The sequence below is a fragment of the Anomaloglossus baeobatrachus genome, chromosome 2, assembly GCF_048569485.1.
Source record: "Anomaloglossus baeobatrachus isolate aAnoBae1 chromosome 2, aAnoBae1.hap1, whole genome shotgun sequence".
Classification (NCBI taxonomy): Eukaryota; Metazoa; Chordata; class Amphibia; order Anura; family Aromobatidae; genus Anomaloglossus; species Anomaloglossus baeobatrachus.
The window spans coordinates 482,317,205-482,389,293 of NC_134354.1; the positions used below are offsets into that span (position 1 = coordinate 482,317,205).

The following is a 72,089-nucleotide window of genomic DNA, read 5'->3' on the forward strand; positions in this document are numbered from 1 at the left end:
AATGCCTTAAAACATTCTCTCTCTTATTATTCTGGCATTTGGCAAATATAAATAATTTTGGTTCTTAATTGAAATGTTTATTCTAATTTCATGCCAGATAGTGAGAAAAACCTGCAGATGTGTCTTTTTAGACCGTGTATGAAAACTTCTGGTTTCAACTGCATGTATGATATTTTCAAACAGGAGAAAAATATTTTGCAAAGTATATCTTCCAGAGCTTGTTTTTGGCAAAATTCATAAGGAAGGAATAAATAACACTACAATAAATAAAATTCAGAAACCAACAATTAGTTGTAATCCACATATTTTATGTAGTTGCCTGATCCAAGCTATCACACACTTGAGGAACACTTAACATCACATTGCATGGTACAGAGATTATGAGAAACACAGGCCATCATTAATTGTTGTTACCGATCTATAAATTTATTTGTCCCATGAAGACTTCAAAGCGTGAGTAGTCCACTTGCTGACCATTTATCTGTGACACCCAGCATTTGTCAGAATAAAAAAAAATATAAGGTCAACGTGAGGGTTCTAGTGTACCACGTATGGGTCATCTGTACTTGTCTAACTGGCATTTTTGTAAGGCTGCTTTGACACATCCAGTTTTTGCTGAGTGGCACAATACGGCGCTTTGCAGAAAAAACGCAACCGTTTTTTTTTGCCGCCGGTTGCGTTTTTTCCTCATAGACTTGCATTAGCGCCGTATTGTGCCGCATGGCCTTGCGTTGCATCCGGTTTTTGCCGGATGCAGCATATTTAGCCCATGCTGCGGCCGGATGGAACATTACCTAGCACGTTTTTTTGTGCGGCGAAAAAACCGCATTGCGCCGGATCCGGCGCGATGTGGCACAATTTGCAATGCAAGCCTATGGACGCCGGATGCGTTTTTTTGAACTGTGCATGCTCAGTATCAAGCCGCATCCGTCAAAAAACGGACGGGCCGCATGGAAAAACTTATGCAACGGATCAGTTTCTTTCGCCGCATCCGTTGCATAGGTTTTTGAGCCGGATTGAGCCGCAGTGCAAAAACCGGATGTGTGAAAGCAGCCTTACGCAAATGGAACTGATTTCCCACTTGGTATATGTAAACAAGTCATTGAATCATTTGGTGCTATCAATAGAACACTCTTCATAACATTAAGCACTGTGCTGAAATTGGACCCCCAGAATGGCCTCAGGCCACAACAAGTTGCAAAGTTTAGATGACCACCTGTCACATCACTGACTACCGGCTGTGGCCATAAATGTAGGGGAATTCGATCTTTGTTGACATGTCAAGCATGACTTGCATACATTTAGGTGATGGCACTTCCTAACAAAATCTGCATTTTGTACTACTATTATTGTTAACTGGTTTCTAAGTTGAACTAAATGGAAAGACAGACACCATTATGGTACATATCACAATTCTTACTGCGAGTATATATTAATATTTACCATATATTTCCTCCATCTGAGACATTGAGTGCTGGATGCCCTCTCCGAGAAATGACCTGACTGCACTGCCTGACAAATTAAGTTGCTATTGATCCTAATATTGTTGCTATTGTCTCACAAGACACTTGACTAATGTGATTAGTGACAAGGCAGAAGCATGCCTATTAGCATCATTATATAACACTATATTCTACTGTTCCTCACTATTACAGTACATAAAAAGAAACTTTGTGCATTCATTACAGTATATTACAAAAGCGAGTTCACCCCTTACATTTTTGTAAATATTTTATTATATTTTTTCATAGGATAACACTGAAGATATGACACTTTGATACAATGTAAAGTAGTCAGTGTACAGCTTGTATAACAGTGTAAATTTGGTGTACCCTCTAAATAACTCAACACACAACCATTAATGTCTAAACCACTGGTAACAAAAGTGAGTAGACCCCTAAGTGAAAATTACTACTATGTGCCTAATTAGCCATTTCCCCTCCCTGGTGTCATTGAACTCATTAGTGTTACAAGGTCTCAGGTCTGAATGGGGAACAAGCATCTTAAATTCGGTATTATCTCACCCACACTCTCTCATACTGGTCACTGGAGGTTCAACATGACATCTCATGGCAAATAATTCTCTGAGGATCTGAAAAAAAGAACTGTTGCTCTACATAAAGATGGCTTAGGGCCGCTTTACACGCTGTGATGATGTCATTGGGGTCACGGAATTTGTGACGCACATCCGGCCGCGTTAGCGATGTCGTTGCGTGTGACACCTATGAGAGATTTTGAATCGTTGCAAAAACATTCAAAATTGCTCATCGGTGACATGGGGGTCCATTCCCAATTATCGTTGCAGCTGCAGGTACGATGTTGTTCGTCGTTCCTGCGGCAGCACACATTGCTATGTGTGACACCGCAGGAAGGAGGAACCTCACCTTACCAGCGTCCGCTGGCAATGAGGAAAGAAGGAGGTGGGCGGGATGTTACGTCCTGCTCATCTCCGCCCCTCCGCTTCTGTTGGCCGGCTGCTTAGTGAGGTCGTGGTGACGCCGAACGCAGCTCCCCCTTGAGGGAGGGATTGTTCGGCAGTCACAGCGACTTCGCTGAACAGGTATGTTCGTGTGACGCTGCCGTAGCGATAATGTTCGCTACGGCAGCGATCACCACATATCGGCCGTACGACGGGGGCGGGTGCTATCTTGCTCAACATCGCTAGCAATTGCTAGCGATGTCGCAGCGTGTAAAGCGGCCCTTAGGCTTTAAGAAGATTGCCAACACCCTAAAACTGAGCTGCAGCACGGTGGCCAAGAATATACAACAGTTTAACAAGACAAGTTTCACTCAGAACAGGCCTCGCCATAGTCAACTAGACAAGTTGAGAGCTCATGCTCAGAGTCATATACAAAGGTTTTCTTTTCAAAATAGTCATATGAGTGCTGCCAGCATTGCTGCAGAGGTTAAAGGAGTGTGGGGGTCCTCCTGTCAGTTCTCAGAACGTACGCATCAAATTTGTCTGCATAACTGTCGTGCTAGAAGGAAGCCTCATTTAGAGATGATGCACAAGAAAGTCCACTGTTGCTGTTTGCTGAAGACAAGCAGACTAAGGACATGGATTACTTGATCCAAGATAAACTTGTTTGGTTCATATAGTTTCAAGCGTGTGCGGATAAACTGGTGAGTACAAAGACAAGTGTGTCTTTCTAAAGCGGGCTTTACACGCTGCGATCTCACTAGCGAGATCGCAAGCGATCGTACCCACCCACGTCGGTTGTGCGACACGGGCAAATCTCTGCCCATGGCGCACAGCATCGTTAGTCCCCGTCACACGGACTTACCTGCCCTGCGACGTCGCTCTGGCCGGCGAACCGTCTCCTTTCTAAGGGGGCAGTTCGTGTGGCGTCACAGTGACGTCACACGGCAGCCGTCCAATAGAAGTGGAGGGGCAGAGATGAGCGGGACGTAACATCTCGCCCACCTCCTTCCTTCCGCATTGCCGATGGAGGCAGGTAAGGAGATGTTCGTCGCTCCTGCGGTGTCACACATAGCGATGTGTGATGCCGCAGGAGCGACGAACAACATCGTACCAGCAGCAGAAACGATATTAAGGAAATGAGCGAAGTGTCAATGAGCAACGATTTTTCATGTTTTTTGTGCTCGTTAATCGTTGCTCATTGGTGTCACACGCTGTGATGTCGGTAACGGCGCCGGATGTGCGTCACTACCGTCGTGACCGCGACGATATATCGTTACCGATATCGCAGCATGTAAAGCACCCTTTACGGTCAAGCATAGTGGTGGGAATGTCATGGTATGGGCATGCATGAGTGCTGCCGACTGTGTGAAACTACAGTTCATTGAGGGAACCATAAATGCCAAAATGTAGTGTAACAAAATGAAGCAGAGCATGATCCTCTCCCTTCGGAAACTGGGCCACAGGGCAGTATTTTAACATGATAACAACCTCAAACATAACTCCAAGATGACCACTGCATTGCTAAAGAAATTGAGGGTAAAGGGGCTGGACTAGCCAAGCATGTCTCCAGACCTAAACTCTGTTGAGCATCTATGGAGCATCCTGAAATGGAAGATGGAGGAGCACAAGGTCTCTAACATCCCCCATCTATGTGATGTCATCATGAAGGAGGGGAAGAGGATTCCAGTGGCTCCTGTAAAGCTCTGGTGTACTCATTGCCTAAGAGACTTAAGGCAAATGTAAGGCAAAACGCAGTGTGAAAGGGGCCTTATCCTGTGTCATCTTACTCATTTACCAGGATAAGATACTCTTGCGCTTCTTTTTCTCAAGCTTCTATGTTATGTGCACACATAAAATAGAGCTGTCAATCAGTCAGAGCAATGTGAGACTAGTCCAGTGCCACAACCAGATGGGTCTTCAAACTATGTCAATAAGGTCGGCAGCACTCTTTACTCGTCCAGCTTCATAAAATCACAGTTACCGTAATAAAGGGGAGAGGGAAAAAGCAGGTACACAAGGCTGGATGACAGCTGTTTTGTTAGGGTTTGGAAGGCAAGGAGCGCCATTTGACTTTTTGAATGCAAAATTAGCTGGAATTGTTAAAGAAAGCCATGTTGCATTTGGAGAGCTCCTGAGGTGCCTAAAAAGTGGAGCTCCTTCAGCAGTGACCCCATTTTGGAAACTAGACACCTCAAGGAATTTAGATGTTTGGTAAACACCTTGAACCTCTATGTGCATCACAAAATTGTATAGCGTTGAGCCGTGAAAAAGAAAAAAATATATTTTAACCACAAAAATGTTGTTTTAACCCCAAATTTTTCATTTTCAGTAGGGTCACAGGAGATAATGGACCATAAAATTTGTTGTGCAATTTCTCCTGAGTACGCCAATACCCCATTTGTTGTTGAAAACTACTTTTGAGACAAAGTGATGAAGGGTAGGAGCGCCATATTTGAGTTCAGATTTAGTTGGAATGGTTTGCAGATGCCATGTCACATTGGCAGAGCCCCTGTGGTGCCAGAACAGCAGAACCCCCTACAAGTGACCCCAATTTACAAACTGCACCCCTCAATGAATTTATTCAACTAGGAGTGCAGTGAGCATATTGACACCACAGGTGTGTTACAAAATGTTATACTATTGGGCAGTGAAGAAAAAATAATTAAACTTTTACCACTAAAATATTCTTTTAACCCCAGATTTCCAATTTTCACAAGGGGAATAGGTAAAATAAGCCCAATAATGTATTACACAATTTTTCCTTAATGTGGCAGTACCCCACATGTGACTGTAGAGTATTGTTTGGCCTCACCACAGGGCTCGGGAAGGAAGGTTTGATTTTTGGAGCACTGATTTTCCTAGAATAGTTTGTGGACTCAATTTGCAGAGCCCTTATGTAACAGAATAAAAGAAATCCCCCTCAAGTGACCACATTTTGGAAATTACACCCCTCTGGGAGTTCATGTACGGCTGTAATGACGATTTAGTCTCTGGAAAACACCCATGGGGTCAAACACTGTGAATGTCTCAGAATTAAAAATTTCAAACTAAACCCTTTCCTGATATTCGCTGTACATGTACGATGCAGTGGGAAAGGCATTCCCGCAAACTGCCGTACATATACAGCACGATGATTTTGCTGGCTCACAAACACATCTGTCAAAATCATCAGCATGTGTCAACTATATTCCATAGCTGACAGCTGACCCACTGCAGAAACAGATACGATTCGTGCTAGCACCAAGTTTCAATAGTGGCAGAAACATCTATCTGCTTATTTGATGGAGGAGACTCTCTTGTTTTGTCCTCATCCGCACCCCTCAATTGTGATCGTATAGCTGATGGCCGCCATAATGGCCCCATGCTAATTAATTGCCACACTAATGCCAAACTTCAGCGGCCTGTATGGGCCTGCCTATATGCAGGACCTTACACGCATCCTATCAGTGTAAAGTCGGGGTCACACGACCGAAGATCTATCTGAGAGAATTGGGTTGATTATGCTAATGACACTCTAATCATACTCTGATCAACAACCATAAATGATTTCCCTGAGTGCAATGTGCAAAATGCGGTCACCACATATAGTATTGACATACTTGGGAAAAATAGCGCAACAAATTATGGGGTACATTTTTTCTTTATGGCTATTGTAAAGATGAAACATTTTGATCTAAATTCACTTATTAGGGCTCTTGCACACAAGCGTATAAATCGAATGAATTACAGTGCCTACAAGTAGTATTCAACCCCCTGCAGATTTAGCAGGTTTGATAAGATGCAAATAAGTTAGAGCCTGCAAACTTCAAACAAGAGCAGGATTTATTAACAGATGCATAAACCTTACAAACCAACAAGTTATGTTGCTCAGTTAAATTTTAATAAATTTTCAACATAAAAGTGTGGGTCAATTATTATTCAACCCCTAGGTTTAATATTTTGTGGAATAACCCTTGTTTGCAATTACAGCTAATAATCGTCTTTTATAAGACCTGATCAGGCCGGCACAGGTCTCTGGAGTTATCTTGGCCCACTCCTCCATGCAGATCTTCTCCAAGTTATCTAGGTTCTTTGGGTGTCTCATGTGAACTTTAATCTTGAGCTCCTTCCACAAGTTTTCAATTGGGTTAAGGTCAGGAGACTGACTAGGCCACTGCAACACCTTGATTTTTTTCCCTCTTGAACCAGGCCTTGGTTTTCTTGGCTGTGTGCTTTGGGTCGTTGTCTTGTTGGAAGATGAAATGACGACCCATCTTAAGATCCTTGATGGAGGAGCGGAGGTTCTTGGCTAAAATCTCCAGGTAGGCCGTGCTATCCATCTTCCCATGGATGCGGACCAGATGGCCAGGCCCCTTGGCTGAGAAACAGCCCCACAGCATGATGCTGCCACCACCATGCTTGACTGTAGGGATGGTATTCTTGGGGTCGTATGCAGTGCCATCCAGTCTCCAAACATCACGTGTGTGGTTGGCACCAAAGATCTCGATCTTGGTCTCATCAGACCAGAGAACCTTGAACCAGTCTGTCTCAGAGTCCTCCAAGTGATCATGAGCAAACTGTAGACGAGCCTTGACATGACGCTTTGAAAGTAAAGGTACCTTACGGGCTCGTCTGGAATGGAGACCATTGCGGTGGAGTACGTTACTTATGGTATTGACTGAAACCAATGTCCCCACTGCCATGAGATCTTCCCGGAGCTCCTTCCTTGTTGACCTTGGGTTAGCCTTGACTCTTCGGACAAGCCTGGCCTCGGCACGGGTGGAAACTTTCAAAGGCTGTCGAGGCCGTGGAAGGCTAACAGTAGTTCCTAAGCCTTCCACTTCCGGATGATGCTCCCAACAGTGGAGACAGGTAGGCCCAACTCCTTGGAAAGGGTTTTGTACCCCTTGCCAGTCTTGTGACCCTCCACGATCTTGTCTCTGATGGCCTTGGAATGCTCCTTTGTCTTTCCCATGTTGACCAAGTATGAGTGCTGTTCACAAGTTTGGGGAGGGTCTTAATTAGTCAGAAAAGGCTGGAAAAAGAGATAATTAATCCAAACATGTGAAGCTCATTGTTCTTTGTGCCTGAAATACTTCTTAATACTTTAGGGGAACCAAACAGAATTCTTGTGGTTTGAGGGGTTGAATAATAAATGACCCTCTGAATAAACTTTTCACAATTTAAAAAAAAAAAAATAAAAAAAGCAATAACATTCTTTTTTGCTGCAGTGCATTTCACACTTCCAGGCTGATCTACAGTCCAAATGTCACAATGCCAAGTTAATTCCGAATGTGTAAACCTGCTAAATCTGCAGGGGGTTGAATACTACTTGTAGGCACTGTATATCTAATTTTTTAGCAGATAGCACATTAACTTATCCAGAGGGATAGTGCTGATGACCTATTTTTTTCACACACAGCATGCTGCAAATTTGACTCTGAAATCAAATGAAACACACCTATTCAAGTTTATGGATAAAAAGATTTTGGACGCTACAGGATATACAGTATTACAGTTCTGTAACTTAGGAAAGTATAAATGGTCTTTTAAATGATTAATAGCTGCAGAGTAAAAAAAATGGATTGCACACGGGTGACAAGCGAGAAAAATCGTCCCACTTTTCTAGATGAAAATCAAAATAATTTTGTATAGTGTCGTATGAAACTACTCTTATTTGTATTTCCTTTTCATACATCCCAATAGTAAAGATACTGGTGAAACATCTGTGGGATAAAAATGCACATCACATCCCCAGATGAATTTCCTGAGGGGTGTAGTTTCATAACTTGGATTAATTTGGGGGATTTCTGCTGTTCTAGAATCAAGGGTGACTCTACAAGTGGTGCCGTAATCTATTACTGCCAAATTTGTGCTGCAAGTGCCCAATAGCTATTCTTCCCTTTTGAGCCTCGCAGTGTGTGCAGAATCAGTAGTTACCAAATACATATTGAGTACTGCCACATTCAGGAGAAATTGCTTTAGAAATTTGGGGGTCCATCTCCTTCGTTATTCCTGATGAAAATAAAAATATTTTGGGTTAAAACAATATTTTATTGGATAAAAAGCACATGTGGGTTCAAAATGCTCTATATATCTCTAGACAGATTTCTTAAGGAGTGTAGTTTCTGAAAAAGGGTCATTTTGGGGGAGAGGGAAAGGGAGGGTTATTGTTCCGGCACCTTGAGGGCTCTGCAAGTGAGACCAGAAAACTATTCGAGACCAATGGACAAATAGTGTTTCTTCCCTCTTTTGAGCAATGTCATGTGTCCAAAAGATTAGTCTGACTGCATATATGGGCTTTTAGCACTTTAAGGAGAATTTGTTTTACAAACTGTAGTCCATTTTTGCTACAAAAAAATTGTATTTTAAATTTTGCATCCCGATGTTATAAACTTTTGAGAAGCACTTGTATGTCCAAAAAGGCAACTATTCCCTTCGATAAATTTCTTGAAGGTTTTGGTTTCCAAAATCGTGTCACTTATGGGAGGTTTCTGCTTGTCTGCTTGGCACATTGAGGGCACTGAAAATGTGAAATGATGATCACAATCAATTTTAGCCAAAATTGCATTCCTGTGCCACGCCATGTGTCCAAACAGTAGTTCCCACCACATAATGGATAGCATAGTCAGGAGAAATTGCTGTACAAATTGTGGGCTCTATTTTCTACTGTTTCCCTTGTGAAAAGGAAAAAATTGGAGATAATACAACAATTTAGTTGAAAAAGCTTAATTTTTCATTTTCATGTCTCAATGTTATAAAGTTTGTAAAGCACCTGTAAGTCCAAAAAAGATCCCTACTTCCAAAGATAAATTCCTTGAGTGCTGTAGTTTTCAAAATTGGTTCACTTGTTGGTGGCTTCTGCTGTTTTGGCATCTTAGGAGCTCTGCAAATGTGATCAATTCCAGGCAAAATTAAGTTCCAAAAAGTCAAGTAGCACTCCTCCCATTCTGAGCCTTCATATGGTCCCAAACAGTAGTTTCTGACCAAACATGGGGTACTGACATGCTCATGAGAAATTGCACAATAAATTGTGTAGTCCAATTTCTCCTGCTATCTTTGTGAAAGGGAAAAATTTGGAGCTAAAATAATATCTTGGTGGAAAAAAAAATATTTTTAATTTTGACGTGCCAATGTTATTACATTTTGTGAAACACCTGTGAATCCAAAAAAGGTCCCCACACTCCTAGGTGTCGTTCTTGATAAGCGTAGTTTTCAAAATGTCATCTTCTGTGTTTTGTGTTTTCCTGTTTTGACACTTTGGGGGCTCTGCAACTGTGACATGGCTTCCAGAATCAACTTGCAGAAGAAATTGAACATCAAAAGTCAAATAATGCTTCTTCCCTTGTGTGTCATGCTGTGAGCTTAAACAGTAGATTCTTATCAAATAAGGGTTATCACGCATTCAGTAGAAATTGGTTAACCTATTGTTTGGCGAGTTCTCTCTCATTACAGGTTGTGAGAATGAAAAATGTAAGGCTAAAGTAACATTTTACTTGAAAAAGTATCATTTCATTTTTTTCATTCTACTTCCTCTGAAGCATGTAAAAGTTTAACAAACTTCCTAAAAGCGGTTTTGAATACTTTAAGGAATGCGGTTTTTAAATCAATTTTGGGGATTTTCTGACATATAAACTCCTCAGAATTATTTCAAAACTTAATTAGTCTTTAAAAAAAAAAAAAGAAAACGATTTTGCAAAATTTGTTGAAAAAATTAAAATTGCTAGTAAGCATTCAACCCTCCGTACATCCAATCAAAATAAAAGGGTGTTTCAAAAATGGTGCTGATGTACTGTAAAGCAAACATGGGAAATGTTATTTGTTAACAATTTTGTGCCATATATATGGGCATAAAAATTCTATTAGAAAATTGCTCAAATTGTCTCTCCAGGAAAGGAGGCAAACTCTAGCGCCACCTATTGGAAGTAGCAATCCTAAAAGTCAAAAGTGGCCTTTTAACAAGCCTATTCATATGACCTAGGATATATAAGCCAGATCAGAATCCCAAATTGCAGACATGGTGTTTCGGGTGATTGCCCCTCATCAGTGCAAATTGTGGGTAACTGATCTGACTTATGAGAAGCTTTGTGGGGACCACGGGGGAATACTATTCTCCTTTCGGAGACCTGACAAACCAGTCTGGCTGTCAGTGGTGAGGGAACTTATAGCTGCAATGCCCCTCTGGGATTTATTCAAATTGTCTCCAGGAAAGAAGACAAACTCTAGCGCCACCTATTGGAAGTAGCAATCCTAAAAGTCAAAAGTGGCCTTTTAACAAGCCTTTTCATATGACTTAGGATATATGCCAGATCAGAATCCCAATTTGCAGGCACGGTGTTTCGGGGTGATTGCCCCTCGTCAGTGCAAAGTTGAAAATTTTACAATTTTTTCACCAAATTTGTGCTATTTTAATAAATAATTGATAATATAATAGACTTAAATTCATCACTGTCATAAAGTACAATGTGTCACAAAAAACTATATTATATTCATTGTTATTTGTGGAAGGATTCCAAAGTTTTTATCACATAAAGTGACAATTCAGATTTGAAAAATGTGCAAAACAAGACTGCCGCGGAAACACCATCACATGTCTCAATGCTGGCAGGAAACTAGCCAGGTCTTTCACCGGGAACGAACAACCACGGGAAGGGCAGTCTCTAGTCAAGGAAACCGCCTATGGCAAAACATGGTATCCATCCACAGACAGCTGTTTTAGGGTATTAGCCCCTCATCAGTGTGGAGTAGGAAACTGGTTAGTGGGAGCAATGCCTAGTAAAAGACTACATAAGCAAGGATGATTAACCTTAGGGAGATCAACATCCAGCACCACGGAGACACCATCACGTGTTTCTCAACGCAGTGATTCTAGAACAAGGCCCCCTGGGAAAATCTGCAAAACAAGACTGCCGCGGAAACACCATCACATGTCTCAACGCTGGCAGGAAACTAGCCAGGTCTTTCACCGGGAAGGAACAACCACGGTTTGGCATAGGCGGTTTCCTTGACTGGAGACTGCCCTTCCCGTGGTTGTTCCTTCCCGGTGAAAGACCTGGCTAGTTTCCTGCCAGCATTGAGACATGTGATGGTGTTTCTGCGGCAGTCTTGTTTTGCATATTTTCCCAGGGGGCCTTGTTCTAGAATCACTGCGTTGAAAAACACGTGATGGTGTCTCTGTGGTGCTGGATGTTGATCTACCTAAGGTCAATCATCCTTGCTTATGTAGTCTTTTACTAGGCATTGCTCCCACTAGCCAGTTTCCTACTCCACAATGATGAGGGGCAAATACCCCGAAACAGCTGTCTGTGGATGGATACCATGTTTTGGCATAGGCGGTTTCCTTGACTGGAGACTGCCCTTCCCGTGGTTGTTCCTTCCCGGTGAAAGACCTGGCTAGTTTCCTGCCAGCGTTGAGACATGTGATGGTGTTTTCGCGGCAGTCTTATTTTGCATATTTTCCCAGGGGGCCTTGTTCTAGAATCACTGCGTTGAGAAACACGTGATGGTGTCTCCGTGGTGCTGGATGTTGATCTCCCTAAGGTCAATCATCCTTGCTTATGTAGATTTGAAAAATGTGGCTCTGTGAAGGTGAAAATAGGCTTCAGTGATTAGGGGTTAAACAGAAACTGTCACCAGGATTTCAACCCCAAACTATATGTACATGTAGCTTTTTCGCAGACAAGTCCAGCAATACCTTTACATGGCCAGTGCGCTCCTTCATTACTGAGAATGTCTGAATTGATAAGCAAATTGCTATGGCAGATCTGAACTTGTGCCGCTCCAGCTCTATTCTCTGCTCAGAGCTACCCCCTCCTGCTTGACTGACAGCCTCTGTGCAGTGTTACTGTGAGGAGGTAGCGCTGGACTAGAATAGAGCTGGAGTGACAGATCTACCATGGCTATATGCATAACAATTCAGATGCTGGTTTTTCAGTAGTGAAGTGACGGACTAGGCATATAAAGGTATTCCCAGAGCCTTTGCTCCTGCTGACTGACAGTTCCGTTGCCTGAAGTCACACAGCATAGACACTGTTAGTCAAGTAAAAGGAGGCAGCGCTGGGCAGGGAATAGAGCTGGAGTGACAGAGACTTCAAATCTGCTGTATTTCTTCAGCCTCACTTGCCTATCAATTAAAATAGAGGGATGGACTGGCCATGGAAAGGTATTGCTGGACTTGTCTTTGAAATAGCTACATCTGCATATAAACAATTTGGGGGGTGAAATCCTGCCGACAGATTCCCTTTAAAGCTTTATTATGCCAACTATATGCTTCCAACTTTGCAGGGACAGTTTTGTCACTTTCTGTTCTAGCATGACTGTCTTCAAAGGCAAAGTTGGGTGAGTTTGATGTAGAGGAATATGGCGCATACGAGTATGTTCAGAGCAATAGCCTCCATGACATTGAACACCTTTGGGTTGATCTAGATATGAGATTGTGGGGCAGGTCCTCTCAGCCAACACCAGGCTCTGACCTCACAAATGTGCATCTGGATGAGTGGGCAAATATTTCCAAAGACACAATCCAAAATCTTATAGAAACCCTTCCCAGAAGGCTGGAAGCTGTTATATCTGACTTCATATGAATGCGTATAGTTTTAGAAGTGCATGCCCTGTGGGTATACTATGTAGGTGCCCCAATACTTACAACCTTTGCTCGTATAGTATTTGTATTGTAGACCATGTCCTTGTGCCACCACCAGAATGCATAAAAACGGAGCCCAAAATGTCATACTTTGGACTCCCTTTGCCTTGTTCAGCTCAATAGCTCCATCTAGGGCCTGTCTGAATGCCGTTTTTCAAGGATTTTGACGAAAGCCTAGGACACAGGTGAAGGCAAGTTCCAATTCTATTATTATTTTACCATATTCCCCCATTATCCATTTTTTGAGAGACCAGAAAGCAAACCTCCTTTATCTGACCACAGAATACTGGACAATTGGAAGGCCGTTTAGGGCTACGACATCTCAGATATGAGGTCACCAGAAGGCCCTCTTTCTGAACCATTTTTGGTAATGAAATGGCTGGAAAAGCAATTCCCTAGTATACTATGTGAGGAAGAGCAAGAGATACATGCATCCCTTTGTGGAGGCCATTCAATGTGATTTCAAAACCTAACTGGTATAAACATAAAACTGATTTAGAAAAATTTATTGAAAAAATTAAAATTACTGGTAAACCTTCAACCCTTCTGAAGAGATGCAGAGGCTTCACCAACCGACCATCACTGGTGCAGAGACTCCACCGACCATCACTGGTGCAGAGACTCCACCGACCATTACCGATACAAGGGCTCCACCAACCATCAATGGTGCAAGGGCTCTACTGACCATCACTGGTGCATACAGTGGCTTCAACGATCATCACCGATGCAGGGACTCCCCCCGATCATCACTGCTACAGGGGCTCCACCGACCATCACTGGTGAAGGGGGTTTCCCGATCATCACTGGTGCAGGGGCTACCCCGACCATCACTAGTGCAAGGGCTCCTCCGATCATCACTGGTGCAGGGGCTCCACCGACCATCACTGGTGCAGGGGGTCCCCAATCATCACTGGTCCAGGGGCTCCTCCAACCATCACTGATTCAGAGGCTCCCCCAATCATCACTGGTGCAGGGGCTTCCCCAATCATCACTGGTATAAGGGCTCCACCAATCATCACTGGTACAGGGGCTTCTCTAATCATCACTGCTGGAGGGGCACCCCTGACCATCACTGGTGCTGGAGCTTCAACGACCATCAGTGGTCCAGGGGCTCCTCCAACCATCACTGGTCCAGGGGCTCCTCCAACCATGACTGATGCAGGGGCTCCTCCAATCATCACTGGTGGAGGGGCTCCCCTGACCATCACTTGTATAGGGGCTCCCCCAATCATCATTGGTGCAGGGGCTCCCCTGACCATCACAGGTGCAGGGGCTCCCCCAATCATCATTGGTGCAGGGGCTCCCCCAATCATCACTGGTGCCGGGGTTCCCCCGACCATCATTGGTGCAGGGGCTCCCCCAATCATCACTGGTGCAGGGGCTCCCCCAATCATCACTGGTGCAGGGGCTCCCCCAACCATTACAGATGCAGGGGCTCCCCCGACCATCACAGGTGCAAGGGTTCCCCCGATAATAACTGGTGCAGGGGCTCCCCGACAATCACATGTGCAGGGGCTGCCCCGACCATCACAGGTGCAAGGGTTCCCCCGATAATAACTGGTGCAGGGGCTCCCCGACCATCACATGTGCAGGGGCTGCCCCGACCATCACAGGTGCAAGGTTCCCCTATCATCACTGCTGCAGAGCCGGTCTCTCCTCCGTGTACCAGCAGCACTGCAGTGCTGAGGGCGCCACACAGGGCGGTGGGGGAGGGCGCGGGTGTGTCAGGCTCGGTGTCGCTCAGCATGAAATTCCCGGGTTCGGTGCTGCTGTCAGTCGTCCTGTTTGCGGCGGAGACCGTGACCGCCGTGTATATCAGCAGCACGTACAGCTCGGCCGGGGACAGCACCTGGCACTCCCTCACCCTGCTCTTCAGCCTCCTGCCCTGTGTGCTGGTGCAGCTGAGCCTCATCTTCATCCACAGGGACCTGAGCAGGGACCGGCCGCTGGTGCTGCTGCTGCACCTCCTGCAGCTTGGACCCTTGGTCAGGTGAGGATGAGGGGCGAGGGGCTGTGTATCCGCAGGGCATCCAAACAATGCAGTGAGGGCAGTAATGGATGCCAGCCTGCACATGGGAGGATATGGACTATTGTGCATTGTCCTGCTGGACTAGTAGTGCTATACAGTATATCAGTACAGCCCCATAGTGGAATCAGGCTCCAGAATCAGCTATATTAGATTGTATTATGGACTTAGTGGAAAAAGCCTTACCACTTAAAGGGGATGTCTGCCCTTTAAAAGGAAGAATAAAACATGATGTAAATGTATAATGAATTGTTTCTTTGCATGAAAAATTAGTTATTGCTACTGGTTTCATCTTCATATAAATTTATCGTCATTTGTTGATTAATTTCTGCTCACTTGTGGGGGAGGGGCAAAGGGAGGGGGTAGAAAAAAACATGACATGGTGTGGGGGGCACTGTGTAATTTTTGATGTCCTGTTTCAGGACCAAAGTCACCCTAATCTTATTCTACAGGTCAGCACAATTACAGTCCATATATCCATAGATTGAAATACTGTTACTTTTTCACCAGAAAATAAAATACAAAAAATCATATTAAGTTGAGGGGTTCTGAAAATCATAACTTTTGGACTGACTGTAGCTCTACCAGTAATAAATCCACCGTTCTATCGCCCCTTATATTTACAATAATCTCTGGCGGCGGAGTTATCTTCCAGGCAGCATCCGCCCCATAGCCTGGAAGAGCTCATTTACATAAAGTGATAAAAGAGGACTTATCCACAACAAGGCATCTGATATGAGATAAACAGGTATAGCTTTTTTCAGCAGCCTATAACCTGTAGACCCATATGAATAGGTTACATAGGGCAAATATGGTGACAGATTCTCTTTAAGTGGCATCAGGTACCTTCATAAACAGTGGTAACGGAAAGCTGTCGGTAGGATTTGCCCTCCTAAGCTGTCTATATGGGCATGTAGGTCATAAGAAGATGAATAAACTGATATTTTGATATCTGCGATTTAGTGTCTTATTCCAGAGAAATACAATTTTTCTTTTATATAAATGAGCTGTTGATCTATGGGCCGGACACTGATCTCCCTTAGAATCTGCCACCAGAGCTTATTTTAAATGAAAAGGGGTGAAACTAGTGTGAGACATGTAATGACTGACTTCTTGCTTCCATAATTACACACAGCTCCTCAGTGAGAGTAGAGCTAACACAGTACAGCAATAAGTCATTGGATCTCAGATATCAAAGTATCAGTTTATATAGCTTCCAATGAATAACATGTCCGTATAGATGGCTTAGGAAGAATGATTCTACTGACAGGTGCCCATTAACCCTATCACAAACTTTAACATACGCAAACATCATGGTCTGCAAGTAGTTCCCGACCTATCACGTATGGGTGTGTCATGGCGATTATGTGGGCACATGGACAGTACCTGCATGATCGGTGCTGGGAGTTTGGCATAAGTGATAGCCAAGCTTTGGCTGTCACAGCCATGGATGGTGCCTGCACCGACCCTGGCTATTTAACTCCTTAAATTCCATAATCCATAGCGATCACAGCATTTGGGAGGCTGGAAGATGGAGTGCGCTCCCACTCCCATTCGACTGGCACCCCTGCAATGCAATCGCGGCTGCCAATTGTTGTCATGGCAACCCATTGTCAAATAAGGCTGTGGTTTTGCTGACTACAGTGGCCTGTTAGAACTTGCCAGGAGCATGGTCTAAAAGCGTTCTGCCAGTGTCACACTGACAGGTGTAATGCATTGCAATGCACCAGCATTGTAATGCATTATACCAATGAACAGATTAATACAGTTTAGGGCTCATGCGCACGTTGCATTTTTTTTGCGTTTCTGCAGCGTTTTAAGCTGGAGCATCACATTGTCAAAATTCATGCGTTCTGCTTCCCCAGCAAAGTCTATGAGAATCATGAAAAATCCATGCGCACAATGCAGCGTTTTGATTGTCAAAAATTTGACAAAATCTCTGCGTTTAAAAAAGCAGCATGTCACTTATTTTATCCGTTTTGGCCGCGTTCTACACCGATTGAAATCAATGAGTTGTAGAAAAACGTTACCAAAATGCTAAGCAGTGCGTTTGCACTGAATTTTTGTTGTGATCTGCATGTTTTTTTTGACATAAAAAACGCAGGTCTTTCGGTCTCTCTCTCCCTCTCTCTGTCGATGGGAGATAAACTGTGGAAAAAGAAGCGCAATAGGGTCTTACCCCGGTAGCAAGAGGGGGATGAAGAGGGGTGGTATTACTCACCTATAGGGGTTGTGAAAGTCACAACTCCTATAACAGCATGTAAATTACTCCAAGCCACGGCAGTGGTCCCCAAATTGGCAGAAAACAGAGAGTAGTAGAATAGGGTGTCCAAGCCGCGCCAATGACTAGCCGATCATGAAGATTGTAGATTAATGTTGCTTTTATTCAATGCACAGGTCAACGCATTTCAGGAGACACAGCTCCCTTCCTCAGGACAGACTGGCAAGAAACATCAAATCTCTGATCTATCTTTGATGTTTCTTGCCAGTCTGTCCTGAGGAAGGGAGCTGTGTCTCCCGAAACGCGTTGACCTGTGCATTGAATAAAAGCAACATTAATCTACAATCTTCATGATCGGCTAGTCATTGGCGCGGCTTGGACACCCTATTCTACTACTCTCTATTATCTCTCTGTCGATGTCGGTCTCTCCCTCTCACCCCCTCTCTCATACTCACCGATCCACGATCACCAGCGCGGTGCTGCATGGCATTCACACTGTGGCGGCTTCTCCTCTTTTGAAAATGCCGGCCGCTCTTTATTCAATCTCGTATTCCCTGCTTGCCCCGCCCACCGGCACATATGATTGGTTGCAGTCAGACATGCCCCCACGCTGAGTGACAGCTGTCTCACTGCAACTAATCACAGCCGCCGGTGGGCGTGTTTATATCGTGCAGTTAAAAAAAAAATAATTAAAAAAAAAACAACGTGCGGTCCCTCCCAATTTGGATACCAGTCAGGGTAAAGCCACATGGCTGAAGGCTGGTATTCTCAGGATGGGGAGCTCCACGTTATGAGGAGCCCCCTTGCCTAGCAATATCAGCCAGCAGCCGCCCGGAATTGCCGCATCCATTAGAAGCGACAGTCCCGGGACTCTACCCGACTCATCCCAAATTGCCCTGGTGCGGTGGCAATCGGGGTAATAAGGAGTTAATGGCAGCAGCCCATAGCTGCCACTAAGTCCTAGGTTAATCATGGCAGGCGTCTCCCCGAGATACCTTACATGATTAACCTGTAAGTTAAAGAAAATAATCACACACATCCAAAAAATCCTTTATTTGGAATGAAAAAAAAACACACCCTCTTTCACCACTTTATTAATCCCCAAATACCCCTCCAGGTCCGATGTAATCTATATGAGGTCCCACGACGCTTTCAGCTCTGCTACATGAAGCTGACAGCGAGAAGCCACAGACCACGACCGCTCTCTGTCAGCTCCACGCAACAACTGAAGTGAGCTGCACTATCAGCGATGACGTCACTCAGGTTACTCGCGGCCACCGCTCTCAGGTGGAGGACTCCAGCTGTTGCCGCGGGTCACCTGAGTGACGGCACCTCTGATCGCGCTGCTCACTTCAGTCACTCAGGGGATTTGTGGTCACAGGTGAGTCCTTCACTTGTGACCGCAAATCAGGCTGCGACACAGAGAGCCGCGTGATATCAGTGAAGCTCTGACGTCACTGCTGCAGACTTCTGTGTCTTGGCACTGACCTCGGAGGTTCATCTGAGTTCATGACAGCACACAGAGACAGAGCCGCGGGATGACAATGAAGTCGGGTGAAGTTCATCCGAGTTCATTCTCATCGCCCTGCTCTGTCTGTGTCTGCTGTCAGCGGGCATGTAGCAGAGCTGAATTGCCGGGGGACTGCATGGACAAAAATGCATCCACAACGCATTTAAAATGCATGCAAAATGCATCCAAAATACTTGTGTTTTGGATGCATTCTTTTTGTCAACACGCAGCGTCAAGTCTGCCAGAGGGTGCATTTATTTCTGTACTGGTCAGGATGCAACGTGCGCACATAGCCTTAAAGATCAATAGAGAGATTAAAGCGGGCTTTACACGCTACGAGATCGCTACAGCGATCTCGTTGGGGTCACGGATTTTGTGACGCACATCCAGCCGCTGTAGCGATGCTGTTGCGTGTGACACCTATGAGCGATTTTGCATCGTCGCAAAAATGTGCAAAATCGCTCATCGGTGACATGGGGGTCCATTCTCAAATATCGTTACTGCAGCAGTAACGAAGTTGTTTCTCGTTCCTGCGGCAGCACACATCGCTCCGTGTGACACCGCAGGAACAAGGAACCTCTCCTTACCTGCCTCCCGGCCACAATGCAGAAGGAAGGAGGTGGGCGGGATGTTACGTCCTGCTCATCTCCGCCCCTCCGTTTCTATTGGGCGGCGGTTCAGTGACGCCGCTGTGACGTCGCTGTGACGCTTAACGAACCGCCCCCTTAGAAAGGAGGCGGTTCGCCGGTCACAGCGACGTCGCAGGGAAGGTAAGTAGTGTGACGGGTCCAGGCGATGTTGTGCGACACGGGCAGAGATTTGCCCGTGTCGCACAACCGATGGGGGCGGGTACCCACGCTAGCGATATCGGTACCGATATCGCAGTGTGTAAAGCGGCCTTAAGTAAAAAAGTTAAACAAAAGTTAAAAAAATTGTAAAACATTTTAAAAATTCCTACATTAAATAACAAAAACATAAAAAAGTTATACCAATAAATACGTATATTTATGTTAAAACAAAAATAAACAAAAAAGGACACAAATTTGGTATTGCCACGTCGAGAACAACCTGATCTATAACACTGTCACTCTAATTAACTCTTTCATAGTGATGGGCAGACCCAGACTGTAAAAGTCCTGATCTGCTGGTTCAAAAGTACCCGAGTATCGGGCCCAGAGTTCTCAGGGAACTCAGGGTAATGATCTGGGTCCAGTAACTCAGATAATGAAAGAAAAAAAAAGGAAAAATAAAGAAAAAAAAAAAAAGAGTAAAGCAAGGGCACTATACTTATTGAGTCTCCGGCGCAGCTGTACACTGCTACCGGGTCGCTCATTGTACTTCCGGGGCCACTCATTATTGCATTTCCATATTCACTGCTTTCCAAACCCACCGGCAGTCCCCACATCTGTGATTGGTTGTAGTGAGATACTCCCCCACCCTAAGGGCGGCTTTGCACACTACGACATCGCAGGTGCGATGTCGGTGGGGTCAAATTGAAAGTGACACACATCCGGCATTGCATGCGATATCGTAGTGTGTAAAGCCTTGATGATGCGATTAACGAGCGCAAAATCGTCGTAATCGTATCATCGTTGCAGCGTCGGTGTAATTCATAATTACGCTGAAGCGACGGTCTGATGTTCTTCCTCGTTCCTGCGGCAGCATACATCGCTGTGTGTGAAGCCGCAGGAGCGAGGAACATCTCCTACCGGCGTCACCGCGGCTTCCGTAGGATATGCGGAAGGAAGGAGCTGGGCAGGATGTTTACATCCTGCTCATCACCGCCCTTCCGCTCCTATTGGCCGCCTGCCGTGTGACGTCGCTGTGACGCCGCACGACCCACCCCCTTAGGAAGGAGGCGGGTCGCCGGCCAGAGCGACGGTCGCAGGGCGGGTGAGTGCGTGTGAAGCTGGCGTAGCGCTAATTTTCACTACGCCAGCTATCACACGATATCGTACCTGCGACGGGGGCGGGCACTATCGCGTGCGACATCGCAGCATCGGTCTGCGATGTCGCAACGTGCAAAGCCCGCCTAAGTCGCAGCGTGTCTGACTGCTTTCAATCACAGACCTAAGCGGGCTTTACACGCTACAATATATCTAACGAGATGTCGGCGGGGTCACGTCGTAAGTGCCGCACGTCCGGCATCGTTAGTGATATCGTAGCGTGTAACAGCTACGTGCGACGGTGAACGAACTGAAATACTCACCTTCTCATTCATCGTTGACACGTCGCTCATTTTCTAAAAATTGAATGTCTGGTTGTTCATTGTTCCCGAGGCAGCACACATTACTCCGTGTGACACCCGGAATAATGAACTGCAGCTTACCTGTGTCCCGCCGGCAATGCGGAAGGAAGGAGGTGGGCGGGATGTTTACGTCCTGCTCATCTCCGCCCCTTCACTTCTATTGGCCGACCACTGTGTGACGTCACTGTGATGCCGAACATGCCTACCCCTTCAGGAAGTGGATGTTCACCGCCCACAGCGAGGTCAATTGGAAGGTAAGTACGTGTGACGTGAGGTTACAGGATTGTGCGACACGGGCAACAAATTGCCCGTGCCGCACATACGATGGGGGCGGGTGCAATCGCACGATAAATGGTAACGTGTAAAGCAGCCTTTAGTCTGTGGGTTGATGTAGATTGGTGTAAAAATCAGTAAATAAAATTGGCTTAGGGTCACCCATATTATGATACCCAGCACGGATAAAGCATACAGCTACAGGTGGCAGCCCCCAGCCGTTAGCTAATCTTAGCTGTGTATCAAAATAAGAGGAACTGCATGCAGCTTTTTTTGTAATCTAATTTATAAAGCTCAGTGTATGTGTGTGTGTGTGTGTGTGTGTTTGTGTGTGTGTGTGTATGTCTGCTAAAGGAATTTCCACCGTCACATTTACAATCACAAAATTTTGCACAGACACCCAATGTGAACATCATAGACTTTGTTTTGACGTTAAAATTCCTGCCTCCGTTAAACTGAATGGAGCAGCGAGCTATAGGTTATTAATAGCAACTGTCAGTGATTGCTATAGGAACAAAATAAACTGTTAGTATAAGAAGCTTATGTGTGAGGTAATAAGATGTAGGTGGGGAGATGGATAGAGACAGAAAGAGACAAACAGACAGACAGACAGACAGACAAAGACACAGACAGAGACAGATGGGCAAAGATACAGACCTGGAAAGAGACAGACCTGGAAAGAGAATGATGGGCAAAGAGGCAGACCTGAAAAGAGACAGATGGGCAAAGAGACAGACCTGGAACGAGACAGACGGGGAAAGAGGCAAACGGTGAAAGAGACAGACCTGGAAAGAGACAGACGGGGGAAGAGACAGCCCTGGAAAGAGACAGACGGGGAAAGAGACAGCCAGGCAAAGAAACAGCCCTGCAAAGAGACAGCCCTAGAAAGAGACAGCACTAGAAAGAGACAGACGGGCAAAAAGACAGACGGGCAAAGAGACATATGGGCTAAGAGGCAGACCTGGAAAGAGACAGCCCTGGAAAGAGACAGAGAGGGAAAGAGACAGCCCTGGGAAGAGACAGCCCTGTTTAGAGACAGATGGGCAAAGAGACAGACCTGGAAAGAGACAGACCTGGAAAGAGACAGACGTGAAAAGAGACAGACTTGAAAAGAGACAGACGGGCAAAGAGACAGACGGGGAAAGAGACAGCCCTGGAAAGAGACAGCCCTGGAAAGAGACAGCCCTGCAAAGAGACAGCCCTAGAAAGAGACATCCCTAGAAAGAGACAGACGGGCAAAGAGACAGACGGGCAAAGAGACAGACGGGCAAAGAGACATATGGGCAAAGAGGCAGACCTGGAAAGAGACAGCCCTGGAAAGAGACAGACGGGCAAAGGGACAGACCTCGAAAGAGACAGCCCTGGAAAGAGACATCCCTGGAAAGAGACAGATAGGGAGAGAGACAGCCCTGGAAAGAGACAGCCCTGTATAGAGACAGATGGGCAAAGAGACAGACCTTGAAAGAGACAGACCTTGAAAGAGACAGACTTGAAAAGAGACAGACTTGAAAAGAGACAGACGGGGAAAGAGACAGACGGGGAAAGAGACAGACGGGGAAAGAGAAAGACGGGGAAAGAAAAAGACGGGGAAAGAGACAGACAGGGAAAAAGACAGACGGGGAAAGAGACAGACAAAGACAGACGGGGAAAGAGACAGATGGGGAAAGAGAGAGACAGACAGACAAACATATAGAGACAAATAACAAGGATGCTGTGGACTTTTCTTTTTTGGATAAACATATAGAGACAGACACAGAGATAGAGAGAGAAATACAGACACAAAGATGGAGACAGATAGACTGATACAAATGCAGACAGAGAGATAGAAACAGACAGACAGAGACATAGACACAGACCGACAAAGAAAGACACAGACAGAGAGACAGACAGACAGCAACACACAGACAGAGACTGGGAGATAGACAGAGAGACAGTTACTATCCCGGGCAACGTCCAGGTACTACAGCTAGTTATTAAATACATTTTAAAAAAATCACTGTGTGGACCCCCAATTTTGATACACAGCCATGATAAAGCCGACAGCTGGGGCCTGGTATTCTCAGGTTGGTGAGACCCATGCTTATGGTCCACCAGCTATAAATAGCAGCTCCCCTTAGATTGCCCTGGTGCGGTGGCAATTTAGGTAATAAGGAATTAATAACAGCTCACAGCTGCCATGAAGCCCTAGATTAGTAATGGGGAGGGACTATGAGACCACCCCATTACTAATCTGTAATTGAAAAGAAATAAACACAAACATTTGAAATTAAATTAAAAAACACCCACAACCTCTTTCACTCCTTTATTAAGCTTCCAAAAGATCCAGGTCTGACGTAATCCACACAAGGTCCCACTGGAGGCACAGTGAGCGGACATAGAACATGACCACTCACTGTGAGTTTCAGGCACAGACTGAGCCACAGTGATGAGCAATGAAGTCACTCAGGTTATTTGCAGTTACAGATGGAGGTTCCCACGGTCCTCCACCATCACAGGTAACCTGCCCTCAGGTGACCTCAATTAACTGAGTGACCTCACCTCAGGTGAGGTCACTGAGTTCAGAGACCTGCATCTCCTGGCAGAAAGCCACATTTTTTTTGCCAAGAGATGCAGATTTGGTGCTGAAATTTCAACAGCATATTCTTGCACCCAATCTACACCTCCTGGCAAAAAAATGCATCAAAACAGCATGCGGTGATAGGTGTTTTTGCTAGGAGGTGTAGATTTGGTGCAGGAATATGGTATAAAAATTTCAGCAGCAAATCTGCATCTCTTGGCAAGAAAATATTCAAAAACGGTTTTGATGTCATTTCGGTGTGGTTTTCTGACAGGAGGTTCAAATTTGCTGATGAAATCTGATGCAGACATTTGAAATAGACATTTCATAGATGTCTCCCATTACTGATCTAGGGTTTAGTGGCAGCTGTGAGCTGTCATTAACCCCTTATTACCCCAATTGCCACCGCACCAGGGCAATTGGAATGAGTCGGGTAAAGTTACGGAAGTGTTGCACCTAATTGATGCAACAATCCTGGGGGCTGCAGGCTGCTTTTTTTAGGATGGGGGGGAAAATAAGCATGGGTCTTCCCAGCCTGAGAATACCAACTCTCAGCTGTCAGCTTTATCATAACTAGGTGTCAAAATTGGGGGGAGATCGCACGCCATTTTTAAAAATTATTTATTTAAATAATTTTTTAAAAAACCGCATGCAGTTCCTCTCATTTTGATACACAGCCAACATAAGCTCACGGCTGAGATCTGCAGTCTGTAGCTGTATGATTTATCGTGGCTGGGCATCATAATATGGGGAGGGACCTTATGCCAATTTTTATTGTTTATTTTTTTTTATTTACATTAAACACTTACACCAGAGTTTCCATGTAAATCTGAAATACGTGATCCACATTAGAAGATTCCCTATAATGAGGCAGATGGAGAGACTGTGGACACTCTCTGGCATTGTCCGTCTTTTTGACCATTTCACCCAAGAGCCTGGTTTTCACCTTCATGATCAAGCCATTTTATTCAATTCTGACCAGTTTCACTTTATGATGTATTAAGGCTGGTTTCACACTACGTCTTTTTAACATCCGTTGAAAACGTTATTTTAGCGGAAGTACGGATCCTGCTTTTACAGCAAATAACGTATGCAAACGCATCTGTTATTTTGCAGGATCCTGCACTGGATGTTTAGGGGCGGGCATTGGAGTCATGTGATCGGGAGTGAGGGGGAACTAGACTGGGAGGAGGCTTCTGACAGCTGCAGACGCTGGTAACCAAGGTAAACATCGGCCTTGGATACCCGATATTTATCTTGGTTACGAGTGTCTGCAGCTGCTAGGAGCAGGGCTGCCTGCACGCGTAACCAACGTAAACATCGGGTAACTAAGAGAAGTGGTTACGCGATATTTACCTTGGTTACGAGTGTCCGCAGCTCTCAGGTGGGAGAGAGAGGAAGGGGAGGAAGGGGGAAAGACATAGATAGAGAGAGAGAGGGTGAGGGAGGGAGGAGGAGAGAGAGACAGATCACGCGAGACTGGTTCTGGGCATGCTCAGTACTTTCTGGGCATGCTCAGTACAAAAGCAGGATCCTGTCTATCAGCACGCCAGCGTTCACCTGCGTTTGCGTGCTGTTTAGTCAGGATCCGGTGACTTGCAGTATTTTGACGCAGCTCAAAAACGCTACAAGTAGCGTTTTTGAAACATGTTAAAAAACTGCAAGTCACCGGATCCGCACTATAACGCAGGCAAACGCAGGTGAACGGATGTTAACGCGAGTCCATTGCAAATGCATTGAAATGAAAACGCATTTGCACTGGATCCGTACTTCCGCTAAAATAACGTTTTCAACGGATGTTAAAAAGACGTAGTGTGAAACCAGCCTAACTCTGGAACTTTTCAACGGATCACCAGGATTCTGAGATTTGATTTTTTGTGCTTCATGTTAGTGGTAAATTTACAACAAAATATTATACGTTAATTTGTGAAAATATCTGAAATTTGGTGAAACTTTTGAAATGTTCAATTTAGCAATCAATTACTAGGGGATGGGATAGGGATTAGGAAGAGTGGGGGTGGGGGGGATAGGAAAAGATCTTCTTACTTTTTTCTTCAAGTCTTCAGTCACCAGCAGTAGTAGCAAAGGCAGTAATCGCACAGGCTAAAATATCTTGTGGCACCACAAAGCACAGCAGATCAGCAGCAGGACAGCACAGTGGCCACTCTCTTCACGTCTCCAAGCAGACTTGAGGTGGAGCAGAACGATCACTGTGTGGTCAGACTGTCTCTGCTCTCTTATTGGAGCAATGACACGTCATCGGACGATAGCTCCAATCAGTGCTGGGGCCGGTGACACCACCATTGAAAGGCTCCAGCCTATGATTGGTGCTGTTATTACACCGATCATCACTAGGCTTCAACGTTTCAGGCAATTTCACTTGGTGATGAGAGCAGGTGCTCTGCTGACAGATTCAGCAGGCACCTTCATGCTATCACAGTGACTTTAGTCACTGTGGTGCATGAAATCCATGACGTACCCAGTACGTTTTTGGACCGGAAGCACTTCCTAACTATGACAACGGGGAAGAGGTTAAGCATGCATGGCGTCTGTGATTTATTCCAGCCAATCTGTACTGCAAAAGTCAAATGATTTTCCTTTCCTTCCCAGCCAAGTCCAGCTGTGCTCCTAAAGAATAGTTTTCCATCACATGTGGGATATCAGGGTACTAAGAAGAAATTCTACAACTAAGGCGGGCTTTACACGTTGCAACATCGCTAGCAATTGCTAGTGATGTCCAGCGCAATAGCACCCGCCCTCGTCGCACATGCGATATGTGGTGATTGCTGCCGTAGCGAACATTATTGTCCCTATTCAGCGACGTCGCTGTGACTGCCGAACAATCCCTCCTTCGAAGGGGAGGTGCGTTCGGCGTCACAGCGACGTGACCACGACGTCACTAATCGGCCGGCCAATAGAAGCGGAGAGGCGGAGATGTGCGGGACATAACATCCCGCCTATATTCTCCCTTCCGCATTGCCGTCGGGTCGCAGGTAAGGAGATGTTTGTCGCTTCTGCGGGTTTACACACAGCGATGTGTGGAGCTGCAGGAATGACAAACAACATCGTACCTGCGGTCGAACCGACATTATGGAAATGAACGACGTTACACAGATAAGCGATATTGTACGCTTCTGTGCTCGTTCATCGTCGCACCTAGGATTTACATGTTGCGATGTCGCTACCAGCGCCGGATGTGCGTCACTAACGACGTGACCCCGACGATATATCGGTAGCAATGTCGCAACGTGTAAAGCCCCCCTAAGTGTAAGGTCCATTTTCTCCCGTTACCCTTTGTTAAAATGCAAACTTCCATTTGCTGAAATGTATCCCTAAATTTGCAAGGCACCTCTACCATTTTTCACTGTTCCCTGCAGACCCTCATTATTGTACCACTCTCCGGTCCTTTGGCGAACAAACTTTCTTCTTTTAAAGCCAAATATGTCACCCATGAATTCAAAGCACCTGCTGCCATTTTATGCTCTCTACTTCCATAGTTCAGTCTTGGTTATCTTTCCATGTTGAGAGGATGACTTTGTGGCCTCAATACCACATATGTGAAGGCTTCTTTGAGCAGTAGATGACTGTAGTTGGCTACGACTGGTTGATGACAGTTTTGAGCTGAACGCATTGTTGGACATCTTCCTACTTCAAAGGGAATAAATCATAATGTGTATTTCACGTGCCACTCTAAGCTTTTTTGTCCGACCACTGGGTGAACAGTCCTCAATGTTGACTATTTGTTGTGCGCCTTCAAAATAGCTTAAACAGCATATTTTTTGATGAATTTGATGGGTAGGTATGGTTAAGCTCTGACCCCACCCTGGATCCTCACCAGCCCAGTTTTGTGGAGCTGATTATAACTGGCATGAAAATGGTAACATTTTTGTTCAGCACTTTGTTACATAACATTTTGCTACTTTTCAAAGTTTTTACAGCAGGTTTCTGAAAAAAAAAACTTTCATGAATTGTCCCCTGCACATACTTGATTGGAGCTTCCCTTTATAGAAATTAGGCACATACCCTGAAATGTAGCATAGATCAAGTAAGCTAGTTTTCTGTGTAAATTAACATTGGAATGAGAAAATATAGCTATTTGAGCGACTTTGAAAGAATGTGGGTTTTTCTTGTGCAACTGTATTGAGTGTCTAATGAGAAAGGTGTGATCGAGAATCAACATCTAGAGAAAAAGGATCCTATGGCTAATCAACTGCTTGATAAATGGGGCAAAGGAGAATAGGTATATCAAAGGGTGAGCTTACCTGTGTGTTCAATAATATGGACGACATTAAATTTAGAAAACCTCTGAATGTTTTGCTGGCTTACAAGTTTAATTCCAAAAACAAATAGGTGCTACACACCTCTACAATCACACGTATTTTTATAAGAAAAAGCAGTGGGGAGCAACTTTTCCTTTTTTTCAGAGGAGAATGACTAGAATCTTTCTTCCAAAAAGCTGAACAAACAAATTGCAGCAAAGCACAACAATGGTGCGCAAACTAAGCTGCCAGATTGCCCAGCTTCTTAGCACGGATGGGCTATAACAGCAGATGACCATTTTATGTGCCATTGCTCTCAAAGGGAAACAGAAAAGTAAAACTTCAGTGGAGAAAGAACATTTGGATCACTGGGCAGTGCTAGAGCCTTATATGAATACAAATTTTTGTCAACTGATCAGGCCGGTGTTAGATTTCAATTGATCAGGCTATGTTGTTATAGATGTCAACTGATCTTGCTGATGTTGGAATGCTTTCTTCTGTCTATTGATACCTGTGGATGGATCTTTGTACAGTAAGCTCACTAAGCATAATCAACCAATTTCCCAGCATTTCTCTAAAGGCTGCTTTACACGCGTCGATATCTCGTGCCATCGCATTTGCGATCGCACCCGCCCCCATCGTTTGTACGGCACGGGCAATTTGTTGCCCGTGTCGCACAAAGTCAGTAACCCCCGTCACACGCACTTACCTCCTAAACGACCTCGCTGTGGGCGGCGAACATCCACTTCCTGAAGGGTGAGGGACGTTCGGCATCACAGCGACGTCACACAGCTGCCGGCCAATAGAAGCGGAGGGGCGGAGATGATCGGGACGTAAACATCCTGCCCACCTCCTTCCTTCCGCATTGCTGGCGGCCGCAGGTAAGCTGCAGTTCATCGTTCCCGTGGTGTCACACAGAGCCACGTGTGCTGCCTTGGGAACGATGAACAATCGGAGCACGAAGGACATTCGATTATTTTGAAAATGAGCGACGTGTCAACGAGCAACGATAAGGTGAGTATTTTTGCTTGTTCACAGTTACTCATTTGTGTTAAGCCTGCTTTACATGTTACGATTCTGCATACGATATCGTATGCGATCGTAACCGCCCCCATCGTATGTGCGGCACGTTCAATTTTGTTGAATGTGCCGCACAAGCGATTAACCCCCGTCACACGTACTTACCCTTCCATACGACCTCGATGTGGGCGGCGAATGTCCACATCCTGGAGTGGGAGGGACGTTCGGCGTCACAGCGACGTCACGCGGCAGCTGGCCAATAGATGCGGAGGGGCAGAGCTGAGCGGGACGTAAACATCCCACCCACCTCCTTCCTTCTGCATTACTGGCCGGGAGCCGCAGGATGCAGGTAAGATCTGTTCATCGTTCCCGGGGTGTCACACACTGCAATGTGTGCTGCCTCGGGTACGATGAACAATCTGACGTTCAAGTCATGAGGAATGAACAACGTGCGTGCGATTAACGTTTTACCGTTCAATCGCAATCGCACGTAGCTGTTACACACTGCAATGTACCTTACAATGCCGGATGTGCGTCACTTACGACGTGATCCCGCCGACACATTTTTAGATACATTGCAGCGTGAAAAGCGGGCTTTACACGCTATGATATGTTAAACGAGACTGGATGTGCGTCACTAACAACGTGACTCCGACGATATATCGTTTGATATATTGTAGCGTGTAAAACCTGCTTTAGGCTACGTGCCCACGATCAGGGTTCATAGCGTTTTGAACGCAGTTTGTTTCAGTTGCGTCCAAAATGTTGTGATTTACAGTACAAGCACAGTGAATGGGATTTATAGAAATCCCATGACCACTGTTTGTGTACAGCCTGCAGCGTAAATTGACATGCGGTGTGACTTTCCAAGCTGCAAGCATGTCAATTTTGTGCTGTGGAGATGCAAGCATTCTTCACAGGGATATTAGAAGAGAGAGACTGCAACTGCCCAAGCCCGGATCGTGGGCACAAGCAGCTGCGGTCTCCAACAGTGGAGACTCGAGGCCTCACGGGTTAGGACCTGCCACGTCCAGGACGCAGTGGGTCCCGATCGTGTGCAGATACCCTTATGGCAGTTAACCTATGGCAAAAGATCACATGTTACTCACAAGGGTCATTTAGGTATTAGTGGCAGAAACATGACAACGTTTACTAACTACCCTAACCTTTAAATATCCCCTATAATAATCATATACAGCAGATCAGAGCATGATAGTACTTCCATCAAACGCAAAACGCTATCCTGTCCACATGGGTCAATATTTCTCCTGATCTAGTTTGTACTCTGTGCAACAGGGAATTGCTGCTGCTCTGAAGCCCAATGGTGGTTCAACATTCTGTTATGCCTCAGATTTGATCTAGTGCCTCCTGCACTGTGGTTCGTTTCACTCTCCATTGAGCCACAGTCAGGTTTGGTCGCTGTCCTGCTTCTGAACACTTTGTTAGTGTGTTAATTGCCTTTCTGCCAACATGTGTTTCCCATGCTGTAAAATAGTCAGCCCTGTCACCTGGCAGGTGTAACTATTCAAAGATTGCCTGGGCTTCCTTTTCCCCCTGGTTATATTTCTAAAGTGGACCCTGCTTATAACTACAGCTTGTCTGCCTAGTGTTTCTCTTGGTAGTTTAGTACTTTTAGTTTACCTTACTTTTACTGTACACCTTCCCCCGGATTCTTGAGGAGGTATGTAGAACCCTTGATGGCCACTTAGGAAAAAAGGTCCAAGTGATCATCTGAGTCATCCAGATAGGGTGGTTTCAGTCTGCGCAGGGGCCTTTAGGGACTACGCAGCTGGGACCTCTAGTCTGTACAAGAACCCGACAAATCAGGTGTAGTATTGTTAAGTTAGACCTTACTTTACATTTTTTTGCATGTTGCATAACATTATCTCCAATGAAGTGGTCAGTCATTTTGTTTTTCACATTGTTTGTGTGAAATAAATGAATGAATTGTGTAAATTGCAGCAAGCAGGTTGCTATAATATAGGGCAACCACTGAAATTGATATATTCCCTGTGGCTTTCCAGTTTAGCTCTCAACATTATAGGAATAGTCAGCTCATAGGTTTCTAGAACCTTAAAGTTGATTGCAAAAATTCCCTCTAGCCCTTTATCTTATTATCAGAAAGCTCCCAATGCATTACTGACTGTATTGTATGAACAATCTGCAGTGTTGTGGGTTGTCCAACTGCGAGGTAAATTATTGCTCATTTAAGACATATTCCCTGCATTGCCACTTTCTTCTCACCTTCTCACCTTCTCTTACCTTTCTCCAAACCTCAATGGCATGCTTTCAGCATTTTCATACCAGTCATTACTGTTGCTAAGCAATAAGCATACAACCTGTGCCTTCCCTTTCCACCGCACTTATGATTAGCGGACTTAAAAGAAAAGTGTAAGCTTTGAAATACTAAATTTTAGAAGGATAAAGGCAGACCCCATGAAGGGAATGTTGGTGATGACATCAAAGTAACCGCACAGTGCGAGGTTTTCAAAGATCTTGCTGAGTTTAATAATAACATGAGTGTATTCACGATCCTTATCTGTTCTGTGTGGAATGAGTTGTAGACAAGGCGCTAAAGTTTTTTTATGGAGATACAGTATACATCCCAATTTTTTTCATGAATTGATTTTTGTGTGTAGAGTCAGTATGTTTATTAGATTCTGTATATCACTCTCGTCTTAAAAGCACTAAGGCTATGTGCGCACTTACCGGATTTTTCGCGGATTTTGCCGCGGATTTGCTGCATGTTTCGCTGCAGAAAATGTTGATAACATCTCTGCAGTGAATCACCAGCAAAGCCTATGGAGAAAAAAAATCCTGTGCGCACTGGGCGGAATTTGACAGCTGCGTGTTTTGCTGCGGAAATCCCGCAGCAAAAACAAGTGCATGTCACTTCTTTTCCGCACATCGCTGCGGGATTTCCCTCCATTGACTCAATGTTAATCATGAAATCCCGCAGGGAATAACGCAGGCAGCAAATTCTATGCGGTTCACTGCGTTTTCCTGCGTTATTCCCTGCGGTATTTCGCGGTTTACCTCCGGTAATGTGCATCACTTGCTTGCGGTTTTGCAGGGAAGTGATGTCATTACAGGAAGAGGAAGCCGTGCAGAGTAAACACACACATCACAGACACACACAGGCATCACAGACATAGATCACATAGACACAGACACATAGAACATACATAGAAAGAAAACGGAAATATAGAAAAAAAAGAACGTGGGCTCCGCTGCATATTCACCTTCCAGCCGAGGTAAGCACACAGCGGCGGCCCGGTATCCTCAGGCTGGGGAGGGAGAGGGGCAGGGTTAATGTCCCCCGCCTCACTCCCCCTCCGGCAGCCGAGAATATCAGCCGCAGCTGCCCCGGCACTGTCGCATGCAATATGCGACAATACCGGCGTGTCCTCGGCTCTTCTTGCCACCGTGTAGCAGTGGTGGCAAGGTAATACAAGGGGTTAATGATGGTGGGGGACCACCGCCATTAACCCCAGGCTTGATCATGGCAGCGTCTATGTGACAGCTGACATGATCAACCCGTAAGTAAAGTGAAAAAAAACACACCGAAAAATCCTTTATTTTAAATAAAACAAACAAGCCTCGTTCACCATTTTATTAACCCCTCCCGCACCAAAGCTCCGGCGTAATCCAGGTCCGACGTCCAGCGCTGCTTCCATCCAGCCGCGACTGTCACAGACACAGGCTGAATGCAGCAGAGGTAATTACCGGTCATTTCCCACGGCCGGTAATGTGAACTCACTGCCGACCGTGGGAAATGCAGCGATCTGTCATCTATCTATCCCTCTATCTATCTGTCTGTCTGTCTATCTATCCCTCTATCTATCTGTCTGTCTGTCTATCTATCCCTCTATCTATTCTTCTGTCTATCTACTCTCAGAATTAAATGACTTTTTTTTTTTTTTTTCTTCAATGTGCTTTATTGCATTGAATGCAATAAAGCACATCCCAACCCGCACGCGGCAAAACCGCGGCAATACCGCGAATAATACCGCGGTAAAACCGCAGCAAACCGCGGCAAACCGCATGCGGTTTTCGGGTGCGGTTTCCCGCGGTTTTTTACCGCGGGTGCGGTAATCTTTGAGGGCATGCGGAATTTTCTCAAGAAAATTCCACTTCCCAGTGCGCACAGAGCCTTACATAAGAAAATGTTTGTGTACTATGGTGCTACATTGAGAGCACCATATTATATACAGTAATCTCTAGCTCTAATAGTGAGTAACTTAATCCCTTAATGCCAAAACCAGTTTTCGCCTTCCTGACCAGGCCAATTTTTCAAATACGACATTTATCAGTTTATGTAGTATTAATTCTGAAATTCCTCCACATATATCTGTGATTCTGAGATTTTTTTTTTTTTTTCGCAACACATTGCACTTTGTTAGTGGTAAATTTAGGACGATATGATTTTTATGCCCTTAAAACAGATGATCATGCCACACATAGTGTTAATTAATATTTACCACATGTCTACTATACAACAGCATCATTTTTGAAAAAACAAACAAGACCCCATTTTAAAAACTGTACCCCTCAAAGTATTTATAGCTGCATTCAAAAAAGTTTGTTAAACCTTCTGGCTTAATACAAACGAAAAGAAAAAAAAATATGAAATTACATTTCTTTTACTAAAATGTTACATAGTCTCAAATTTTTCATTGTCAGCAGGCTAAAAGGAGAAAATGAATCCCAAAATGTGTTCTGCAATTTCTCCCGAGTACAGGGATACCTCATATGTGGTTGAAAACTACTGTTTTTGCACATGGTCAGGCTTGAAAGAGAATAAACGCTGTTTGATTTTTGTAGCTCAAAGTTGTCAAAGAATAGATTGCAGAGCCCCCGAAATGCCAAAATAGCATACCCCCCACAAATGACTCCATTTTGGAAACTACACCTATCAAGGAACTTACAAGTGCTTCACAGAATTTTATAATATTGGGCCATGAAAATGAAATATTACGTACTTATACTCAAAATGTTGCTTTACCCCAAATTTCACCTTTTTACCAGGGTAAAAGGAGGACTAGCACCATACATTTTGGGGACCATTTTCTCTTGAGTACAATGAGAAATTCAGAAGGGAAGTAGCATCATTTGATGTTTGCAGTGTGATTTCTGCTGGAATAGATTGCGGACACCATGTTGCATTTGAAGAGCTTCCTAAGTGCCAAAACAGCAGAAGTTCTCAGAAGTTACACAATTTTGGAAACTACATCACTCAAGGAATTTATGTATGGGTGTAGTGAGCATTTTAAACCCACAGTTGATTCAGAGAATTTTAAAATATTGGGCTTTGAAAATAAAAGAATAATTTTTTTTTCCACAAAAATGTTGCATTAGATCCAATTGTTTCACTTTCATAAGGGTAACAGGAGAATGTGGACCACTTTATGTTTTTGTGAAATTTTTCCTGGTTATGTTGATATCACATATGCGGTCAGAAACTACTGTTTGGGCACATAGCTGGGCTCAGAAGGGAAGGAGTGCTATTTCATTTTTGGAGTGCAGATTTGACTGAAATAGATTATAGACACCATGTCACATTTGCATAGTCCCAAAAGAGCAAAAACAGCAGAAAGCCTCCACAAATGACCCCATTTTTGTAACTACACCCAATCATCTTGGGATGGGATGAGCATCTTAAACCTACTACGGTAGTGCTTCACAGAATTTGATAATATTCAGCTGTGAAAATAAAATATTACATTTTCCATGAAAATGTTGATACACCCCCAAATTTATCATTATGTAAAGGCCCTGTCACACACGTACAAATGGAACAATATGTCCATGATTTCACTGCAACCACAGATCTGCCAAAGATTTATCTCTGTGTGTGACGGGGCTTTTCAGAGGAGAAATTGCACAATCAATTGCATTTTCTCCTAGTATTTTGATACCCTTACACATGGTTATAAACTACCTTTTGGGTAAACGTCAGGGCTCGGGAAGGATGGTGCGGCATTTGACTTTTGAATGTGCAATTTTTGCTAAAATAAATTGCAGATGACATCTCACATTAGTAGAGCATAAAGCCCGCTTTACACGCTACAATATATCTTACAATGTGTCGGCGGGGTCACGTCGTAAGTGACGCACATCCGGCATTGTAAGTTACATTGCAGTGTGTGACAGGTACGTGCAATTGCGATTGAACGGTAAAACGTTCATCACATGCATATCGTTAATTTCTCTAGAATTGAACGTCAGATTGTTCAACGTTCCCGGGGTAGCGCACATCGCAGTGTGTGACACCCCGGGAATGATGAACAGATCTTACCTGCGTCCTGCGGCTCCCGGCCCACAATGCGGAATGAAGCAGGTGGGCGGGATGTTTACGTCCCGCTCAGCTCCGCACCTCCGCTTCTATTGGCCGACTGCCGCGTGACGTCGATGTGATGCCGAACGTCCCTCCCACTCCAGGAAGTGGACGTTCGCCGCCCACATCGAGGTCGTATGGACGGGTAAGTACGTATGACGGGGGTTACTCGTTTGTGCGGCACGTTCAACAAATTGAACGTGCTACACATACGATGGGGGCGTTGCAAATCGCATACGATATCGTATGTGAAATTGCAACGTGTAAAGCAGGCTTTAGATACAAACATTGCATAAACCCCAGATAATTGACGCCATTTTGGAATCTACACCCCTTGAGGAATTTATCTAAAGGTGCAAAATGAATGTAGCACCAGAATGATTGTTAGTACATGAGTACATCACCAAAGCCACTATGAGTACATAATTATACTACCAGAACCATTGTCAGTACATGAGTGAAGCACAAGAACCACCATCAGTACATGAGTACAGTACCAGAGCTTAGTACAGCAATCAATTGCAATGTTGAGTTAGTCTTATATACAGTTGTATTGCATGAACCTACACCTCCAACTTATGCTCCCACCACTCCAGACTGTCCACACATGCTTTCACCTCTCCATACTGTACCCCATAAACTGTCCCTCACTATGCTGTATCTCCAAGCTTCTACCTCTCCTTTCTGTCCCCTCACACTTCCACATCTACATACCGTCCCCCCATTGCTTCCATCTCTCCATATTGTACCCCATAAGCAGCCCCTCTCCATACTGTTCCCCACACACTACTGTATGTCAGGGTGGAGAGCCGATAAGTGTGTGTTATTCCCTGCCCCAGCATTAAAACCTTCTGTATTCTCGTCTGAAAGATGCAACTGAATACAGGTAGAAAACGGCTACCCGTTCTTAATGATCTTCAACAAATCGTTAGGCAGGACGCATGTGGCCCATGGGCTGTAATTTGTGCAAGCCTAGTCTAAGGCCTTCTGCACACTCAGTTTTTGTAGCATAGAACAACTCCCAGTGGAGCATTCTCTGATTATTTTTATGAATAATACACATGGAACATTGCAGAAAAATCTTTGAAAGTTTCTGTGTGAAATAAAATCATGCAGCATTTCAGTAGGCCCCCATGCAATAGTATGGGTGGCAATTTATAGCCCGTTAAAGTTCTGTAAAACTGCAATATCTTCAAGTGCATGAGACCTAAGGGTTGTAGTTTGGAATTTGACAGCCTAATTTTTTTCATTTGAGAAAGAGTTGATTTGTCATACATTTTGTACATAAATGCTGAAAAGAAATCTGTCTATATAATATACTATATTTTGGTTATTGCGCAGGTGTATTGAGGTCTTCTACATCTACTTCAATGCTGGTAAAGTGGAAGAACCTTATGTCAGTATCACCAGAAAGAGGCAGCTGCCTAAAGAAGGCTGTACAGATGAAGTGGAGAAGGAAGTGGGCCAAGCTGAAAGAAAACTCTTTACACATAGATCTGCTTTCAGTCGGGCCTCCGTTATCCAAGCTTTCCTCGGATCAGCACCTCAACTGACCCTTCAGTTATATATATCAGTATTAAAACAAAATGTTTCAATATCCCTACGTAAGTACCAGCCTATAGTGAAACCATCCCTTATACACTCCTCAACATTGGAATTGTGACACTAAGAAAAAAAAAGTCAGGAATTATGAATATCATAGGTTTGATAAACATGTTAGTTGTATGCAAATGATAAAAAATAGAACAAACATTTTCAAAATATCTTAATTTATTCAGTGGCAAGAAATAAGGCCCTGCACAGAAATACAAATACTTACATGTCGTGCCTCCTAATAATGAGGTTATTAATGTTTGTCTGAGGAGTGCTCTACCACACTGAATGGACTTGTTTATATCAATCATCAAGATCCACCATCAATCTCTTTGCAATTGCTGACCAATGAAGTCCAAGATGTGCTCCATGGAAGACAAATTTGGAGACATTGAAGCCCATAGTAGCATATGTAGGCAATGCAGGCTGCTCACAGTTGCATGAGCAACATGCATCCTGGCTAGTTCTGTTGAAAAACTGCTCTTGGGATTCCTCCACATTCCCTGATGAAGGCCTTTTCATGATCTTTCTTATGTAGGCTCTAGACTAAACCCTGGTTCATCACATACAAAACTAAAGGGGATAATCGCTGGAGAAGATAAGCTTCCATAGATAAACTTCAATTTCATCTTCCACTGCCATCTTACTCTACACAATGATACTCTTTGAGAACAGTAGGGTAATATCAATGGACATCTAGCTCGGAGCCCAATATTATGTAAATGTTTACTAATGCTTTGTGTAGTCTCTAACACATTAAACTTGGTACCTGATGTGTAATTTCACATAGATTACAGAATGGATCACTAGGCGCCATTCTTCAAATCTAACGAGTCCTTGTGGGCAAAGTCATGAAGAGGCCTTCAAGAAGGAAGGTCACTCTTGTACTACTATTGGGATTATGATGTGGAGTAGTATAATGTACAGTAGTCTAACTCCTATGTTCTTTCTTCCAAGTACACTAACAATGGGGCATTTCATTGATTTGGTTGTTACATCAGTGGTACGGCCATCTCTGCAAAGTGTCCCAGGAGGCATTTTTCAATACAACAGTACCAGCATGCATGTTATACACCTTTTTCTATGATCTAAACATGCTACCATGGCATGGCATGCAGTCTCCAGACTTGTCTTCCTTTGAGTACTTGTTGGGTATCATTGGTCAGCAATTTTACAGGGAGCTGCCACCAGATCTTGATTATTTGCCTACAAAATTACATTCACCGTGGCAGAACATTTATCAGACAACCATTAATATTATCATTGATAGCATGTCAAAGCGTGTAAGTGCATATATTTCTGCATGTGGCACTCATACTTGACACTGAATAAATTGAGAAAGTGAAATGCTTTGAACAGTTTGGGGAATACAGGGTAGAAGAAACCACCCACCAATCTTGATTCTACCTGTTCTGTATGGAAATGGTTTACATGGAGCCGTCCAGGTCTAGGCTTCAATGAAGCATAGGAAAAAATCCTAATCTACAGCATCCAAAATCCATAGTGATAAAATATTTATTCAAAAAGTGTGAGACACATGCCACCAAGCAAACTAATGCTAGCAGTAGTTAATTTGGTGGCATGTGTCTCACACCTTTTGAATAAATATCTTATCACTTTGATTTTTGGATGCTGTAGATTTGGATTTTTTCTTTTTAAAATGTTTCCATTTTTTTAATCATTTACATGTCATTAACATGTCTCTTGATGGTGGGATTTTCGTAATTCCATAACTTTAGTGTTGCAATTTCAATGTTGTTTAGGGTAGTATCAACGTGAGAAGATTTGACTTCTTGCATGAACAGTAGTTGATAGCTACTGTCGGAGATATTTGAGAATTGAATAGCCTCATTTCCTAGCTATGGTGGCCAGATAAATATGTATACTAATAGTTTATATATACCGAGTTTCTTATTAAGTATTTGTTGTCAGAAATGAGTAGGATTGACTTTTTTTAACACCATAATAATTTTATTTATTTAGTTTAAACTAACACATGTTGCTAGAAAGCTAAAGCACTATAAAAAGCCTATATACATGGCAAACTCAACATGTTGGCACATAGAGTCCCTGCAGTTTTGTACAATAGTTCCATGGTTCCACTGTGTGTTGCTGTGTGGTACCTCTGTAAGGCAGTATAAACGTCCTCAGATGTAGGGCTTCAATGGAAGAATACCTGTGCAATATGTCATGCAATAGAAAACCCATGTTCCTTTCATTTATAATTACACAGGTGTTACAGAATCATAAAAATGAATTCATAAAGCTGAATCACAATGCTTTTAACTATTTTCTATACGTAAATTAAAGGACAGACTCAACCCGAGGGCTGAACAATATCATTAGTGGAAAAGATGTGCATATGAGTTCTATGTCTGTCTACAAGGTCTTTCATTTGCTACGTTACCTGAAAAAATTGCTGTAACTTCTAAAAGAGGCGCTCTTTTATAGTGAAATTTGGTCTGTACTTACTTTGGTTAATGAGAAACTGATGTTTTAAAGACGGTGTTGGAAAAATCCACCTTTCGCATCCAAGCACTCCTGCACACTCAGTTCCAAGTCGCTGCTTCACATCTTGAATTTTTTCCTCAGGCATTCTTGAAGGTCCTCCATCATGCCTATCCTGTAATGTTCCTGTACATGGCACTTATTCACCAATGTGAGACTACATGGATTTTGACCTCCAAACGTCTTTTGAAACTCACTTTGGCAACTCTTGAAGGACTCAATTTTCAATACGTTTTAACAATTAAAACACGCTCCTCCAAATTGTATCTGTACATGTGAAAAAATGAAGAAGAAATTCGTCAGGAGCGAAATGCAAGCACCACATATAAACTATGCAGCAAATCTATGTCAAGAATGGTTCTCATCGCTGAGGTTCATTGCACTCTCACTTCTCATGAACCAAAGAATGTACAGTCCAAATTATAATATGGTCAACCTTCCTTTAGAAGTTACAGCAATTTTTCTGAGTGAATGTGAGTGAATCACCTTTTATAATCTATGAGAGGTAAAAATATTAGGATAATGAGCAGGTGCAGCCACTTCTGATATTCTATTGGTTATAATGTATTATTTGGAATGTGTGAGCACTACCCATTTACAAACAGGGTACATATAAATTTCTATTCCTATTCCATAATATAGCATAATTGCATGTAATAGGAAACCCCTCTGATAGTGCTTGTGATGTCCGCACCCAAAAAAATAGTCACTTTAAGCATTAACAATGTTATTGTAGTGCCCCTGAAGTCATCAGGAGCTACAAAGTACTGCATCCTGTCAAAGATGCAGGGCCTACCCCCAAGGACACGGAAGACCAGTGCCGGTAACACTGGTCAAATCTACAGAGCAGTGACTTCTCTTTTGCTCTGCTCTGCCAAAGTAATGCTGATTGACAGCTGGCTTACTGCTGCCAAACAATATGCCCTGAAATAGCTTACAATATTCCAGGAGAAGATGTAATGGGTTTAAAAGTGGCTAATTGAAATTATTTGAGCTATACATGGGCAGTGTTTAAATGCCTACCTTCATGGCCTACTTGCCTCTTTGTTTGGCATCATGGGGAACTCCAAATAAATCAGACAAATCATGAGGAAAAGAAATGTGGACCTCCACAAGTCTGGAACATTTTTTAGAACAATTTCCATATACATCAAGGTATTATGTTCATCCATCTGTTCAAATGTTATTGCAAGTTCAAACAGCCATCATGCTATTCAAGATGCAGACAATTTCTGTCTCCTAGAAATGAATGTAATTTTCTTAAAACAAAATACTAATCTATCCAAGAAGAAAAGCAAATGAGCTTGTGAAGATGAGGAAACAGATACAAAAGATCAACAGGTTAAACTAGTACAAACCATGAACATGACTTGCGTGTCCTTCAGTGACTTGACCTGAAAAGCCCCTACACAAAAAGAAGCCACTTCTCCAAAATTGCCACAAAAAGTCAGATTACAGTTTTCAATATTGGAGACAAAGATATTACTTGCATAAATGTTCTTTAGAATGATGAAATAATAATTGAACTTGTCTGGTCGCTCATAATGACTATTATCTATGAAGGGAAAAAAAATGGAAACTTCCAAGGAAAAGGGGTGCATTGCTGCATGAGGGACTGGTGCACTTCACCATATAGATGTCCTATAAGGAGTGAAAATTCTGAAAATTATGTTGGGTTATTGAAGCAGCACGTCATATCATAAGCCAAGAAGTAAAAGCTTGATCGCAAATGAGTATTATTTCAAATAAAAAAATGCCTCAAGCATACTTCTAAAGTTGTGACAAAATGACTAAAGGAGAAAAAAGCTAAAGTTATGGAGTGGCCATCACAAATCCCTGACCTAATAGCCATGAAAACAAATCTGGGCAAAACTGAAAAAGCAAGCAAGATCAAGGGGACCTACAACCCTGACTAGTTTGGTCAGGTATAATGGGTGAAAATTATAAGGACTTAAGGCCCCGTCACACACAGAGATAAATCTTTGGCAGATCTGTGGTTGCAGTGAAATCATGGACATATTGTTCCATTTGTACACAACCACAAACCTGGCACTGATTGTCCACAATTTCACTGCAACCACAGATCTGCCACAGATTTATCTCTGTGTGTGACAGGGCCTTTACTGTGAGAAGCTTGAGCAAGTCTCCCAAAAACGTGAACCAATTTAGGCAATTAATAAGCAGTGTATGTCAATTTGTGAACCACTGGAAATTTGATGAAAGAAATAAAAGCTGAAATAAATCATCATCTCTAGCATTATTCTGACATTTCACATTCCTGAACTATAGTAAAGATCCTAGCTGACCTAAGACAGGGAATGTGTACTGGGATTGTGAAAAACTGAGCTAAAATTAATGTGCCTAAGGTGATACAAAAGTATGATCTCAACTATAGGTTTTTACAAAACAATTGAACTAACTGAACATTCCTCTCCATATAGACCAGGGGTCTTCTGAAATAAACTAATAAAATAGCCATTTCCAATATTCTTAGCTCACTGATTCTTCACAGGTTGCCACGATATTTGAATTCTTTGTCATCATGATATGAGGGCACATAGGAGGACAAATATAACTATCCATGAGGAATCAATGAGGTAACTATATAGAATAAATATCATTTTTTGTGATTTTATGCACATTATTTGTAAATATATGTATCTCATCTGCACAGTCTGATTCATAAAAATACAAATCTGAATAATTTGTCATAACATTAATCCTAAATCTTATAATTGCAGGCATCTTCATGTGCATTTCTTTGCTGTCCATTGTGTATGGGGCATTGCGGTGCAACATCTTAGCCATTAAGATCAAGTATGACGACTATGATATAAGTATTAGACCGGCTGCCTATCTGTGCACATTCCTGTGGAGGAGCTTCGAGATTGCCACCAGAGTCATTGTACTGGTCCTGTTCAGCTCGGTGCTTCAGATATGGATCCTGCCGGTGGTGCTATCAAACTTTCTTGTCTTTTTCTTTTATCCATGGATTCTTTTTTGGCAGAGCAAGTCTCCTTTTCCTGAAAACATAGAAAAAGCCTTGTCCAGGGTTGGGACTACCATAGTACTCTGCTTCCTCACCTTTCTTTATGCTGGCATCAACATATTTTGCTGGTCTGCTGTTCAACTCAAGCTAAATGATCCGGATCTAATCAATAAATCTCAAAACTGGTACCGCATGGCTGTGTACTACATGGTGAGATTTATTGAAAATGCTGCCCTCTTGCTGCTGTGGTATATATACAGAACGGATGTGTACATGTATGTATGTGCCCCTTTGCTTGTACTGCAGTTGCTGATCGCCTATTGTATGGCAGTGCTATTTATGCTTATTTTTTATCAGTTTTGCCATCCTTGTAAGAAACTCTTCTCTTCCAGTATTTCACAAGGACTCCTATCTTGCTTCAAATTCTTGTGCTACCTCTGTATACCATCAAAAGCCCCAAACAAAGGGGATAAATTTGGGGCCAAACTATCAAATAGTTCCGACATCAGTGAACACATGAAGGCGGTGGATTCTCAGAATGGCAATACTCACCCGGACGTAACCGCCAGTGCATAGAGATAAACCTGTAATACTGCCATGTATAAGAGGTTGTATTTGATCTGACCGCTTCCAAGCATGTATAGCATTTTATGCAATGAATCTACAAAATACATCATTCAGCTTTACTGGTGATGAATAATGTTATGATTGAAATATGCAAAACATGATAATTCTTCAGGGGTAAATCAGTATTCATAAATGATTTCTAATCGGAATTTGGAAAAATATTTAGTTCAAACAGGAGAATTTACCTCTTAGTGAAGAATGAATAATGGAGATAATACACACCGCTGCTGCTGATAAACATTTTTTTTAACACTGGCCTATCCCATGAGAGGATATTTTCTGTAAAAGCAATCTGCAACAGACTGCTTCTGTAGAAAGAGAGGTAGTGGAAAGGAAAAAATGCATTTTCTGTATAATGTCCATGTGTCAAATGACCGGTGCAAATGAATAGAGTGGTGTGGAAAAAGTCCAAACATGCGCTACTCGGATCAGTTTTACTGATCAGACTTGCTCAATAATTTCAATGTCTGCATGTAAAAAAAATGCCATATGGGCACCATTGTATGACATCTATTTCTAAAAGATCCATTTAAATTGTTACCAATGAAAAGCCAATTTGGCGTTAAATTAATTCTAACTTTAAATTAATTTTATCATTAAAGCACCACTCAAGCGTTTTTTGGTTTTTTTTCAGAACTGGAGTGGTGCTTTAAAATCTCCTATGTCAAGTCATATACTCACCCACCGGTGTTTTCATCCTTTTTCAGGGCCACTCAGGACCCGTAGTGCCATCTTGTGCATGTAGCTTCTGACTGGCCGGAAATCAGAAGTTGTATTGATTTGTGACCTCTGATGCGCTCCATGAAACACTGGAGCATCAGGAAGGTCACTAAGGGCCTGACACTGACGAGAGCATTGGTGAAAACAGATGAAGATGCCGGATGGTGAGTATAAGATTGGGGGTAGGTGACTTAGATTTTAAGGACCACCCCAGTGTTTAAATAAGAAAAAACGCTGGAGTGGTGCTTTAATGTCAACCTGAATTGAATCTGTCAGCAGGATTTTGTTATGTAATCTGAAGACAGCATGCTGCAAAGGTTAACACAGACTCAAGGATGCTTGTAATATCATGGTTCAATCTGTTGCTTATTTATTATGTTTGTTTAAGCAGCAGGACTTCTCATTGCTCGGACTTGAATGTCATATGCACTGCAGTCCGACGTGAGACAGCTCTCTCAACTCTGCTAGATGGCTAAATCTAAAAATATTTATTGTGTAAGAAAGGCTACACCCTGTAGTTTCAGGATCTCTTTTCCTACATTATGCTGCTTTGAGATTAGGTAGCAAAAACCTGCTGACAGATTCCCTTTAACTTTTAAGTATAATAATATATTGCTTTTCACAGTGTGTTTTTGGTGTGTTTTTTTTCTGTGCAGATTTTTAGGCTAGAAAAACTTGAAGCAACTAAAAGTTTTGCATTTTTTTTATAAAGTGTGATTACTTCTGTCCAGTTGTTGTGATGCCATTTTCCTGGTGATTTTAGTAAACCATAAGCCAATGGTTTTCAGCTCTAAGGATGGACATTGTGTTTGACATTGTTTTATCCTTTTATGTGTTAGTTTTCAACATTTCCTGGGCCAAATGTTTGCATATTTTGTCATGAATAGTGTACTTTTGCTGAAAAGAGTGTGTGTGTGTGTGTGTGTGTGTGTGTGTCTGTACAGTCATATGAAAAAGTTTGGGCACCCCTATTAATGTTAACCTTTTTTCTTTATAACAATTTGGGTTTTTGCAAAAGCTATTTCAGTTTCATATATCTAATAACTTATGGACTGAGTAATATTTCTGGATTGAAAGGAGGTTTATTGTACTAACAGAAAATGTGCAATCCGCATTTAAACAAAATTTGACCGGTGCAATCTGTTTGGTAGTGATGGCAAGCTCTATATATCTATATATACCGCCCAAGTGGAAAACGTAATGATGTAAGGTACCAAACACCTACAGTGAAATATGGTGGTGGCAATGACATGGTCTGGGGCTGCTTTTCTGCATCTGCCATGGGCCCTCTTCATAGAATTGATGGAAAATGGAATGCTGACACATGGTAAAACCAAAGTAGGCAGAGACTAGAAATCCCAGCAAGACAATGATCCTAAGCACTCATCCAATTTAATAAAAAAATGGTTATCAAAGAAAAATGTTCTCCTGTAGCAATGGCCATGCCAATCACCTGATTTACACCCTATAGAGCCCTTTTGGAATGAGTTAGGGTGAAGAGTTAGGGCCCTTACTCATAGCAATAAAGATGAATTGTGTGCAGATTGGCAAATAAAATGGAGAAAGATCGCTCAAGATGTCTTCAATGCCCCATCGGTGTGGTGCAGTAATTAAAACAAGAGGTTATGCTACAAAATACTAATTTATGGCACTGTGAACAATGGATTACTCTCTATGTTGTGATCAACGAATAGTATATGCAAAACTTTTGGCAGTCAGTTTTTTGTAATTAAATGACCAAACCCATATTCAAAAGTATTTTGGTTAAATTAAGGTTTCGCATGATGAGAACTTCATGCACTTTCAATTCATCACCAGGAAAATGATATAAAAACAACCAGGCACAAGTAATCACACTTCAAAAAAAAGCAAAACTTTTGGTTGCCACTGTATTGTGGAAATTTTCAGCACATAAATTGGCCTACATGTCATTTGTTTCTGCAGATTTTCATTGCGGATTTCACTCTTTGCAATGTATAAAGAGAAATCTGCAATAAAGTCTGCTGCAGATTTTGTTACAGCAAGTTCTCTAAATGAAATGTTCAGAAATCCATGTGCTTGATGCCAAAACAACCACTTTCAGATAACTGGAACTGATTTTCTTTCTCACCCAAAATGTGCCCGAAGAACATGTTGATGATGGAATACACAAGAACTAAATGTGCTGCTTGATGCATGTGTTAAGATTAGTGATGGGCGAACCCGGACTGTAATAGTCCGGATCCACATGTGATACCTAGTGTACATGCATCGGACCCGAAGTTCTCAGCGAACTCCAAGTAACTATCCAGATCTGGCCACCCGGATAATTAAAAAAAAAAAAAAAAGAGAAAGAAAAAATAGAGGTAAGCAGGAGCGTTATACTTACTGAGTCTCCCGCGTGGCTGTAACACTACTTCTGGAGCTGCTCATTACCCTCATGCATATTCACTGCATCCCCGCCCACCGTCATTCCCGGCGTCTGTGATTGGTTGCAGTCAGACTGTGCCCTCACCCTGTGTGATATGTCTGATTGCTTGGAATCATATGCGCTGTCTGCGTATCTATAGTGGTGTAAAAATGAATAAATAAAAAAGTTGGGATAGGATCCCCACATATTATGGTACCGAGCACAGATAAAGCATATGGCTACAGGCTGCAGCCCCCAATTTTGATTCACAGCCATGATAAAGCCGACAGCTGGGGACTTGTACTCTCAGGATGGGGAGGCCAATGGTTATTGGCCCCTCAGCCTAAAAATAGCTTACAGCCCCAAGAGTTGATGCATCCATTAGATCCTACAATCCTGACACATTACCTGGCTCATCCCATTTGCCCTGGTGGCAGTCGGGTCGGGGTAACATAAAGGGCTAGTGACAGCTCACAGCTGCCACTAGGCCCTAGATTAGTAATTGGAGGCATCTATGAGACCCCTATTACTAATTACTAAGCGAAAATAAACACAAACACCAATAAAATCCTTTATTTGAAATCAAATACAAAAATAACACCCTCTTTCACCCCTTTATTAACTCCAAACATCCAGTTCTGATGTAATCTACCTGAACTCCCCTGACGATTCTGACTCTGCTACATACATAGTGAAGTCATAGAACATGTTCACACGCTGTGGGCTTCCGAAAGAGACTGATTTAGCTGCAGCTGTGATCAGTGACGTCATTCAGTTTATCTGAAGTCATAGCTGGTGATTCTCATGATACCCCACCTGTGACCGCAGGTAATCTGACCTCAGGTGACCTCATAAACTCAGTGACTTTACCGCAGGTTAACTGACTTCACAAACCTGCATCTCCTGGCAGAAAACCACACTTTTTTGCCAAGAGGTGACTTTTTTTGTCAAAGAGTGGTCATAAATGGCTGCACATCCAGTTGGAAGACTGTCTCAAGTGGAGTACCACAAGGCTCTGTCCTGGGCCCCGTGGTGTTCAACATCTTTATCAATGATTTAGATGAAGGAATTAAGGGTAAACTGATTAAATTTGCTGATGACACAAAGCTAGGAGGAATAGCTAATACTAGAGAAGAGAGAGAGAGGATTCAATAAGATCTAAACAAGCTGGAACAGTGGGCAGCAACTAATAGAATGGTTTTTAACAGGGAGAAATGCAAAGTCATACATCTTGGCAAGAATAATTAAAAGAGCATATATAGCATTGGAGGAATAATGCTATCCAACAGCATGTTTGAAAAAGACTTAAGGCTGCTTTACACGCACCTCGTGAAAGCACCTGCCCCCGTCGTTTGTGAATCAAAGGCAAATCGCTGCCCGTGGCGCACAAGATCGCTAGGATGGGTAACACGTACTTACCTTTCTAGCGACGTCGCTGTGGGCGGCGAACAACCTCTTTTTTAAGGGGGAGGTTTGTGCGCCGTCACAGCAATGTCACACAGCAGCCCACCAATAGAAGCGGAGGGGTGGAGACCAGCTGCATTAACGACACGCCCACCTCATTGCCGGAGGACGCAGGAACGCTGTTTTTCGTGTTCCCAGAGTGTCACACGTAGCGATGTGTGCTGCCTCAGGAACGACTAACAACCTGCGTCCAGCACCAGCAACGATTTTTTGAAAATGAACGACGTGTCACCGATTAGGTGAGTATTTTTGATCGTTAACACTTGCTCATAGGTTTCACACGCAACAACGTCGCTAACGACGCCGGATGTGCGTCACAAATTCCGTGACCCCGATGACATATCGTTAGAGATATCGTTGCTTGTAAAGCCCCCTTTAGATATACTAATAGATCACAGACTGAACATGACTCAACAGTGTGATGCAGCAGCAAAAAAGGCAAACACCATTCTAGGATGTACTAACAGAAGCATACAGTCTAGATCACGTGAAGTCATTATCCCCCTTTACTCTTTGGTCAGACCTCATCTGGAATATTGTGTCCAGTTCTGGGCACCACATTTTAAAAAAAGACATCAACAAACTAGAGCAAGTTCAGAGATGAGTGACCAGAATGGCGGCTGGTCTGCAAACCATGTCCTATGTGGAACGGTTACAGGATTTAGGATTGTTTAGCTTGCAAAAGAGAAGACTGAGAGGAGACCTAATAGCTGTCTACAAATATCTTAAAGGCTGTCACACTGTAGAGCAGCGTTTCTCAACTCCAGTCCTCAAGACCCATCAACAGATCATGTTTTCAGGTTTTCCTCAAGCAGGCTTTCAGAATTTCCTTAAGGTTGCCAGGTGATGGAATTATTCCCTGTCTAATATCGAGGAAAACCTGAAAATATGATCTGTTGGTGGTTCTTGAAGACTGGAGTTGAGAAACACTGCTGTAGAGGGATCAGTTGTATTCTCATTTTCACAAGGAAAGACTAGAAGCAATGGGATGAAACTGATGGGGAGGAGACACAGATTAGATATTCGAAAAAACCTTTTGACAGTGAGGGTGATCAACGAGTGGAACAGGCTGCCAGGAGAGGTGCTGAGTTCTCCTTCAATTGAAGTCTTTAAAAAGAGGATTGACAGACATCTGTCTGGGATGATTTAGTGAATCCTGCTCTGAGCAGGGGGTTGGACTAGATGATCCAGGAGGTCCATTCCAACTCTAATATTCTATGATTCTATTTGGAGCTGAAATTTATACACCCTATTCCTGCACCAAATCTGCATCTTCAAGCAAAAAAAAGTATCAAAACGCAATGCGGTTTTGATGCAATATTGATGCACTTTTTTGACAGGAGATGCATATTTGGTGCATGAATATGGTGTATAAATTTCAGCACCAAATCCGCAGAGATGCCAGGAGATGCAAGTCTATGAACTTAGTTCACCTGAGGTAAAGTCACTGAGTTTAATGAGGTCAGTTTACCTGTGGACACAGGTGGGGTATGGTTTTGATGCCATTTTGATGAAAGTTTTCTGCCAGGAGATGCAATTTTGGTTCTGAAAGGTCTGCACCAGATTTCTGATTTCACATAGGGTGTCGGCGTGGTCTAACTACAACCAGAGATGCCAGGACTGCCAGTGGGTGGGAGAAGCAGTGACTATGTATGAGGGTAATGAGAGGCCCTGAAGTAGTGTTATAGTGACTTGGGAGACTCAGTAAGTGTAACGCACCATCTCTAATCTCCCTAACCCTTTCTACCACCATTTTAAAGTGCATGATTTGTGTCCCCATAAATATATATGGGGATCGGTGTCAAGGCAGATATCCAGAATTAATTCCGGTTCCGAACTGATTTTTTTTTTTTAAATTTGATTAGACCCGCTGATTCCTGATATCTGTGAGTTCACCCATCACTAGTAGACTGCGCATCCTCACAGTGATATACTCGCACTAGCACAGCTCTGCTGACCTCTGAGTGCCCCCACTGATCACCAATCTGGTGTGTTTTTCACAAAAGTCTATAATTGACTGAAACGTTACATTTTGCACAACATTGGTTGTTGGATTTCAAGAATTAAAAGAAATTTTCTCTTTATATGATTGAGTGCTGGACTAAATCATAGATTGGATGGAATATGTCATCACAGGATGTGATGTATCGCCACCAAGTAAATGACAACTAGTGAGGACTAGATACTATTAGTAATTGATAAAACATATAAGTGAGTGGAATAATATACTAGCTAAGGAACCTGGGGACACAAAAGAAGAACACCATATTAAATGTGGAAATACAATTATACGCAAACCAACTGATGACAACTATGGTATATATGTAGCAATTATAACTAAATCTGTTTGTAGAAAATATGGGAGTAAAAGGGAAAGGAGTAGATTAAAAGGGGAGGGGGAAAGGATATGAACAGAAGAATAGATAGATGTATTAAAACAAAAAAAGGGGGAGATGAATGGAAAATGAGGAAATAAAAAACTAAACAAGGTAGAAGCATGTATTAAAAAATACAACCAAGAAACAAGATAAAACATGATAGAACTGCTATGTTGTAAGATGAAATGTTAGGTAATGAGAGTGAATGAAGCATGACATTGTTGTAAAGGTATTATTATGGGCTGATCCTATATCTGCTCTTATTAATTTGTCCTGAAGATTGACAGTTCTTCTAAAACATGGTAAGAATTCCTCTATATGTGGGTAACTGTTTCTAAGGAGTGGCCAATGTTTGCGTATACTAGTGTATAATTTGTATGAGAAAGGATGAAATGGATGGACAAAAGGAATCCATTGACTCAACCCTTCTAGTTGCTGGGTCATCCTAAGAATCTTAGGTGGATAATCCCTCTCAAGAAAATTAGATTTCATCTCTTCATGCCTAATTATTATTATTATTATTATTTATTATTATAGCGCCATTTATTCCATGGCGCTTTACAAGTGAAAGAGGGTATACGTACAACAATGTACATGTACAATAATGTAACATGTTGCGTAATTGGTAACAATACGGTCTAACCAGTTAAATTGGGATCGGGGAAGAGATTTCTTGGTAGTCAGAGGATCGCAGCTTGAAAAAATATAGTAAACTATTTCTGTCAGTGTCCTTGGTGTATAAATCAATTTCTAGACATCCTTCTGCCATTTTGATGAAACAAATGTCAAGGAAACTAACGGAATCCCCATCAGAGTGGAGATTAAAACAAAGTTCTGGCCACACACTGTTTAGGTATCCATGAAAAGCCATAAGGGAGCCCAACAAATCCAATAATATATTATCTGTAATGTATGGAACTTTAAAAACCTGACCTCCCTAACTATCCGCATTACATTAGAGGTGGACATACCATTGGTGCAACCTGTGTGGCCACACAGTGACACAAGAGGGAAGGTGCCCATTTCTACCTCCAAACAGGTGGAATTGTGCACTATGATGAGCTTTTGGACCACAAGGGGCCCATATATTGTTCTTGCAAAGGGGCCCTCTTATATCTGTGTCCACTTTTGCATTACATGACACTTACTTGCAATTCTCTAAGAGCATTTATAGGTTAGCTTGGCTTCTCCATTCTCCATTTGATTGCCCATTGATATCACAGGACATGTAAACTAGTTGCCTTCATTTTACGAGTAGTAGCTCTGGTAACATTAATAAGCTGTTTAATATAGGTAAAATATTTGTAACAGCATTACTGTATTCCTTCAGGCATGCGTTATGTATCATCCCTAAACACCGCATTATGTAATGTGTACCACATAAGTGACTCCCTGACTTTATCTTTCACATGTCTAATGTAAAAGCTGTTGGCTGACATAAATATACTATATATACTTCTAACATTACATTTTTGTTTGAGTAATATAAGAATTTGGAAATGCATGTTATCGGAGACTTAAGTATGATGTGATTGAGGATATCACTGCCTAGCAGACTGATACACTTGCTGTATTTGCATTTTCCAGGTTATATAGGTTTAGAAACAAGGCTTTTTTTTACTTCTAGAAGCAGCACCACCCCTGTTCATAGGCTGTATTTGTTACTGTAGCTAAATTCCATTGAATGTATTGAGTCTTAGCCGCAGTACCACACACAGCTGTGAACAGGTGTGGCACTGTTTATAGAAGTTAATAGCCCTGTTTGTCTTATTCTAGTCTACCTCTTTAAAGGGACCCAATTACCAGAATTTTCGCATGAAAGCTAAAGCCAGTGCTATACTGGCACTATCAGGCTGAATCTCTAATACCTTTATTGGTCAGCTCAGATGTTTAGGCTTTCAAAGCCAAGAAAGTAAAGTTTAAAAAATCGGCAGCTCCTTAAGTGGCAGCTGCAATGGAGCAGATAATATATTCATAGTTATCTCCTCCCTCTGTTAGAATTAGCATAAGTATTATACAAACAATTCACTTTTCACTTTGTTGCAGGACCAGTGTGAGGTCATACCCATCAAAACTGCATCCGATTTTGACGTGTTTTTTTGCAACAGCATTTCTGCACCAAATCTGCAGCATGTCCACATAGCCTAAGGCTATGTGCCGACGCTGCGGAAAATTTGCAGAATTTGCCACGACTTTTTCGCAGAAATTCCACGGATTTTTCAAAAATCCGCAGTACAGCAAGTCCCCAGCCATTTCTATGGCATTTTGGAACTACTGTGCCCATGCTGCGATTTTTTCCGCAGCGGAAATAATGCGAATTTCCCTGCGGGAAAATCTGCAGTATGTGAATTATTCCTGCGGATTTCTCTGCAGGGTCCTATACTTACCTGCTTTGATAGCAGACACCGGAGTCACTTCCTCCGGTGCAGAGGAGCGCGGTGGAGCCAGGAGCGGGCAGCAGGAGGTGGATGGGGCCTGCACGAGCTCCGGTCATGTGACAGCCGGAGCTAGTTCAGGCCCGCCCACCTTCTCCTGCACAGTGCAGACACGGCCGGAAAGTGAAGTGCTGCGTGATGGAGGTAAGTATGATCACTCCAGCACTTGTTCTGCATTGAGGATGCAGTGCCAAAGCCATGGTATTGTATCCTCAATGCAGAATGCCCGTATCATATCCACAGGACATTCCGCTGTACATCCGCAGCAAATCTGCAGCATGTAAACAGACAAAGTTGTGCTGCGGATTTTTGGAAGCTTCTGCGGAATGTCCTGCAGATATATCCGCAGGACACTTTCCCCATGGGCACATAGCCTAAATGTACTGTAGAAAAATATGTTCATCTACCTTTAATAAGTGAAATTGTAATTGCTATTGTGTTTACAGATCCAGTCACCTACTGTCCTGTATAATAGAAGCTGGAGAACCATTTTATGAATAGTCACCTGATTCTTTTGTAAGTTAAAGACTGAAGGAATATCAAAGTGGACTTCAATTTCATATGAGTAGGAGGTCTCAGCCAATGGAGTTCAACTTGCTTTGTGCGCTATGCTTGTAGTTTGAGTCAAAGTTACGTTTAAGCCTAGGACACATGGCGAGAAAAACGATGCAAGTGGAATGTGATAAAAAAATCACATTCCACTTGGACCAATTTTACTCTTTGGCCTTAATCGGACCGAAAAAACAGTCGCAGCATGCTGCAAGTGGAATGCAATCCTGTTCCACTCGCACCCATGCAAGTCTATGGGGCGAGAGAAACATCACACTGCTCTCGCATTACACCGGTGTAACGCGAGAACAGTGCGATTCTCGCATTAGCCGGCAACGGAGAAGATGAGGAGATAAATCCCTCCCTCTCTTCCACAGTGACGACCCTCCCCTATGCAGCGTCGACCCTCCCCTTCGCAGCGCTGGCCCTCCCCTCTGCAGTGCCGCCCCCCACCCCCGCAACTGTGGTCTGATCGCACATTCAGACCACAGTCGCATGACACTTGGCTCCCGCTGTGCTGTGAGCGTGAGCCGAGTGTCATGCGAGGACTCGCTCAAATCCCCGAGTGGCCACAGCGTCTCTGGCACCTCTGTGTTGAGTGGTCAGTAAATGCAGGCCAGACCTGGAAATCTACTGCTAGGTTGAGGAAATGTCTTGCCTTGGGCAGCTTTCAAGGCAAACCTCATTTTGCTGTGGGAGAGAAGTGACTGGAGCAGTGAAGAAATAAAGTACCTCATGTAACCCTTCTAAAAATATAAGAGTTGCAGAGACGGCGGATTTTGAGAGACAGCTGCAGCAGAGCCAGAGCCATACTGAGTTATCAGGAGAATTGTATATGTCCTTACAAATGAATCGGTTACCAAAAAACCTATGCAGGGGTCATTGAAGTCCCCGAGTCTGTGATAAGAGAAAGAAATAAGTCTACAGAGTGCTTCGTTAGGAAGCTATTAATATGGGCCTAGCATATATAGGAACATGTGAGAGTGAAGTCGCCTTCTTTAGACATATAGCTACACAGATTTGAGCAAGAGTTAGATGCCATCTTGGGGTGTAGTCTGACCACTACGCCTTAAGGAAAGACTTGAGATTTATGCAATAACTATGCTACTGTGTCCACTGAGTGTGAAAGTATCTGATAAGTGTTCCTTTTCAGGGACTGTAACCATTAAGTTTGTACCACGTAAGTGACCGTAATCATTATGCGTTGTGCCTCCTAGTGAGAAGATGAGGATTGTTTTCTTTGCACCTAAACGTGTCTGTGACAGTCCAGCGGGGTATAGTACACCCCTTTTCGGTGCCTGAGCCTACACATGGCTCCATCCTCTGCTTATACAGCATCCCATAAGATGGTCCTGATATTATGTGGTCGCGTAACCTAGCTGTACCCTATCTGGGCTTCCTTTGATGAGATGCACATCTGTTTGAGTACCTGAAAAATCCCTACACTACAGATCAACAATTCAACAGATTCTGCTTCTGATGCTAATTTCATGTGACAAAATGCCACAAATGGTTGATAGAAAATGGTCTAGAATTGCCATTTCCATCATCCAAGATTTCTACTGTATGTCCAGCTTAACCCCTTACTGATCATCAATAAGACATTTTGTTACAACAGTCTTTTGTGCATAGTTCTTCCATAGTCTCTAATGTATGCACTGGCATGTTAAAACAAACCCACCGCTTCCATGTAGCCTCAATCCATGAGCGCAACAGCATTTTAGAATTGGTGTAAATGAAAACTATAATTCTGACAAAACAAAGGAAATTGATGTTATCACTTATTATCAGTTATGTATAAGATCCTCATCTGCAAATACGATGCCTTAACATGTTCAGCCAGTATGTGTGAAAATTAAATCACAATTTAGCTTTTATTATCAAAAAAATGGCATATCTGTATGACCTTGATCTGAAATATCCAATAAACTTATTACCAAGTAAAATAATGTGTTGTAGTGTGTAAAAGAAACAAATAAAACAAAGAAATTATATTGTTTCTCACAAATAGAGTCCGTACATCAAATATATAAAGATGAGGGTATTTTACAAACCACATATCCACTAGTAACCTGGGCTTTCTTCATTTTCATATTCAGATTATTTCCCTAAAATTCTGCAGATAAGTTGTATATTATACAAAGAATGAACATTTTCCTAAACCTTTGAAAAATAGCACCTTAGACACATTTAAAGAGGAACTTTCGCTGGATTTTTTTCAAGTTAAACAGAATACCTCTTCCATCTGCCATTGTTCTACTCATTCTGGACAATTTTATTTTTCCTCTGTGTGCCCAATCAATTCTAAAGTTATAACCCCCACCAACACCCCCCCCCCCCCCGGTAATAAGGAGGCTTGTTTTTCCTTCAAATAACTGGGCAATTAATATAAAGCTTCCCTCTGGGATTTTGTTGTTTCTTCTCAATGCTGGCCCGATCATAACACTACCGCATCATAAAGGAGGAAAAGAATACAAAGGAAGATAGAGGGAACTACAGTAAATGGTATAATCTTAAAAGGAACCTGTCAGGTGCAATATGCACACAGGACCATGAGCAGTTCTGTGTGTATATTGCTAATCCCTGCCTAACCGTCCCTTTATCTAGTAGCATACATAATAAGGTCTTTAGAAAAAGTATTTCTAAAGGTCTTTTATCATATGCTAATGAGGTTAGCGACTTAGTCGCAGGGGCGTTACTTCTCTTGGCTAGTTGGCCCCCTTACCATGTAAGCACGCCCCTAATGAAGGCGCAGCGTCAGAGGCATGGTTGATCTCATCACTCTCTGCTGCCACTGCCCCCGATGCTGGATTTTGGCTCAGTGCGCATGATCAGAAGTCATGGACTTCCAATCATGCGCACTATGAAACTAGGAGTACACGTCCTAGCTTGAAATTTGTGTAGTCCGGGGGACGTTCTGATCATGCACACTGAGCAAAAAAACAATGGTGGCAGCAAACGTGAGCGCGACTATGTCTCTGACGCTGCACATTCATTAGCATCTTAGCATGCCCACAGGGGTGAGCTTACATGCTAAGGGGGCCAGATAGCCAAGGAAACTAATGACCTTGTGACTAGTCCCTGGCCTCATTAGCATATTATAACAGATCTTTAGAAATGTTTTTTTCTAAAGATCTCTTTATCTATGCTAGTGTATACAGAGATGGTTAGACAGGGATTAGCCCTACGCACCCAGAACGTCTCATGGCCCTGGGTGCATATACCACCTGACAGGTTCCCTTTAATCAATAACACACCATAAATTAGAACAATAGAGAAAAGAAAAAATGATATGTAAAGCAATTGGGATCACGAATATGATAAAACATATAGTTTATTAACATGTAGAAATTGACAATGGCACACATTAAAAACACTTAAAGCATATAGCTTTACAAAAGTCACCCAGGTGTGCTCTTGTTAGGAACCACACCCCTCCTCCAGCATCCAATATATAAAAAAAAACAAAGGAAATCCACCATGGGAATATACAATTTGTTAAGAGTAGTAAATACAAACAAAAAAAGTTACTTACACATTTTTCCAAAACAATATATATGTATAACCCAAAATATAAGGCTAAGTTCACATTTCCGCTAAAATGTATCAGTCACAATCCGCTGCTCTTGTAAACAACGGAATCCGTTTAGCGGATTCCGTTGCTCCCATAGACTTGTATGAGCAGCGGATTGTGACTGATGATGCTGCGTTGCACCCTCCGCCCGACTGATCAGTCGTGGAACGACTGACCGCCGGGCGGGAGGAACGCAGCATGTAACTTTTTTGAGCAGCACGATCCGTCTGATTTCGCTGCGCATGCTCTCTGGCTCCCTGCACACGTCACCAGCTTTGGTTGGTTACCCGATATTTAGCCTGGTTACGGAGCAAGGAGCCAGCGCTAAGCGGTGTAGGCCCGTAACCAAGGTAAATATCGGGTAACCAAGGTAAACATCGGGTGCTTTGGTACCCGATATTTAGTCTGGTTACGTGTGCAGGGAGGCCGACACTTCCCCGCTCGGCCCCGCCCCCTCCCGCACTCCGCACATATCTGTGTACACACACACACACACACACACACACACCTGTCCCCAGCCATGCAGACAAGCACTGCCACTGACACCCTCGTCTGGCCCCGCCCCCCGCTCGGCTCCGCCCCCTCCCACACTCCGCATGTGCACGCACACACACACACACACACACACACACACACACACATACACTCACCTGTCCCCAGCCATGCAGACCGCAGCACTGCCACTGACATCCTCAGCGCCTGACCCCGCCCCCCACTCGGCTCCGCCCCCTTCCGCATTCAGCATGTGTATACACTCTCACACTCTCACACACACACACACCTGTCCCCAGCCATGCAGACAAGCACTGCCACTGACACCCTCGTCTGGCCCCTCCCCCCGCTCGGCTCCGCCCCCTCCCGCACGCCGCATGTACACACACACACACACACACTCACCTGTCCTGCAGTCCCTGCGGCACTGACGTCCTCAGTGCCACGGCCCCGCTCGGCACCCCCCCCCGAACTCCGCCCCCCGCACACAACGGAATCCGACAAAGAATTCTGTTCTTTGTCATCCGTTGTACAGCGTTGTACAGCGTTGTACAGCGCATCAGTCACATGCGTCAAGCGACGCATGTGACTGATACAAAACAACGGAAATGTGAACTTAGCCTAACAGATTTCACAAATGACAGCCAATTACTAATATGGTGCTAATTATGAAATGAGAAAAAGCTATATAAATGAATACGTAGGAACCATTCTATAGGACAACAGCCTATATAATAAGCTGTACAAATAAGAAAGATCATGCAGTAACCACAACATATAAACCTGTGATAATGGCAACTGCTGTAAAGGTAAGGAGAGGGTGTGAGCAAATGAAAAGATCTGATGAACCTGGCAATAAAAATGAGAAGATACAGAGAGGACGGGTAGTTACCATACATATATCGCCACACAAAAGTGGCTTCTTCAGGGGTAAGGGAAAGCAATGAGTTGCCAGTGCTGAAATGAAATACTGGTACATGTATATTTACATGAATAATTGAAGGATTGTTACCAGTTATATGAGGCGGATGGCAATGGCTTCTATAACGGGCACCCAGAAATATCAAGTGGGCATGTGGACAGTCACAAGGGATGCCTCCATGGGATTAACATAATTCTTTATCTGCACATTTTTTGAATTTTAACGATTTTGCAAGTAAAGCTATGGATTGTATGTTAGTTTGGAGCTGGAGTTTCCTCTTTTCTATTTGTCTTCCAGCCTAACATGGGGTGTTTATCTGAGCTCCACATGCACTTTCAGGTGATCTGGCTATTGAAAACTGATAGGGCTCTCCGAAGAACAGACAGCCATAAACAGAGCATTTCATAGGGAGGATGGGGTTTCTTTTTTTGAATACTCTAAATCTGAAAACATTGTGTTAACCCCAGTGAAAGCCATTCAAACACTGCATGCGGCTCACCTTGGGTCGAGCACCGAGCATACCCGAGCACAGCAATACTCGATCGAGTACAGTACCCGCACTCCGAATTTGTGCACTGATTGTTTTAAAGTCCATGTTCGATACCGATCTCGAACTTTACAGTTAGGGTATGTGCCCACGATCAGGACTCACTGCATCCTGGATGCAGCGGGTCCTGACCTGCGGGGCCGCGAGTCTCCTCCGCAGGAGAACGCAGGAGGCTGCAGCTGCTTGTACCAATGATCAGGGTTCAGTGCGCTGCAATCTCCTTGCTGTGTTCTCCTTATGGAGGATGCATGCGAATCTGCAGCAAACAATTAACATGCTGCGTTCTGGAAAGACGCACCGCAGGTCAGTGTTTGCTGTGGAAAAAACAAGCACAGTGGGCACGGGATTTCTAGAAATCCATCCACTATGCTTGTACTGTACAACGCAGCGTTTTGGACGCAGCGGAAGCATGCTGCATCCAAAACGCTCTGCACACTGATCGTGGGCACACACCCTTTGGGTTTGTTCATCTCTAGAAATCAGGCCTCCTAACCTGATACGTAGATGCTCAGGCTGAATGGTGCTGTAGAGAACCAGTAGCATCTAGGGATGCAGATACCGTTGAAATTATGATGAGGGGTGGGGTGGATGCTGCTTTACTGCAGGCTTCCCCGACCCATAGGTCCTATAGTAACTGAGTGGGCTTCCATTATGGATTGTATGCCCCTAATCTACAGAGAAGTAGTATATGCCCGATTGGTTGAATTAAAATTTGCATATTGGGTGGTGTTTTTTTTTACCAACGAGCACAAGCTTAAAATGAAAGTGCACGAAAAAAACTTTTCTACAATCAGTAGAATAGCGCTAACAATAAAAACAAATCATTCCAAAACAAAATTTTGAACTAAAACACCATATAATGAAGTGGTCCACAGTTATATGGTTGTGACGCCCTGGCAAAAGCAGGTAGTCACAGTTAGGCCCCCGCATTACACCGTTCGCTTACTAGGAAACACACAGCCAACCAGAAACCCTAGTCACCCCCCTTAGGGAAAGATAGACACACCAGTGGGCGTGACCAGGCGGTTGGGATATGCCCACCTAGGGTTTTAGACAGCCCAGGGTGGGAAAACATGCAGATTAGCTTTGAAGTTCAGTTTGGAGAGGAGTGTGGGCTGGAGCTAAGTGTAGCTCCAGCAGGAAAGTTCAAGTTGAACGGTACCAGGGTAGGAGCCCTGGTGCCACTGGCTAGGAGGCAGATGGTGGTCTCCGTCAGCAGGAGATGAGAAGACAGCTCGGCAGAACTGAGGTGGACCGAGACAGGGTTGTAGCCCGCCGTTACCGACACGGGGAACCGACCCGTAAACCGTAGCACAAAGGAGGGTACTCGGACCCTGAAGTCAGAAACCGGAACCAACCGGACTGGTTAATTAACTGATTGAGGACAGGACTAGAGGTCCTGTCCCACCCAAAGTCCCTCATAGAAGACAACAGCCCACCGATTAGGGGTAAGAGGTTACCGCCAGGGCCCATAGATTCCACGGGCCAGCGTCTGCGGGCACGGCTCCTTAGGCCACATCCAGCCGGGAGCGGACTCCTGAGTTTCACACTAGGAACGTCCACCTTACATAAAGCAGTGCAGGACAAGGATAGAGACCACCAGCCGGGTGGGGGACCTGAACACAACCGGCCGCGGCACCGGCCACCATCACCTTGGGTTACCAGAGACTCGTGTGTTTTACTAACAGTGAGTACACCAGCACCCCCCCTCCTGCGGTCGCTATCCCCTGCACCGAGCCACCGGGCTCCGGGGCCATCATCCCTGACCACGCAGGGGTTAACAACTTGCTGCACAACATCTCCCCCGGGTGCCCCATAGCTGCAGCGGTGGTGTCCCAACTCACCACGCACCGTGGGTGGCATCACAAACTCACTACAGCCTAGCCTGTACATTTACCTCCCCCCCATTTATTCGGAGTGTCCGCGAGACCCCCCGGGTTTGGAGACCCTCGAGCGACCTCCCCTGAAGGCCCAGACCCGAGCAGCGCTGGCTGCTAGCACGGGGGCAGCACATGTTCCTATAAATCTTTACATGTATTATAATAATGGGTGTTAGCTTTGGAGAACAGTAACCCCCAAGTGAATACCTAATTGTGGATAGTACCCCCAGCCAGGGCCACCATCAGGGCATTACTACTGTGACTCCTGTAGGGGGCCCGGTGAGCAGAAGCCAGGAGGGGGGCCCCACTGACAGCCCTATCCCCTCCCCTTTCATTCATCTGCTCCCCGGGCCCCAAGGGCAGGGGCCACCATTAGGGCAATGAGGGGGGCCCGGGCCACTCATAGAGAGCTGCCACCTCTCTTCCTGCTCTGCAGAGCAGGACAGGAAACGTACCGGACCACACCGAAGGCTGCAGGAGCTGAGAAGGTGAAGGACCTGTAAATTCAGGACCTTCCATGTCAGCTGACTAATCATGTGCCTGATCTCATGACAGGAAGAGTGACTAGAACTTCTGCAGCTCCGTTGCTCCCATAGACTTGTATGAGCAGCGGATTGTGACTGATGATGCTGCGTTGCACCCTCCGCCCGACTGATCAGTCGTGGAACGACTGACCGCCGGGCGGGAGGAACGCAGCATGTAACGTTTTTTGAGCAGCACGATCCGTCTGATTTCGCTGCGCATGCTCTCTGGCTCCCTGCACACGTCACCAGCTTTGGTTGGTTACCCGATATTTAGCCTGGTTACGGAGCAAGGAGCCAGCGCTAAGCGGTGTAGGCCCGTAACCAAGGTAAATATCGGGTAACCAAGGTAAACATCGGGTGCTTTGGTACCCGATATTTAGTCTGGTTACGTGTGCAGGGAGGCCGACACTTCCCCGCTCGGCCCCGCCCCCTCCCGCACTCCGCACATATCTGTGTACACACACACACACACACACACACACCTGTCCCCAGCCATGCAGACAAGCACTGCCACTGACACCCTCGTCTGGCCCCGCCCCCCGCTCAGCTCCGCCCCCTCCCGCACTCCGCATGTGCACGCACACACACACACACACATACACTCACCTGTCCCCAGCCATGCAGACCGCAGCACTGCCACTGACATCCTCAGCGCCTGACCCCGCCCCCCGCTCGGCTCCGCCCCCTCCCGCATTCAGCATGTGTATACACTCTCACACTCTCACACTCTCACACACACACACACCTGTCCCCAGCCATGCAGACAAGCACTGCCACTGACACCCTCGTCTGGCCCCTCCCCCCGCTCGGCTCCGCCCCCTCCCGCACGCCGCATGTACACACACACACACACTCACTCACCTGTCCTGCAGTCCCTGCGGCACTGACGTCCTCAGTGCCACGGCCCCGCTCGGCACCCCCCCCGAACTCCGCCCCCGCACACAACGGAATCCGACAAAGAATTCTGTTCTTTGTCATCCGTTGTACAGCGTTGTACAGCGTTGTACAGCGCATCAGTCACATGCGTCAAGCGACGCATGTGACTGATACAAAACAACGGAAATGTGAACTTAGCCTAACAGATTTCACAAATGACAGCCAATTACTAATATGGTGCTAATTATGAAATGAGAAAAAGCTATATAAATGAATACGTAGGAACCATTCTATAGGACAACAGCCTATATAATAAGCTGTACAAATAAGAAAGATCATGCAGTAACCACAACATATAAACCTGTGATAATGGCAACTGCTGTAAAGGTAAGGAGATGGTGTGAGCAAATGAAAAGATCTGATGAACCTGGCGATAAAAATGAGAAGATACAGAGAGGACGGGTAGTTACCATACATATATCGCCACACAAAAGTGGCTTCTTCAGGGGTAAGGGAAAGCAATGAGTTGCCAGTGCTGAAATGAAATACTGGTACATGTATATTTACATGAATAATTGAAGGATTGTTACCAGTTATATGAGGCGGATGGCAATGGCTTCTATAACGGGCACCCAGAAATATCAAGTGGGCATGTGGACAGTCACAAGGGATGCCTCCATGGGATTAACATAATTCTTTATCTGCACATTTTTTGAATTTTAACGATTTTGCAAGTAAAGCTATGGATTGTATGTTAGTTTGGAGCTGGAGTTTCCTCTTTTCTATTTGTCTTCCAGCCTAACATGGGGTGTTTATCTGAGCTCCACATGCACTTTCAGGTGATCTGGCTATTGAAAACTGATAGGGCTCTCCGAAGAACAGACAGCCATAAACAGAGCATTTCATAGGGAGGATGGGGTTTCTTTTTTTGAATACTCTAAATCTGAAAACATTGTGTTAACCCCAGTGAAAGCCATTCAAACACTGCATGCGGCTCACCTTGGGTCGAGCACCGAGCATACCCGAGCACAGCAATACTCGATCGAGTACAGTACCCGCACTCCGAATTTGTGCACTGATTGTTTTAAAGTCCATGTTCGATACCGATCTCGAACTTTACAGTTAGGGTATGTGCCCACGATCAGGACTCACTGCATCCTGGATGCAGCGGGTCCTGACCTGCGGGGCCGCGAGTCTCCTCCGCAGGAGAACGCAGGAGGCTGCAGCTGCTTGTACCAATGATCAGGGTTCAGTGCGCTGCAATCTCCTTGCTGTGTTCTCCTTATGGAGGATGCATGCGAATCTGCAGCAAACAATTAACATGCTGCGTTCTGGAAAGACGCACCGCAGGTCAGTGTTTGCTGTGGAAACAACAAGCACAGTGGGCACGGGATTTCTAGAAATCCATCCACTATGCTTGTACTGTACAACGCAGCGTTTTGGACGCAGCGGAAGCATGCTGCATCCAAAACGCTCTGCACACTGATCGTGGGCACACACCCTTTGGGTTTGTTCATCTCTAGAAATCAGGCCTCCTAACCTGATACGTAGATGCTCAGGCTGAATGGTGCTGTAGAGAACCAGTAGCATCTAGGGATGCAGATACCGTTGAAATTATGATGAGGGGTGGGGTGGATGCTGCTTTACTGCAGGCTTCCCCGACCCATAGGTCCTATAGTAACTGAGTGGGCTTCCATTATGGATTGTATGCCCCTAATCTACAGAGAAGTAGTATATGCCCGATTGGTTGAATTAAAATTTGCATATTGGGTGGTGTTTTTTTTTACCAACGAGCACAAGCTTAAAATGAAAGTGCACGAAAAAAACTTTTCTACAATCAGTAGAATAGCGCTAACAATAAAAACAAATCATTCCAAAACAAAATTTTGAACTAAAACACCATATAATGAAGTGGTCCACAGTTATATGGTTGTGACGCCCTGGCAAAAGCAGGTAGTCACAGTTAGGCCCCCGCATTACACCGTTCGCTTACTAGGAAACACACAGCCAACCAGAAACCCTAGTCACCCCCCTTAGGGAAAGATAGACACACCAGTGGGCGTGACCAGGCGGTTGGGATATGCCCACCTAGGGTTTTAGACAGCCCAGGGTGGGAAAACATGCAGATTAGCTTTGAAGTTCAGTTTGGAGAGGAGTGTGGGCTGGAGCTAAGTGTAGCTCCAGCAGGAAAGTTCAAGTTGAACGGTACCAGGGTAGGAGCCCTGGTGCCACTGGCTAGGAGGCAGATGGTGGTCTCCGTCAGCAGGAGATGAGAAGACAGCTCGGCAGAACTGAGGTGGACCGAGACAGGGTTGTAGCCCGCCGTTACCGACACGGGGAACCGACCCGTAAACCGTAGCACAAAGGAGGGTACTCGGACCCTGAAGTCAGAAACCAGAACCAACCGGACTGGTTAATTAACTGATTGAGGCCAGGACTAGAGGTCCTGTCCCACCCAAAGTCCCTCATAGAAGACAACAGCCCACCGATTAGGGGTAAGAGGTTACCGCCAGGACCCATAGATTCCACGGGCCAGCGTCTGCGGGCACGGCTCCTTAGGCCACATCCAGCCGGGAGCGGACTCCTGAGTTTCACACTAGGAACGTCCACCTTACATAAAGCAGTGCAGGACAAGGATAGAGACCACCAGCCGGGTGGGGGACCTGAACACAACCGGCCGCGGCACCGGCCACCATCACCTTGGGTTACCAGAGACTCGTGTGTTTTACTAACAGTGAGTACACCAGCACCCCCCCCTCCTGCGGTCGCTATCCCCTGCACCGAGCCACCGGGCTCCGGGGCCATCATCCCTGACCACGCAGGGGTTAACAACTTGCTGCACAACATCTCCCCCGGGTGCCCCAAAGCTGCAGCGGTGGTGTCCCAACTCACCACGCACCGTGGGTGGCATCACAAACTCACTACAGCCTAGCCTGTACATTTACCTCCCCCCCATTTATTCGGAGTGTCCGCGAGACCCCCCGGGTTTGGAGACCCTCGAGCGACCTCCCCTGAAGGCCCAGACCCGAGCAGCGCTGGCTGCTAGCACGGGGGCAGCACATGTTCCTATAAATCTTTACATGTATTATAATAATGGGTGTTAGCTTTGGAGAACAGTAACCCCCAAGTGAATACCTAATTGTGGATAGTACCCCCAGCCAGGGCCACCATCAGGGCATTACTACTGTGACTCCTGTAGGGGGCCCGGTGAGCAGAAGCCAGGAGGGGGGCCCCACTGACAGCCCTATCCCCTCCCCTTTCATTCATCTGCTCCCCGGGCCCCAAGGGCAGGGGCCACCATTAGGGCAATGAGGGGGGCCCGGGCCACTCATAGAGAGCTGCCACCTCTCTTCCTGCTCTGCAGAGCAGGACAGGAAACGTACCGGACCACACCGAAGGCTGCAGGAGCTGAGAAGGTGAAGGACCTGTAAATTCAGGACCTTCCATGTCAGCTGACTAATCATGTGCCTGATCTCATGACAGGAAGAGTGACTGGAACTTCTGCAGCCTCCATGCAGGTCCCAGTGTCTCCTCTCCTACTCTGCACCATCTGGAACTGCAAGATGAGGCAATGTATGTAGAGAAATCTGCCTGTTGTAGGGTTGTGTGTGTGTGTGTGTGTGTGTACAGGCTGTGTGTAATATGGGGGTGCTGCAGCCTGTGTGTATATGTGTACAGGCTGTGTGTAATATGGGGTGCTGCAGCCTGTGTGTGTGTATGTACAGGCAGTGTGTAATATGGGGGTGCTGCAGCGTGTGTGTGTGTGTGTGTATGTGTGTGTGTACAGGCTGTGTGTAATATGAGGGTGCTGCAGCCTGTGTGTGTGTTTGTGTACCGCCCTGCACTTAGCTGCAGCCGAGCCGCTCGGATCCGGGCTCATGTGTCGGTGGCTCGAGCGCCTCCGGACCTTGGGTCACTTCACTCTGCAAGGGGCTGGCGCTTTGAAGGGGGGTTTAGGGTTACGGCCGAGGCCGTGGTTTTAGAATTAGAGCCCGTGACGCCACCCACAGGTTGTGGTGACTGTAGGCACCACCGCTGCTGTTTACTAGGCACCCCGGGGGAGATGTGGTGCAGCTTTGGTGTTAACCCCTCCGTGGGCAGGGGTGGTGGCCCTGGGACCCGTTTGGTGTGATGTGTCGGTGCTTGGTGGTGCGGGGCGATGCGTGGCCCGAGAGCACAGTGGTACTCACTATTAAAGATGGACAGAGTCTCTGGTAAACCAAAAAGATGGTGGTCGGTGCCCTTAGCCGGCTGCGTCTGGTCCCCCAGTCGGGTTGGTGGTCTCCGCCTTTCTCCTGCACCTTTTTAGTATTTGGACACCTGTGCTTCAGCTACGGGAGTCCTGCTCCCCGGCGTTGTATGTCGGGAGAGCCCGTTTGCCCGCAGACGCTGGCCCGTGGGATCTCTAAGCCTGGGCGGTGGCGTTTATCCTTCTCGGTGGGCTTTTGTCTTCTTTCAGGACTTGGGTGGGAAAGGACCTAGAGTCCAGACCTCAATCAGTTAATTAATGGGGTCCGGTAGTTTCGAGACCGCGTTTCAGGGTCTGAGTACCCCCACTTGTTCTCCGGTTTCAGGTCCGTTCCCTGGTTCGGTCCCGGCGGGCCACTACCCTGTCCCGGTCCCTTACGGTTCCACCTGGCCATGTGACTAGGGTTTTAAAGTCTGGTTGCTGTTACCCTTTTTAGGGGACAGGTGTTTGTGCAAGGGCCTACCTGTGACTACCTGGCTAGTCCAGGGCGTCACATTCCCCCTTGGATTAATACAGACCGTCCGTGGGCTGGCCAACCACCACCGGTTTATTTTTGTAACTGCAAAAGATAAAACGGGAAAAAACAAGTACAATTATAATAACATTATTTACATTTGAAGAATTTGTAGAAATCATCCCTTACGGGAGGCATGTTACGTAAACGTTGCAAAACATAAACATTTTTATTAAACGGGAATGGGTCCTTTCATTTGCCCACCCAAGCAAACCTACTCGTTGATGCTGCCTCTAAGAAACAGGTCAGCACCTCTTTTCCCCAGTTCAGGAATCGGGACCGGGTCAGGTGTTGCCCACAACGGGAGGGGTACAAAGTTCCATACCCGGCAGTCTCTCAGAAATCCCAGGGTTGTCACCGGTTGCCATGGTGACGGGACCCCGGCCTACTCTGCCGCAGGCCCTTCCTCCAACAAGCCTCTCCAGAGACTGCAGGTGTGAAAGGTGTTCCAAGGGCTATTTACAAGGCCCAAAAGTTATTGGGTGGCCTGCAAGTTCTCGGCCTTGTCTATTTTTAAACGAGGTGTAAAACAGCAAAGTCCCAACAAGGACTGGAACATGGTAGCTGGGCACTGCTACCTTTTACTTTAACTTTCTTCTAAGCTGTATGGCGGGGGAGGGGACTGGGGCCGCCTGGGAACGTTGCGGCTCACCCTCCTCTTCACATCCAGGGCAAACCAGCCCCTCTCCCCGCAGTGACGGGTGTAGGTGACAAGCTCACCGGGCTTCAGGTCATGATCCGGGTGACCCAAGGGGAGATGAGGGTTAACGTCCCGCCGGGAGACGAAAACTTCGGCCTCCAGGCCCTGTTCAAAGATGAACCCCCATCCACGCCGTAGGTCAAATTGCCGGACCTTGCCCTCGTAGGTCGGGCCCTGTACCCTGTAGGCGGCACTCCGGAGGTTCTCTTTCTCTGGGATGGTATGGGACAGCACCTCGGCCCTCTGCCTCTCCCGGGCCTCGATCTCCCGGCCCAGCTGGTTTTGCTGCCACTCCCAATATGGAGCGTCTCCTTGCTCCCTCTGCGCAGGGGTTGGGCCCTGCCGGAGTTCCCCCATACCGGCTACGACTGGTACCTTCAGAGCTGGGGAACCCCGCAGTGTCGTGGCCTGCGGTGCTGCTTTGCAGCAGCAACCCCGCGACGCCTCAGCCGAGGCCTGGGAACTGGGAATGGCCAGCGCCACCCGCTGGGCCTCCTTCCGGTCACTGGACACTTCCATCCTGGCTGGGCGGACTGCCGGGGCCTGGGCCTCTTGGGGCGCGGTCTCCTTTGTGACCGGCGGTTCCACTCTGGGAACGGGCACCTTCCACAGGAGTGGGATCGGTGCCGACCGAACTAGCGGCTGTCCACGGGTTGCCTCCCCAGGTGGGTTCTCATAGGCAGATGGGACGGGCTCCGCTGCCGATGGCGGGGACAGCGGACTGAGCGGGGGAGCAGTGGCAACCGACACGAGCGGTGAGGGAAGCAGCATGGAGAGTGGGGGCAGACCGGGTTCCTCAGCCGCAGCGGCTGGTCCCTCGGGGACACAGGGGCGTGGGTCGCTTACCCGCTCTCCAAACTCTGCCTCCACTTCACGTACTCGCACGGCCGCAGCGATCTCCCTCATCTCGGCCACCCATCATTCCATCAGGAACCGCACCTGGGCCTGCAAGCGGCAACACATTAGGGTCGTCCGGGCTTCCACCCACGCCGCTGTTCCAGGTGCGGGCTCCGGGATTGCGGGTTTGCCAGATGGGGCGGACATGGTGCTTGCTCGGGGTCCAGGAATCAGACGGATGGCAGAGTCCTGGAGTCCCTGCCCTTTATCTCCTCGGTCACATGACACGGGGTCTTCACCCGCCCCCCCTTTGTTTTTTCACGCCATTCCCTCTCTCTGCTGGGCAGTTTCACTTTTCGGCCACACGCTTTACTGCACGGCTCAGTTCCCAGGGGGCGGGGCTTCAACTCTCGCGCTCTTTTCGCGGAGAAGACGGCTTTGGCGGGAATCTTCGCGCCAAAAGATGGCGGCAAGATGGCGGATTCTGAAATTTTTCAACGGGTCACCGCTGACTTCTACTTCAAGGCGCACTTCACCAGGTAATTGATTAGGTAAGTATCCTGTTTGTGACGCCAGAAGAGTCGATGTGTCCCGCGCCCGCGCTCGGCTGCCGCCGAGCCGCTCGGATCCGGGCTCGTGTGTCGGTGGCTCGAGCGCCTCCGGACCGGGGGTCACTTCGCTCTGCAAGGGGCTGGTGCTTTGAAGGGGGGTTTAGGGTTACGGCCGAGGCTGCGGTTTTATATTTAGAGTTCGTGACGCCACCCACGGGTTGTGGTGAATGTAGGCACCACCACTGCTGTTTACTAGGCACCCCAGGGGAGATGTGGTGCAGCTTTTGTGTTAACCCCTCCGTGGGCAGGGGTGGTGGCCCCAGGACCCGTTTGGTGTGATGTGTCGGTGCTTGGCGGGGCGATTCGTGGCCCGAGGGCACAGTGGTACTCACTATTAAAGATGGACAGAGTCTCTGGTAAACCAAAAAGATGGTGGATGGTGCCTGCAGCCAGCTGCGTCTGGTCCCCCAGTCGGGTTGGTGGTCTCCGCCTTTCTCCTGCACCTTTTTAGTATTTGGACACCCGTGCTTCAGCTACGGTAGTCCCTCTCCCCGGCGTTGTGTGTCGGGAGAGCCCGTTTGCCCACAGACGCTGGCCCGTGGGATCTCTAAGCCTGGGCAGTGGCGTTTATCCCTCTCGGTGGGCTTTTGTCTTCTTTCAGAACTTGGGTGGGAAAGGACCTAGAGTCCAGACCTCAATCAGTTAATTAACGGTGTCCGGTAGTTTCGGGACCGCGTTTCAGGGTCTGAGTACCCCCACTTGTGCTCCAGTTTCCGGTTGGTTCCCCGGTTCGGTCCAGGCAGGCCACTACCCTGTCCCGGTCCCTTACGGTTCCACCTGGCGGTCTTCTGCAGGCTGAGTTCACCGTATGCCTCCTAGCCAGAGGTGACTGGGCTCCAACCCAGACACCTGGTGTTAGACTGTGGCAGACCTGGACACAGGTCTGCACTTGAACTCCACTCCACTTCACTGTCAAAACTAGACTCGCTGGTTTCCCCTGCCTCAGGGCCTGTGAACTCCTCGGTGGGCATGGCCAACTGCCTGGCTCCGCCCCCTGGTGTGAACATCAAACCCTGAGGGAGGTGACTAGGGTTTTAAAGCTTGGCTGCTGTTACCCTTTTTAGGGGACGGGTGTTTGTGCAAGGGCCTACCTGTGACTACCTGGCTAGTCCAGGGCGTCACATTTGTGTGTGTGTACAGGCAGTGTGTAATATGGGGGTGCTGCAGCCTATGTGTGTATGTGTGTATATACGTGTACAGGCTGTGTGTAATATGGGGGTGCTGCAGCCTGTATGTATGTGTATGTGTACAGGCTGTGTATAATATAGGGGTGCTGCAGCCTGTGTGTGTGTACATGTGTACAGGCTGTGTGTAATATGGGGTTGCTGCAGCCTGTGTATGTGTACAGGCTGTGTGTAATATGGGGGTGCTGCAGCCTGTTTATGTATATGTGTACAGGCAGTGTGTAATATGGGGGTGCTGCAGCATGTGTGTGTGTGTGTGTATATATGTGTACAGGCTGTGTAATACAGGGGTTGCTGTGGGCTGTGTGTGTATATGTGTACAGGCTGTGTAATACGGGGGTTGCTGCGGGCTGTGTGTGTATATGTGTACAGGCTGTGTGTGATATGGGGGTGGCGCAGGCTGTGTATGATATGGGGGTGCCACAGGCCTTGTGTGATATGGGGGTGGCGCAGGCTGTGTGTGATATGGGGTGGCGCAGGCTGTGTGTGATATGAGGTGGCGCAGGCTGTGTGTGATATGGGGGTGCCGCAGGCTGTGTGTGACATGGGGGTGCCGCAGGCTATGTGTGATATGAGGGGCAGGGCGTGTGTGATATGTATATGTACAGTCATATGAAAAAGTTTGGGCACCCCTATTAATGTTAACCTTTTTTCTTTATAACAATTTGAGTTTTTGCAACAGCTATTTCAGTTTCATATATCTAATAACTGATGGACTGAGTAATATTTCTGGATTGAAATGAGGTTTATTGTACTAACAGAAAATGTGCAATCCGCATTTAAACAAAATTTGACCGGTGCAAAAGTATGGGCACCTCAACATAAAAGTGACATTAATATTTTGTAGATCCTCCTTTTGCAAAAATAACAGCCTCTAGTCGCTTCCTGTAGCTTTTTTTTCTTTAAACTCGTTTTATTGAAGGTTAAGTAAATCATTACATTGAAGGATAAATCAGCAATTTGTACAGTAAAAATACATGTAAAATGGTTAAAAATCAGAGTAATAAAGCAACAACAATCAAGTCAACGTCTATTACTTTCAGCATGGCCGTAGAGCAGTAAACATTTCAAAGGTGTCAGCTCGCGAGTAGAGTTGAGCGCGGTTCGTGGTTCGTGGTTCTCCAGTTCGCGGCTCGAGTGATTTTTGGGCTGTTCGAGATCGAACTAGAACTCGAGCTTTTTGCTAAAAGCTCGATAGTTCTAGATACGTTCGAGAACGGTTCTAGCAGCAAAAAGCAGGGCTTTTTACAGCTACAGTGAGCAGGAGCCATCGCTGGCAGCCTGCCACAAGCTGGTAACCAAGATAAACATCGGGTATCCAAGCAAAGCGCTTTGGTTAGTAACCCAATGTTTATCTTAGTTACGTGCAGGAAGCCCACACTTTCCCGCTCAGCTCGCTCCACCCCCTCCTGCCCGCGGCATGTACACATACATACACATACACAAACACACACACACACACATCCACATCCCCCCCCCCCCCGCCCGCCCGCCCGCCCGCTCGCTCGCTCGCTCGCTCGGCTTACCTGCGGTGATGAAGTCCCGCCATCCCGACCTCAGCGCTGTCACTTTCCTCCATGGCCGCCGCTTGTCACATCACCTATCGCTTCCGACCCGAGACTGACTAGCGGTGACGTCACGGACCTCTCGCGATACTTGGTGTGAAGGCGCCGGGCGGTCATTGAGCTCAGTGACAGGGGCTGTCAGTGTGCTGGAGATCAGCGCAGGTAATGTACCTCGCTGACAGCAGCACTTGTCATGCCCTGCAGTGACCTGGGCTGACCCATTGATGTTAGCTCAGGTCACTGCACTGCTCTCCCAGCCAATGGGGAACATCCTGCTCTTCATTGACTGGGACAGTGTGGATCGTCATGGCAACCCCTTGGATTACACCAGACCTGGATTTGTTTTTCAATCTAATAAATTGGTTAAAGAGGGAATGTTTTGGGGAGTGTTTTTTCAAATAAAAATGTGTTTGTCGTGTATTTTTTTTTTATTACTGACTGGGTTGGTGATGTCGGGTATCTGATAGA

General features: G+C 45.2%; 1 protein-coding gene across 1 annotated transcript; it reads left to right on the plus strand.

Annotated features, from left to right (window-relative positions):
• The first annotated feature begins 14,693 nt into the window (after positions 1-14,693).
• Positions 14,694-55,082, plus strand: XK (X-linked Kx blood group antigen, Kell and VPS13A binding protein). Its single transcript, XM_075336428.1, has 3 exons — positions 14,694-15,033; positions 36,836-37,098; positions 42,337-55,082. Exons 1-3 carry the CDS (start codon positions 14,789-14,791, stop codon positions 43,158-43,160), a joined length of 1,332 nt encoding a protein of 443 aa, XP_075192543.1. The 5' UTR covers positions 14,694-14,788; the 3' UTR covers positions 43,161-55,082.
• Positions 55,083-72,089: the final 17,007 nt, after the last annotated feature.

What these genes read in the sequence shown, in the direction of transcription:
- XK (XM_075336428.1), top strand. Translation starts at nt 14,789, where the DNA reads ATGAAATTCCCGGGTTCGGTGCTGCTGTCAGTCGTCCTGTTTGCGGCG. An exon ending in CAGCTTGGACCCTTGGTCAG is followed by an intron (nt 15,034 to 36,835) that starts GTGAGGATGAGG and finishes GTTATTGCGCAG; the next exon opens with GTGTATTGAGGTCTTCTACA. An exon ending in AAATGTTTCAATATCCCTAC is followed by an intron (nt 37,099 to 42,336) that starts GTAAGTACCAGC and finishes TTATAATTGCAG; the next exon opens with GCATCTTCATGTGCATTTCT.